Genomic DNA, 72,089 nt, shown 5'->3' on the forward strand with positions numbered 1-72,089 from the left:
TGTACTTGATATTTTGATGAACAAGATAAAATGATTATTTGTCAACATTGCTTCTAACTTGAGGATGATTAAGAACTGTTCATTTTGCTAATTAAGATAATGTAGGAACAATGCCATCCACTAAGATTTTACATAACTGAAATTATGTTGCTATGTGTTGCCTTTTAACTTTTGTAGAACCCTTCTCTCTCTTTTCTACTTACTATCTTCCAAATTTTCATTCAATTTTGAACAGGCAAATATACATAATCTTGCACAGGAGAATGGTGTAAATGATTTCCTTCCTCTTGGAAACTAGAGAAAGCTGTAAAAGAAATTGCCGATCAGCCACTTCCACTTGTTAATGGGATTGAAGATCAGCTTGTGGATTTTTCAGAAGCCATGAGAAGTACGATTGCTTTCATTTAGGTGAAATAAAAGTAGGATGCTTTTGTAATGAAAAAGGTCTGTGTCTGATCCTTGTGGTTTATGTCATTCATAAGTTGTTGGCAAGGTTTTAAGAGAACAGGCAGAAGCTAAAGTTGTTGCTCAAGCTGAGGCTACAGAATAGAAACACAAATATGAATTGGAAAGAGAAAAGAATCTGCAATTGGAACAAAAATAAGAACCAAAGTGGACAAATGTTTCAATTTTGATCTAAAAATTGGAAAATCAGAAAGCTTAGGGGCCATTTTTTTATAATTTACCCTAAAACATATTATTATGTGCATTTTTTGAATCTTGAAGTTTGATATGTATGTCATGACATCTTATATCATTGTGCAAAAGCTTTACTAGCATCTTATTTGGAAATATTATAAGATCATAAGAATATTATTATGTGCATCTTATTGAATTTTCCATTTGCTCTGTATATCATGACATCTTACCATTATGGCAAAGCTTTACTAGCATCTTATTTGGAACATCTGTAGTTTTTTGACTTACTATTTTCTTAGTAATTGAAGTATATATTCACAAAACCATTTTTTCTTTCATTTTAGGCCCAACATTTTTTAAGAATCTTGGAAACTTTAAGCAAAAAGTAGGAGGCTCAGGATCCATGAAACACCTTCCAATTGAGCTTGAAAGTGGTGAAAAATTTCAAAGGTGTTGTGGAGAAAATGGTATTTGCTCTCATGTAAGTTTTTAATCGATGTTCAAGTATTGATCCTGGTCCAATTTATAAACTCATACTTAATCTTCTTCTGATGCTTACTATAAGGGCATTTTAGTCATTTCATCAGTTTTATGTCTCATTAGTTACCTAACTTAGGCGCTTAACTTATCTAATGATGTCATAATCAGTATGATGCATTTGTTGAGATAAATTAGGTTTGTATGAAGTAAGTAGTAAATGAAAAAAGTTGTTCCTTTTTTGTTTTGAATGAACTATAAATGACCATTTTACCCCTCTTTTCAGAGTTAGTGTTGAATAACCAGTTCCCTAATTTCCTATTAAGAGCTTATGTGGAACTATATACCAACATTCTTTTTCTTCATCATTTTTATTTTTAATCTATTAATAGCGTCTTTTCTGATTCAATCGTCTTTTAAACTAAAATGGTGTAGCAAAAGTAAAAAAGATGATCAACATAAACATGACATTGTCTCCTTTGAGAAGGGAAATATAAACACAACAGAACATAGCAGTAAACAGGTATATTTTAATTTAATTATGAAAATATGTTTATATTTCTTGCATTTTACCTTATATTATATTAGTCTTTGTTTGTATTTTCATGAAGAATATGATGAGATGCATTATATTGTTTACATTTTATAATTCAGATTTCTTTGAAGTGGGAAACTCCTCCTTAGACTATGTTTATCGTGACAAAACCAAATTCAACTTCAGTCAAAATCCTTTGTGCAGAAATTGTCAGGTATTATGACTTCAATTGTCTTGTTAAAGGGTACTTTTGGCATATGGTTATTAGTCAATCACTTCTGTTAGAGGATATTTCTTTGAGCTTATGCATTACATTGTTGTATATTATTATTTACAATTACAATATTTCTTTGAGCTTCTAATATAGTTGGTTGAAGGAAAAGAGAAGTATGAATATATTTGTTGAACCATGAGTAAGAAATAAACTTCTAGACGAATCTTCATACTTTAACTTTGCACAGACATGGATAGATGGTGAGTTAATTTCATCTACCTTCAACATAGATGCATAAATTTCATGCTTACATATTGGGATTTGTTGGTTTATGTGAATCTAATGGTTGCATTATTCAAATTTGTAGGTCTTGTTGATGTGCATAGTGTCAAGCAAACTAACTCGGAATGTTGTGAAGGTGGTCAACAAGTTCTTGTAGTTCAAATATTATTTGTTGATGACTTTCATCTTTTTCACATTTGATGTATAACATTTGTCTACTATTGGAATGATTATTTGTATGACATTAACTTTTGTGCAATGGATTTTATTTTTTGTATATGGTATTTTATTTTCTATTATGAGACATGAAATGCAAATTTAATTTGAAAATTAGTAAATCTATAAATATTTTTATTTAAAAAAAAAAAAGTTAAAATTACGATACGCAAAAATCTGTGTCATCTTCATTTATGACATGACCTTTCTTGACAGCAGCTTTAATGATACGCATTGCATGTCATAAATGTGTGTCGACGCGCAAAAGCGTGTCGTCTCTCGTTATGACATGTCCTTCCTTGACACGCAGTTGCGCGTCGTTTGAGCGTTTTACGACACACATTGCGCGTTGTAAAAAGCTGTTTTTCTAGTAGTTATATTAGACTTATATGCGGTTTTTGTTCACTTACACTAGTTGAAATAGATTGTATGTAGTGGAATAGTTTGTGACTCAAAACGATAAATGTCAATACCATAAATTAAGTCATATAACACTTAATTAATATCATGACACAACTGATTAAGGTTTAATAATTTATAGTTAATAAGTTAGTTATATAAACCCTTTCCTTTTATACAAAAACACAATATTTATGTGGGAGAAGTTTGCCCCATTAGTTAAGTGTTCCCAAATTAAGTAAGATAGTACTTAATTAATATCATGACATGATTTTACAAAGTTTATAAATTCGAAACTTATGAGTTTTACATATAAAATATACAAATGTTTGTACAAGGTTTCTAGAGTAAATTTGGTCATTTTATGTTTTCACAAAGTGTGATATAAATTTATTTTATATAAACTGGTATTCAAAATTCTTATATAAAACGCATTTTGATCATGAGAACCGTAAAAATTTGATATAAGTCTAATTTACTTATGTGTATTTTTCCAAATTTTGTACTTTTGGATTTGAACAAATTGTATTTACAAATGACTCCAAATACATTTTTATAACTCAATTATTTTATATTTTTGATAGAAAAGTGCATATGTATAAAAGTTGTTCGATCAAATAACTTTTATAAAACACTTTTGATTATAAAAATATTTTGTGTCAAAACCTGTAGAACTCACCAACAATTATGTTGATGTATGTTAATTCATGTATAACTATGTTATTTACCAGGTCGCAAGTGTTCGCTCAGAAGACTCTCCGTTTTTTATATTATACCTTCGTAAATGTCGGATAGTTAGGCGCGTGTCATGATTTAGCAATTGTCATTGTTAATGTAATTTCTATTTTAGTAATAATAGAATACTATATTTGTACTATTCAATATATGCTCAATAGTTGTGAATACTTATTTACGTCATGCACCTCGGCGTTTTTGGCGGCGGCCAGGGTGTGACAATCAAATACAAACAATACAATGAAAATGCTTATATGAATCTCGAATACAGAGTTTTACATATATTATGTATAAATATATATTTTAAACAAAATCATAGTACTTTTAAAATATTATATTACTTCATGGCATATAAGATCGATATACATTTGTAGTTGTTGGACACAATTATGGATTTGTCGTACTTGTTCAATACAAATATGGGGCATTATTATGGCTTTTTGTCTGGAGCATAAGAAACATTTGGATCAGCCCTCGCAACAAGCTTCAATTATCGTATGTGATAATGCTCTCTCCTCCACATATTTTAACCACCATGAATTTACAAATGAAACATTGAAACATATTACTTCTCAACCATTATAGTTTTATTTAACATAATAAATATTCTACCATTATAAATTCCATATATACCTATAGATAAGCTAAAGTAAAGATAATTCATCATTTAGCCACACACTTCCTATAAATCCATCACATTTTACAAAATATATCGATCCATAGCAATCTCAAAAGTATATGTATCATAATTAAGATAATGAATGTGATTTTCTTTATTTATGAATTAATAATTATTATAGAATAAGATCCTAAATTTCAAAGTAATATAATAATACCCATATGGCATAAGAGGTACTCGTCACCACAGAGACGATCAAAGTCGAATCGTGAGCCTATTAGTGAAGCAAATTCAATGAAGCAACAACTGGTACCATAGAGAAGCGGCCATAAACTAGAGAGTCTTGACCAATTTGAAATTACCACTATGTTAGTCCTAAATCCGATTGTCTTATCTTTCTATTGTTCAAATGTTTAAATGAATTGAATCACATAAATATTAAACTCTAAGATAAAATCTGACACAAATTTTCATAATAGAAATTCACACTTAGGGCGTGTTTGGTTCAAGGATTAAGATGGAATTTAAAGAAACTAAATGTAGATTTAAGTAAAAATTGCAGTTGCTTGACACAATAAAATGAATATAAATTTTTTAAATTCCAGTTTCAAAGTAATTAGTCATTATTTAAGGGGTAATATTTTAGATTTAATTCGTTATGTATATTAAAAATACAAAGTTTTCCACCCAAAATCTTTTTTACAACAAGAATGAAACTAAATATATTTTACAATTAATCTTAACGAGTGTTGTGGTTAATTAGTTTTAAAAATAACCGAATTCCCTTTTTTTTTAATATTTTGATCAAAGTTAATATTTCAAATGTTACGTTATATATATATATATATATATATATATATATATATATATATATATATATATATATATATATATATATATATATATATATATATTAGGAAACTTATTTGGGCCGTGATAATCACGGCCCTAAAGAATTGATGGGTAAGCTATTTTTTATTTTTCACAGTATAGTCTCTTGAAATGAAAAAATTGAAACTAACGTTTTAATGGAAAAAAAAAAGGGAAGGAAGATGTTGAGTAAATAGTAAATAAGAAATGATAATAACATTAATTTAGATAAAAATTGGTTAAGTAAATGAGGAAGATGTTAAATATGTTGTGTTTCTTGTATTTATTTAATAACAAATTGGTTAAGTGGAAAAGTAGCAGCATCGTTTCATTATCATAAAATTAATTTTGATAAATAAACTCAGAAGAGTTGCAATAAAATCTGTTTCTTACCTAGATAATTAAGATTTACACACACCTGCACATCCACCAACATATTAACGAAGCTTTTAACAAAAGGATATGAACTTTAACTATTTAAAAAGTAAAAGTAAAATTTATTTGAAGACATGGTTGATACACTGACAGACTTGTTACCAATGAGTGTTAAAAACTCTTACAAGGCATTGTTAAACATTTTTTTAATTCGTAAATTTTATATAGTAACCTGAACAATTTTAATTATTTCATTTCTGGTTACCCAAAAGGATGGACCTTTAAAAGACCATGCCAAATGGTTTCGTAATAGATAAAAAATAAATTTAACTCCTCAAAGTGTCATCCAATCAACCTCCAAATAGGGAAAAAAATCATAACTATATCACTCCATAAGATCCATTAGAAACGTTTGAAGCAATAAGACCATTCAAAATCATGCCTTCTATTCACAGTCGTTCAAAATTGCGACAAGTTGAAAATCACAATCAATCTCAGATGTGGAACAAAACCTTTAAATCAAAGGAAACTTGATATAAAACAAACTCATCATTCCAGCCAATCAAACCTAAATGTTTGAAGCATTAAAATCATTCAAAATCACATCAAATTGAGGAATAAGTTTAAAGGGTTCTAAAATTATTTTAGTAATTACCTCAAGAATTAATTAGATGTACTACAAGACCGACAACTAAAAATTCGAAGTTATTAAAAATCAATCCCTCCATCATTAGGTTTTATAGATTCAACTTCATAAATGCCTTAAATTTAAAACCAAAGAAAAATATCAATAAAATTTCATTACTGGTAGATAGTACTATGAATGAAGCACCAAATTATATCTATCAACAGCAACCACCTGCAACATGTTTATTGATTATAAGACTCGGATTAAAAGGCTAGGTCATCTTCTCTAAAAGGCATACACTTTGACAAAAAAAAAAAAAAAAACATGAAGCACATGATTGAAATCGTTCAGTGACCTGTGCAAAAGAACCTCCACCACCGATGTTTTCATCAATGGAAAACAATAAGTTAGCAGCTAGTTCTTCTGCTGTAACCACTTCCAACTTCAAAACAACTCCACCAATACCTCTTCTTTTATTGGAAAATAATACCAAAAAAGAAAAGCCAAAAGAGGGAAAAATATCGAGGGAAACTGCTTAATTTCAACCATTTTGACATAATTGTAAAAAATTAGTAACTCTTATTTTCCATCTCAATCTCCAAATTTCAAGCTTCAAAATTATGAAAATTAAAAAACAAAATGACAAAAGATCCTTGTTATGTCTTCCCTAGTTAGACCAAATTTCATGGAGCTTCTTTAAATTTGGTGTGAAAGGGCACTCACCGACTCCTTAAATTAGAGTTGGAGTATTGGACCTTCAGAGATAGAAAGCAATTCTATCAGTTGTGTGTCTATCTACTCAATGTAGAAGATTTTTTTATACCATATGTTAGTCAAGTTAAAGGGATTCATCAAGTTTATATGTTTCTAAATCTACTTTTAGATAGGAAATATCCATTCTGCAAATAACATACCAGTAGTTAATTAGTACTTATCCAATGTAATTGGTAATTCTTCCAAGACCAATTACCGAAGGCGAGCTACCTGCATTTCGGAAACTAAAAAACCACAGATTGGGTCCTGTAAAACAAGTCTTTGACATCCAAAAGCAACCATATGTTCCCCAAATCCGTAACATTTTCTATCAATAAAATAACCAATTGATAAATAGCTAAAAAGAAAATAAGCATAAAAAGGAGCTGTTAGAAGAAAGAGAACCGAAGGGTATCAACATAAATCTAAATCCCTTAATCTCTTTATGTATTCAACTCTGTGAGGGCTTGTTACATCCGACACCATTGAAGTTGAATAAAAAATTCAAGGTGGAAAAGATTAGGGAGAAGTTGTTAATGATATTTTGCAGCTTTAAAAAATAAAGAATTAGGGAAAAGGAAACCAGAGGGAATGAAACGAAAGTCGGGAAGAGGGGCATTAATCTCAACTTCTCTCCAAGTCTTCTTCCTCAGAAAACGTCCAGAGTTGCCATGATCAAATTCTTTTACTCAAAATATAACACCCATCCAAACTGGAAAAAAAAAATAAGAATGAAGCACTAATATTGAGGTCAAATACAAAATTGAATTACACACCATCGTTAAGATAATTTAACCTAATAATCTTATATATAAAAATAGAACCTCTAAATGGCAAGGCTTCCTCAATAACAAACTACAAACATAAACAAAAATGTTAACATGATTTCTTTCTTCAATAAAAAGCATCGACAAAAAATAACAGAAAGTAGATGCCTACCTTCACTATTCACTGAGAGTGATTTGAGGAGATTAGGTTTAAGATCATGTTTCTCGGGAACAAGAGAGGCAACGGTGTCGTCGGAAAAAATAAATAAGAATAATATCTGCAGAACGTAGGTTTCAGAACAGAGAAAAACAAAGAAAAGCAAATGAAGCCAATCGATTTTAAGAGACCAGTTTTCTTAAGAGGGAGGTATGCACGCGCAAGATAGCAAGCTGGTGAATCAGGCAAACAGATAACATCATATATCTGGGACGGAGAGACGTTAGCGGTCCCTGAACGCCATACCTAGTGCAAGAGAGAAAACTACCTGCAACTGGGAAGTCGGAGACGTCATCTTGGACCGCTGTTTCCAGCGCAAATCAACCATCAAAAAGGGTTTGTTTTTTAAGAAGTAAGCACCATGTCAACTGGTTCAGAAATTGGAAGACGTGGTGGAGGCACAGCTGACATACCTTAAATCGACATGCATGAAGTCTTTTGCTAACGATCAGAAGCATATGATATAAGCGATGGGCGGCGGCCTGCGTCACTAAAGCATCAACCAGGTGACTTCTAGTTAGAGATGGAAATAACAAATCCAATTAGGTCTTTGACATATATGCAGATGAACAACTTTGATTTAAGGCTTCACAATCGATTAATACCCCTCATGTGAACACCGGCCAATTAATTGGACCAAAAAATAAGTTGCTTGCTTCAATTGGAGCATATATTCAGCAACATGCAAAGACTACACATTCAGCTGACCATATACTCCGGGAGGAAGGTGAAGAGGCGGTGGGGAAATCTAAGGCAGTTGCTTCTCAAGAAGAAAGAAAGAGGAGGAAAAGAAAGACTACCAAAAAATACACAAGAAAAGAAAGTGACTCACCTTAAGAAAGGTTAATTGAGGCGGCAAACAACTTTGGGAGAAACGCCGGCAGAAAAGCAATTACGTAAACCGACCTTTGAAGTCCATTGCGTCAGCCAGATGCAAGGATGACCGGAAACAAGCAGGCAGATTGGTGATGCAGGCAGCCAAGCAGCTAATGGAAGGATGGTGCAGAACATAGCGTAAGATAAAATTGGCGGCCCATTAGTCTTTTTTATTGGAGGAGGGAAGCAACTCATCGACGTGGACATAAACCCAACTCTTTAATATATATATATATATATATATATATATATATATATATATATATATATATATATATATATATATATATATATATATATATAATGGTTATTTTTTAATTTTTTTAAAAAAACTATCTTTTTAAAATATTTTTTAACAAAATAGGTTTTGGTCAAATTATATGTTAATTTCGTATTTTGATTTTAAGTCTTAGAATTAACACTTTATTCAAAATATTTAACTATTTAAAATAGTATTTTGACATATTTTCAAGTTTCGTAGATATTTTCATTTATGTTTTCAATTTAATATCATATTTGATATGTCATTTGTAAAGGCTGCTCAAGAAGTTGGACTAGCTGCTCCATTTTATATAACTGATTACTTAAAAACTTTTAAGTATTGAAAAAAATAGTATTTGGAGGATGAGAGAGAAGAGGCGTGAGGTATTGCCGCAGTGGGGTATTCTTATCCGTATTTACGGTGTGCGTTATATTTTACGTAAGATATTGTATTCACATCAATGACAGTAGCAAAGCTCACCAACGACATTATGCTTCTGCAACATAAACTAACTTTTAGTTACATTACTTGACACTGACTTATGCTTTATTTGTCGAAGAAAAAGTAAAAATATTTTTATAGGAATAGTGGTAATAGTCTATTGAAAGAATCAAATACAAACAATAGCAACGAATATGACCCTCAAAGACGAAGACGGAGTTTTACATATATTATGTATGAATGTATATTTTTAAACAAAATCATGGCGTTTTTAAAATATTATATTATTTCATGGCATATAAGTTTGATATATACTTGTAGTTGTTCGACAAACCATAAGTTTGATATATATTTGTAGTTGTTCGACAAAAGTATGGATTTGTCTTACTTGTTCAATGCAAATATGGGGCATTATTATGGCTTTTTGTCTGGTATAAGAAACCTTTGGACCAACCTTTGCAACAACCTTCGATTATTGTATCAAATAATGTTCTCCCTTCTACATATTTTAACCACCATGAATTTACAAATGATACATGCTACTTCACAATCATTATACTTTTATTTAACATGATAAATATTCTACCTCTGTAAATTCCATGTATACCTTTGGATAAGCTTGAGTATAGATAATTCATCATTTACCCACACACTTTCTCTAAATCCATCATTTATTAGAAAAATATATTGATTCATAACAATCTCAAAAGTATATGTATCATAATTAAGACAATGAATGTGATTTTTCATTTATGAATTAGTGATAGTTATAGAACACTATTACAAAACACTATGCTAATTTTCAAAGTCATATAATAAAACCCATATGACATGGGAGGTACTCGTCAGCATGGAAATTACCATTATGTTGTCTTAAACTTGATCCTCTTATACTTCTATTGTTCGAATGTTTAAATAAACTGAATCAGATAAATCTTAAACTCTAAGATAAAGTCTCGTACAAATTTTCCCGATGGAAAGTCACGCTTAGGGTGTGTTTGGTTCACGAATTAAGATGAAATTTAAAGACACTAAATGTAGATTTAAGTAAAAATAGCATTTCCTTGACACATTAAAATGAATATAAATTCTTTAAATTCTAATTTTGAAGGAAATAGTCATTATTTAATTAAGGAGAAATATTTTCGATTTAATTCTTTATGTTTTATTAAAAATACTAAATTATCCCCTGCAATCTTTTTTACAACATGAATGAAACTAAGTATTTATAACTATTACTTTTAATGAGTATTTTGGTTAATAATTTTTAAAAGTTATTGATTTTCCTTTTGTTAATATTTTGATTAAAGTTAATATTTTAAATAACAAGTCATTAATTTTAAGATAATGTATTATATATTTTTTATTTATATTATTTATAATGGTTACTTTTTAATTATTTAAAAACTACCTTTTCGAAATAATTTTTTAACAAAATAGGTTTTGGTCAAAATAGAGTCATCGTTGGGTATGACATGAACTACATGATAGGCGTATGTAGTCAAGATGGGATTTGTTCCCTTTTATTCATTGAGAGTTAGACATTTAAGGCCTAACTAAAAGTTAAACACCACGTGAGATTGATCATGATCCATATCTCATGTTCAACATGATATCTGAGACAAGAATAACTGATACCACACCTTTAGTAACAATTGTAGCTTAGAGCTCCTATAATTAGTTGTTTATAAGATGGCACCCTTCATATGTTATTAGGGACAATAGTTTGTTGCTAGACGCTAGCTATTGTCTATGTAAATCTATAATAAATCTTGTACAAGTGGGAGATTGTTGAATCTATATGTCCAATAATCATTATTGAGTGATATTGCTAATAATATATGATCTTATAGGGTCACACATTTATCAAGTTTGCACATTTTGTATATTTATTATTAATATGATTATTAATAAATAATATCAATTCGTGTATTTAATTTGGTAATAATTATTGTTTTGTGAAAATAATAATTAAAAGAGAGTATAACTAGTTATTATATCATATAGTATGATTTAGTAAATCATGTACAAAGTTTTGGACTAGTTGAATCCTTTTGTCTTTTACCTAAAGACAAAGTTTATATTTTATAAATTTTGAGTTTATAAAATTTAAACAATTCTTCTTCTTTATTAGTTAGACAATTTTTGTCTTTTTAAAGGCATGGCCAAAATTATTATTATAAGAAGAGAGGTTGTTTGTCAACTTTCTTCTTATGTCTCTCACGTTTCTAAAAGACTACCAATACTTTATCTTATTATATTATAAAGGTATGTCTTGCATGGGAGTATAAAATGAAGGTTTTAGCATGAGTTTTTGACTAGTTTTTCTAGTCTTCCTTCTCATGGCCAAAAATATACTCTCTCCATCTCTTCTTCTTGTCTTTTGAAGTTTAGTGAAGAAATGATGTTCTAAAGTGCTACTCATTGGGTGCTTATTTGAGTTAAACACTTAAATACTTAACAAGTACTTTATACAATAAGGAACTAACCTGCCAAGTGCATTATTCTTGATGGTGGATACACATAGAGAAATTCTATTCTTGAATTTTTGCTATCTTCATCAACACCCCAAAACCAAATTGATTCAAAGGTTTCAAAGGTTATCATTCTAAAACATTTTTTTTTGTCGTTTTTAATATCATTCTAACATCTATGATGGATCCTAGATGGTTTGGTTTTATTATAAACTAAAAAATAAACTTGTTATTTTTAACGCTTCCGTTGACAGGTTTTTATGAAAAACACACTTATATTTTGAATCAAAACCATCAGTATCCCCCTTGTCACTGTGGCAAGGGTTGCGGCCAAAATCGCAACACTCCTTATGGTCTAATGCAAACGGTACAAGTGGTATGAGTGGTTTTGTTGCTCTTAGTAGCATATTCAAGATCGAGAAACAAAACAATACAAGAAGAGCATTGCAGACAACAGTGATAAGACCTTGTTCAACTTATCAATAGCAATGGCACTCCCAATCACCTCCTGGATGTCAGATGCAATCAACGTTATTTCAGCCATAAACCATAGAACTATAATAGCCCAATAAGGGTACTCATCCATGAAAAATCTTTGTTATGTATCTCCCTGTAACCACCCTATTCCTAGCGGACAATAGATGGATCAAAATCCCCATTATGGTGGACTATAAGAGCAACCACAATAAAGAGTAACTGAAAACAGCACCAGCTTACAGATCCCCCTTTAGGTTTCCTGGATCAAGAAACGTTGTTCTCATTAAAAATTCAGACCGATGAACTTCCATAGCTTCTTCTAGGAGAACGGTGGTGGTGGAGGTATAAGGGTGTGATGATGGTGATAGTTATCGGTTGTGGGTTGATAATGATGACCAAAGAAGATGATGAACATGAGAGGGAGACGAAATATGTGTGTATATGAGAGAGAGAGAGAGGGGGGGAGAGAATGATTATTTAGTCACTTTATTAATTTATTAAATGAGTTGGCATAAGAAGTAATAAGGCTTTTTTGTCATTTTCCCTTTAAAATAAGTACAACGCTTTAATCTCCACAAATTAATTTAAAATATCTAAATTACTCGGTACTTATTTTTAATAACAAAAATAACAATTTATTATAAGCTTTAAAAACACAAACCACGATTATTGAACTTTTATGGGTCTTTTTTTATTCATGGAGAAGTTACTTTATACCATTTTTAAATAATCAGGAACTTTTTATTTAAATGATTCATTTATTATTTTAAACATTTATTATTTTAGACATAATGGCAAATTTATGATCAATTCAATGTATTATTTAATAAAAAAAATACACATACCTTAATGTATATAACATTTTATCTAGAAAATATCATTACTTATTTAGTCACTTAATTTATTTAAAGTTATTTCAAGAATGGTTTGTTGTTTTATTCCATCCACCAAAAACAAATAAAGCTTTTCATTCCAATATAATGAACCATTTCATTCCTTTTGAGATTCTCATTAAGTCCTACATATCTAGATAACCATTTTACCTTTACATTAAAAAACCAAATTTCACAATAAGAGAGGTTGCAAATAGATAAATTGTTAGGGTGCATTTGGTTGTGGAAAGTTTTCTACTTTTCTAGGAAATTTTTCCAAGAAAAACGGAAATTTTGAAAACGCGTTTGGTTCATTCAATTTTCCAAAATTTTCCAAAAAAATGAAAATTTTCAGTTTTCCAAATTGTATGTAAATTAGAAAAGTGATTTTTATAGTTTTCCAAAGTTTTTCAAATTTCTAAGATGAAAAATGAAAACTCTTCCGGTTTCAACCAAACGCGTTTTCTAAAATTTTCATTGAAAGTTGAAAATAAAAACTCAGCTCTATTTTCTGAAAACATTTTCTTAGAAAATGAAAACAGTTTTCCCCAACCAAACGCACCCTTAGTTTCTCACTTTCTTACAAAATCTATTTATGTTTGCAGAGATAAAGTATGGATCACAACTTTCCATGGTTGTTGGATTCCATCCTCTGCATCGGTATAGTCCTCCATGGAGTTTGTGATTCTAAACCCGAGTTCAACGGGTTCTTTTAGATTCCCGAAATAAATGGGCATGAAATCAGACAAGGATTCGTATATACCTTGTTGCAGGATTCAGTTGCTATCTTTGAGGTTTGTATTTGGCTCCTTACAAAGCTTTTTATGGCATGGCTTCCTATGGAGTCACCTCAATGTTTTCAAAATTATAGAAAAAAAAACCGCAGAGGAGGAGAACCATATTATAATAATAGAAAGCACTCTCATCGGACACTGATAAATCAGGTTTTTTTATTTATGAATCCCATGATTTTGTAATGCATTGTACAATTTAAATGTAACTCGTTGATGAAAGGAAGTTGTGTAATACGGTGTGACCAGACACTCCAACAATTTTGACTTTCATTTTTTTTAGAGAATTTGTGGTGATTTGTTTGATAGTTGTGAAATCTTGTTTCTTTTCATCGTGGAACTATAATAGTATAGTATCATGATATAAACAATAAGAGAAGTTTATAATATATTATTATGCATTAGATGTAAATGCTATGTATTAACGTATAGTTAGTTCCTAATCAACTATGTTAAAGAGTGTATTTGAGTATTGAGTGTGGACAACCGGATGAAACACCAATTTGGTGTCACATAGACAATGGTGTTATAACACCAAACAAGGAAATGGTTTTCATGTTATAACACCAATATTTTCCATGTCATATTTTTCTTTTTGAATTTTTTTCGAGTTTCCTTTTTTTTCCTTTTTTCGTGTTTCTTTTTTTTAATTGATAAAACAAATATATTTTTTTAAAACATAATATTAAAAAAAAAAGACATAATATTTAAAAACTAAAATTAAGATTACGATTAAAAAATAACATTAATTTTAAAAAATAACATTTTTTTCCTAGTCCTAATTAACCCAAATAACATATAACTTAAACCTAAAACCATAATATTTTATTACTAATCCTAATTAACCCAAATATTCTTTCTAATTTGTAGCACCGCTAGATCTTGAGGCGACAAATCTTCCTCACTTCTCTCGTGCATGCATTTGTAGGAACTCCAAGTGGCAACGTTTCAACTCATTTTTTTCTTTTTGTAATAAATTGTGTTCATCGAATTTCGCTTTAATTTCCGTCACATCTTTTGTTTTCGCCTCAACCTCATCCACATGTCTTGCAATGCGTCTCGCTTTATCGCATCCGGACGGTCGTCGTGGTGGGGAGATCTCCTCGATATCATCCAGTATCTCATTGGTGTCGGCGTTTAGGTCGATGTGAGTCCATGTGTCTAACACGTCGACCGAGCTTGAATTTCGAGACTTCTTAGATTGAACTTCCGACGATGTAGGAGTTTTATTCCACCTTGGATCCACTCGCAGCAACTCCCACGACTTCTCGAACTCGAACAAATGTCTCATTTCGACCCAATATTGTTCTTTTGCATATTTGAATAAATCAAAGTCGTTTGCTCCGCTCTAGTATTGCGCCTGAAGTCTAGTGTAAATACCATTGAATTTTGTGCACCGCTTGGTTATTTGACTCCATTTGCGGCTTAGCATGTCCGTATTGTGATACGGTTGTTTCTTCAACATAGTGTGGAATTTTTCGAGCACTGCCCACCAATACTCACCTTTCTTTATACCATTACTGCGGAGTTCGTCTTTTGAAGTAGTACATCATGTTGCCATCAGAGTATATTCCTCATCCAGTGTCCACCATTGTGGAACTTCCTCACTTTCCGCTTCAACCGCTATAGCTTTCCCTTTCCCTCTTCCTTTCGTTTTCCCTTTCCCTCTCCTACTACCTCTCATTCGTGTTTTGACTGATGGTTGTGTTGGAGGTGGTGGTTTTGTTGGTTGGTTGTTGCATGGAAGAGAAAGTCGGAAAAGGATTTTGTTGCAAATTTGGGTTTTGGTCAAAAGGATTTTGTTGAAGGTAATGTGAGTTAGGAAATTGTAGTGGTGGTGAAGCGGTATTGAAAGAGGCTCTTTAGTATGGATTTGTGGTGATCCTTGAGACGATAAAATGTTGAAATAATTTTCATAACCGGCAAATCTGAGAGACGAGATTGTGTTTGGTTGTGTGTTTGGGTTTTTATTCATTTTTTTGGTTGAGAAGAAAATATAAATTTTATAAAATATAGAGAGAATGAGAGAAATGTCTAAAAAAAATGTGTTAATATGTTGTATTTATATAAAAGTTAAAGGGTAAAAGGTTTTTTTAATTTATATTTTGACCGTTTGCCAACGGTCTTCGTGTTTCACCCGGTGGTAACGAAGACGAGATGCGCCATAACGAGAAGAAACAAACAAGGGGGCGGTGTTGAGCTTGTTACGACGCCGTTATGGCTTCGCCACATCGGCCATAACGAGGAGGAAAAGTAAACCTGTGTTATATTTTATAATGTATAAAAGGAAATGAGAAACTTTTTATATTTATGCTTCCAGTATACGCATTAAAGAACATGTGAAATTAGATTGGAGCAATATGAAAGTATCAAATAGCAATATAATTCTATTACCAAAGGGCCAATGGCCTAGCGGTATGGAGTGACCATCTCATATGAGAGGTTAGGGGTTCAAGTCTCGGTGGAGACATAGGTTGTTATTTAAGAGTAGATTAGTTAGTTTGCCGTTTCAAAATATATATATATATATATATATATATATATATATATATATATATATATATATATATATATATATATATATATATATATATATATATATATATATATATATATATATATATTCTATTGTTGAATTTATGTTTGAGAATATAATGTTTATTAATAATTATGAAATAATAAAAATTAAAGTATGTTGTTATTTCTTGTATATAGCTTACATTGTAGGGTTGTTCAAACAGAAGCATGAAGTACAGAGGCACCATTAACGATATGCATTTGCTCTGTGATAAGATCTTCACCTCCCATCTCTCTAACCATCAACAATGTCGAACAATCACAAAAGTCCGATTGAAATGGGTGAAAAACCGATCCCTGGACAACATAATCGACATCCACACCGATCTCAAAGCCGCCTGTTTACTCAAAGACGCCATCATCCACCGCCCTTCCGCCACCCAATTCCTTACCGCGAAATCCATCGCCGACACCCAAAAACTCCTCGGAATCACCGTACCTACCCTCCGTTTCATCCGCCGCTACCCTACTCTCTTCGAAGAATTCCCACACCCTAAATACCGTTCCCTCCCCTGTTTCCGTCTCACCAACATTGCCCTAAATTTACACAACATTGAACGCAAAATCTATGAAACTCACGAATCAGACATAGTTGAAAGGCTCTGTAGAGTGTTAATGATGACCAGAGATAAACAAATACCTCTTCAATCGCTTCATCCGTTAAGATGGGATTTAGGTTTTCCGTATGATTACGATAAAACCCTAATCCAGAACCACCCTGACAAATTCCGAATTGTGAAGGGATCAAACGGGGTATCAAGCTTGAAACTTGAGAAATGGATCGATGAATTTGCTGTTTCCGAGCTTCAAAAGAGCAACGAGATCAAGGAAGCTAAAGCTAGCAACAATGATGGTGATCATGATCATTACAGGAGATTTATGAGAGGGCAAACTTCATTAACATTTCCATTAAGCTTTCCTAGAGGTTATGGTGCACAAAAGAAGGTGAAATCATGGATGGATGAGTTTCAAAAGCTGCCATATATATCTCCATATGAGGATTCCACCAGCATCGATCCAGAAAGTGAGTTGATGGAGAAAAGAATCGTTGGGGTTTTACATGAGTTGTTGAGCTTGACTGTTTACAAGAAAACCAAACGGAATTACTTGAGGAATTTGACTGATGAATTGAATATGCCATTTAGGTTTACAAGAATCTTTACAAGGTACCCTGGGATTTTCTATCTTTCATTGAAGTGTAAGACTACTTCTGTAGCTCTTAAGGAAGGGTATAAAAGAGGAAAATTGGTGTATGCATGTCCGATTGCAAAGCATAGAGGGAAGTTTCATCATGTTATGAGGACTGGATTGATTTACAGGAAGAAAGGGCTGGAGATGTTATCTGATTTGGATAAATTTGTTGCTGTTGCTGATGATGATGATGTGATAGGGACTAATGAAAAAGATTCAGATGATGAAGAAATTGAATCGAGTGGCGAATGGGTTGAAGATGAAGATGAAGATGAGGAGTTGGATGATGTTTCTGATCAAGATTAGCAAAGTCAGTTAATTTTAGAGACATGGAGAGGGAATTTTAATTTACTTGAGGATGAATTTTGTAATTCCCTGTACTTTATTTCATGATATTATATATAATATATATCAAGATGAAGATTTGGAATTTGTGAAACCATGGGATAATTGTACAAGTAGGAACACTTGATATTCTTGAATCTTGAATAGGATCCTTACATGTTTCAAAACTTGGGGCTCCTCAGTTTTATAATACAAAGAAAAGTTTGATGAACTATAACTTTCTTCATGAGAATCCAATTTGTAGTTAAGGTCATTGTCTTCTTTCGTTGTAAGAGGATATGATGATGCCATCCTTAATATGTTAAAAAAAGGGAAACTCAAATGTATTCAAACATGGAAGATAATGGAGTAGTAACTGTGCAGTGCTTAAAATCACATAAATGTATTCTGTTAAGGAGATTAATTAGCAAGATTACGTTGAACATGGATAAACCTAATTGTATCCTGAGATCATTTCCATGTGGTTTTTGTTTTCTTTTATTCAGACAACGTAAGAAGGTTAACCAAAAAGAAACGGGGTCACAAATCAAGACAGTTAAAACAAAATATCGTTGCAATTTCAACATGAATTTATGTTTGTTACTAATTTGTTACCAATATATGGAAAAAGATAAAATTCCTAGCATAATAACTGAGACATGATAAGTTGATAACAAATCTATTAATTTGCATGTTAGAACACAAACAAACAAAGCTTAATAGCTTGCAAAAATCCATACAATTGCCACTTCTTTTCTCAATTCTACACTTGAAAAAAGAAAATACGCAAACCAAAATTAAATAGGTCTCTTCCCATTCCCATTTTAGTCAGCGAATTTGTTTATAAAAAGAATATTTCAAGCAAAATTTCACAAAAACACGATATAATTCTTTCATCCCCACGAAAAAATTATCAACAAATTCCAATCCACTAATCCCAAGCACTCGGTGCACCACCACCGCCACCATATCCACCACCACCGCCTCCATAACCACCACCATAACTGCCACCACCATAACCGCCACCACCACCCCCATAACCGCCACCACCTCCACCATAACCGCCACCACCGCCGCCGCCATAGGAGTTATCCTTCCTAAAATCACGGCCACCAAAGCGTCCACCGGATCGCCTGTTCTTACCCCCACCGTAAGACGCACGGCTGGCATACCGAGTAAGCCAAGCTGGCACTTCCTGGTTGGCTTCTTGCATTAAGTCGGCTAATGATTTTGCTATGGATGTATTGTTGTCACTGAAGAAAGCTGTGGCCAATCCCGTCTTGCCAGCTCGCCCTGTTCGTCCTATTCTGTGTACGTAGTCATCAATGTCATTAGGAAGGTCAAAGTTGACCACATGCGACACATCAGGGATATCCAGACCACGTGCCGCCACGTCAGTCGCCACCAAAATCGGTGTTTTCCCACTTTTGAATGATCGCAATGCCTGCTCCCTTTCCTAAAATCCACCACGTTTTACCATATTTGTTAAATACCCAAAATACCCTTCATCGCTTTTGAATGATAGCAATGTTCTTACCGGCTGTGATCTGTCACCATGGATGGTAGTAGCTGGGAAGCCATTACTATAGAGCCAATGTTCGAGTGAATCTGCTCCTTTTTTTGTCTCCACAAAAACTAATGTAAGAGCCTGTTGAAAATAATAAGCATTCATATCTTTGCAAGATTTTATAAAGATTAAAAAAAAATTACTAGTAGAAGTAGACCTTGGTATTAGAATCATTTTCCTTTTGCGCATGAAGGAGGTCCATAAGATGGCTTCTTTTGTCAACTTCTTGAACAAATTCCACCCTTTGAACAATTAAATCGGTACTTGACCCAACACGACCCACGGTTAAAAATATGTAATTTGAAAGAAAATCAGATGCCAGTCTCTGCAATTCACAAAAATTAACAATTTATACATCAAAATAATTTCATGTTTTAGTAAAGCTAAAACAAAAGTGAATTACAAAAATGGTCCCTGTGCTTTCTGATTTTAACCGTGTTTAGCTCAAAAGTGAAACCTTTTTCAGTTTTGGTCCTTATTTCAAGGTTTCAATACGATTTTGGTCCCTAAAACCTTTGAAAGAGAGACCAAAATCGAACCAAAAACAATATGAAACCTTGAAATAAGGACCAAAACTGAAAAAGGTTTTAATTTTGGACTAAACATGGTAAAATTCAGAAAGCATTAAAGCAAAGGGACCGTTTTTGTAATTTACTAATAAAGTAGAAATAATTAGTAACAGTATTTGAAATAAATAACCTGGATTTCTCTAGGAAATGTAGCACTGAAGAGCATAGTTTGTCTTTGACCTGGTGGAGGCATGTCAGTTTGCTCCACTATTTTTCTGATTTGAGGCTCAAATCCCATATCCAACATTCTATCTGCCTCATCAAGAGCTAGATATCGTATCATTTGCAATGACACTTTTGCCCTTTCCAGCAAATCAACCAACCTTCCTGGAGTGGCGACAAGTATATCAACTCCTCTCTCGAGCTCTCTTAACTATCCATTACCAAAATTTCACCAAAAACCAGTAAATGTAATACAAACATGTCAAGATCAATGATAGAAATCAGTCATTACTCATTAGTCAATCATTTATCAAGAAAAAGAATTCCAATTTAGTTCCAGTTACCTGTTGATTAATCGGTGCTCCACCATAAACAACCACCACCTTGACACCTGTCTGATAAGAAAACTTCCGAGCCTCCTCATGTATCTGTTCATGTAACACACAATATAAAGAATTAAAGATTAAAGATACCAATTATCTCAAGAACATAATAAGTTATTCATAAATGAGAACCTGACAGGAGAGTTCCCTTGTAGGAGATAAAATCAGGGCAAGGGGGAAAACAGTTCTTGTGCCACGTGGTCTTTGTGCAAATTGTCCCCTCATAATCCCACTGATTATAGGGAAGCAAAATGCTGCAGTTTTCCCGGATCCAGTTTGAGCACATGCCATTAAATCGCGTCCAGCAAGAGAAATAGGAATGGTGTAACGTTGGACAGGGGTAGGTTTGACATATTTGCACCTTCTAATGTTAAGATTCAGAGCCTCCCCTAAGTCTATTTCTGCAAATGTGTTAACTGGAGGTGGCACATTTTCACCACTAGTTTCCACAGGAATATCCTCATAAGCATCAAAATTGATACCATTGTTTTCTTGTTCAGTTGTGATTTCTTCAGCACTATCTATATCCTCATTACCAAATGGATTAACCTCCATGTCTCTACCACCACCACCACCCCAACTACCACCTCTGTTTCCCCAACCCCCTCCACCACCACCACCACGGCCGCCAGTACCATATCCTGGCCTACTGTAATCCTGCCTAGGAGCAGCCCATCGTGATCCGCTTGTTTGTCCACCATATCCTAACCTATCATTTGCAGGTGGTGCACCACTCTGTGATGTGGCTGAGGGAGCCGCCTGCATCTGTGCAGGCGGCCTGTTACGGAGATGAGGTGGAACATAAGCAGGCTTACCTCCAGCTCCTGGAGCTCCACCAACTCCATTGTTGTCGGAGCCTGAAGCTGTATTGTCAACAGAGTCTGCCCAAGAAGATCTCATGGCTTACAAGTATCAATTCTCAATCTTACCTGCAACTAAATCTCACAAAGAAACAACAATTGCTTCTAGATAGCTGTTAACACCGAGCAAATCACAAAAATGTAGCTTTCAACACAGAGATCAATACCTGAGCACACAGAAGAAGAATATTAAAGTCGGAAATTTAACAAGATATCGCGCTATTAGCTCATGTAGTTAGATACCGCATAGATAACAAGCAACTTAAATCATGCAAAAACACACGAGCGTCCGAAATTTTATAAGATTAATGCATCGCGATAGTTAAAACGCTACTGCAACAATCGATGCAATCAGATTGAAATGTTTTACAGAAGCAAGTAATTCATAAAAAATAAAAAATAAAAACACACATGGATTGATATTAGATACGCAAATAACAAAAAGGTCCAGGATTCATGTTTATAATATAAACAGATGCAAGTCATTTCATAAGATTTTAAGAGTACATCCGATCGATAAGAAACAATATACGCATATATAGAACGATATATAAAGCTTGTTGGAGCAATGAGATCGAGCATCTGAAATGTAGAATAATTTGCTCCGCATGCTTATAAAATAAACAGATTTGGAAGCGGAAGCTATACCGAATATATATGAACGCACCCGACGTTGTGGAGTTGAAGAGGAGAGAGATTGCATCAATGGCGGAGCGACCCAAAGCAGAATTTTAGGAGAAATCAGAAACCCTAAGAAAGAGGCCGGAGCTATATTTCAGATGGAGAATTGGGACAGTGAAGAGAAAATATCGGATTAATGGGTGTGCGATTAGATATTTACTTGGATTTAGTTTTGGGCACATAAATATGTTTTCTTTTTTTCTTTGTGCGTAAAATAAAGTCTAACCTTTTTCTAACCCGAGATGCCAAAAGAAAAAAAAATTGTTCGATTTTTGTGTGGTTATGTCCATTGTTGTAAAGGTATTATAATGAAAAATATATATTTAAAAAATATTAGTATTAAATTTTATTTTTTATTTATATTATTATTAAATTTAGTAAGCTCCCCGTAAAAAAATAGTAAGTTGTTTAAAAAACTTCATTATTAGGTCGAGTTGAGTGTAGCGGTAAAGGTGGTGCGGGGCTCGGAACCGTAACCGTAACCGAAATACAACATTGGCATTGCGGTTTAGGGCGTGCAGGATCCGAGTGAGGGGAGGCTACCCCTAGAGCAGGAAAATGAGTCGTGTTGTATCGGGTTTGTGTCGTGTCGTGTCATGTCAAGATATTAAAGGGTTTGACCCTAACCTGGCTTGTTTAATTATTATGTTGTGTCGTGTCAACCTGTTTATTTTTGTGTCGATTTTGTTCTGGGTATTAGGTTAAGGTTTAGACATTGTAAATATGTTTTGTCATATTAGGTTGAAACATTTTAAAATGTTGAAAAGTAGGAGATTGGGAAGTGAAAATGAATAAGTGAAACACTGGAGTTGGGAGGTGGAAAATTCATACTAAGTTTATAGAAAGCAAAAAAAAGAAAGAGTTTAAGTTTTTTCTTTTTCTTTTTTTTTTTTTGGGGGGGGGGGGGGGGGGGGGGGAACTACAAGTCTATAATATATAATATATTTATAAAAATATGAAATTTATAAAAATGATATATAATTAAACTGGGTCATATTCGAGTCATCTTTGAGTTGAAAGTCTTCACCCTAACCCTACCTGTTTAATTATCGAGTTGTGTCATGTCAATCCATTTACATAAAAGATGTTTCTCCAATTCAAAAATTCACAGTCTGTATTTGTCAGTTAGCATATGGCATGGAAGCAAATAAATGGGACAGGTATTTAAGGATGTCCAAGCATACCACACATGATAGTACAAGTTCGCGAAAGTTATTACTTTAGTTTACGGGGAATGATATTTGTGCAAACCAACCATTAACAATGTCCACCAATTGTACACGGTGCATGAAAATAAGCATGGGTTCCTGGGAATGCTAGGTAGTATCGATTGCATGCACTGGTCTTGGGCATTGTGCCCCAACACATGGTGTGATCAATACATGTGAGGCGATCATAGAGAATCGACGATTGGTCTAGAAGCAATCGCATCACATGATCTTTGGATATGGCATGCATTTTTTGGTCCATCTGGTGCAAACAACGACATCAATGTTCTAGACCAGTCATCGGTATTCAACGACATCTACCTTGGAAACTCGTATGATGTACTGTTTGAAGCAAATGGGATAGCATATAAGCGTGGGTACTATCTTTTACTAATAAGATATATCCTACCTTATATGTTTTTGTGAAATTGTTCACATGTCCAAACGACGAAAAAAGAAAAAAGTTTAAGCATGCACAAGAGTTAGCTATAAAGGACGTGAAACGAACATTTGGTGTACTTAAGGGGCGATGGCAAGTACTGCAAGCCAGGGCACGATCATATGAAGTGAAAAGGTTGCAACACGTAATGTACGTATGCATCATATTACATGATATGATTCTAGAATATGAAATAAGAGTGATATGTTGATACGACGAAAATGAAGTTTTGCCAAACTTTAGAGGAAAGTTAAATAAAGAGGTTTTATTTATGAGTAAAGTTAGAGAAAACATAGATCCAAAACTAGGGTTGCATGCACACACATAGGATTGTTTGTATAAAACCCATCAGGTTTCTTGTGGTATGGAAGATGATGAACCAAAGAAACTAGGTGATCGTTTCTCTCTTGCCGCTTCTTTCTCTAGTCTCCTTGCAATTCTTTCAATTTATGGATAAAAAACTAAAGGTGTACCTGAACAAAAAATTATTGGCATAAAACTATTAGAAAGCACTATGTCCCTGACAACGACGCCAATTTGTTAACATGTTGTCGTACGTGTATTAAACAAATAAATTTATCACTGTTGATTGCACTAAAAATATAACACAAGGAAGCATGGTCAAATCATCAGGGACACGACCTAATGGTCAATGCCTTTTTGCATCATGCAGATTCTAGTCAAGACATAAATTATTAAGAAGGGGGATTTTGATTAAAATAAAAACTAAAAATGCAGTGATATTAAATTAAATGAAAATCAATAATAAAAGGAAAATTCAGTTCTGCTGCGACTTTCCTAAGCATGCAATCAACCCAAATCTGGTTATTTGAGATGCGTTTAAGCTGATACGGAGAAAAACTAACAAGCTCTACTAATTTCTCTTTTACCAAAACTAGTTAATTAAAACAAACTCTTCAATTAACCATAATTTTTTACTGTTCGATTAAACAAACTCTTAAATAAATCAAAAAAATTGCATTAAGTTATGTGTAAGATTCTCAGCAATACTCAATACTTCTCACAAGCTCGGAAACATAAATATATGATTTTTCAGTTTATAATAAAGTCAAATCCCAAACACGAAACTGATTTATTACTTGTTACTTATTACCAATTGACATAAGCAATTACGGATTCTATTAATTGATTAACTGGAATGATAAAAACCCTAGCTAGGTGATCATACTAACAAAAATTAAAATCAAACATTCATTAAGAATAAAACTGAAAAATCTAGATAGAAACACAAATCAAGAATCAAATCTAATGATCAATCACATGACAAGTACTGGTCTAATGCAGAACTGAAAACTAAGGTTTTAGCCAGACATGGCTAAAATCTGATTAAAACTACTAGAATTAAACATTAAACAACTAATCTTACTAATCTAATTAAAGGAGATGATCCACATTCTTCAGATCTTCAAAAATTGTTGAAATTGGAGAAGAAACACCTCCAAAATCGTCTTTTTCATCGTCCAATCCTTACAACTGATTATGAGAGTTGTATTTATACTCAAGGTGGAAGCTTCCGGAACAAGAAATTGATAACATGCAATCAATTGTATTGAGGTTGCGATCGCATGTATTGAAGATAACGCGTCACAGGCCTTTTTAGTGAAGTGGGATGTTATTTCAACACTTTTTAGCAAAGTTGCAATCGTATGTACATAGGTTGCGATCGCATGTATTGGTTTTCTTCTTCCAGATGAATTTTTGGCACTAAAAAACCTCGATGACAAGTTTCGAGCAAAGTTACGATCGCATAAAGGCTCCATGCGATCGTATGGACAATATTTACGATCGCATGTTTTGCCTACGACGTCTAAATTTTGTCTAGTTTTCATAACATTTTGAATTTCATCAATCAGAGTTATGTTTCATGATATATGGTTAAATACTGACACGGGGTCAAAGCTGCCAACAACATCTTTTAGCTTCAGATTGTAGAATCTATCTTCATGTGATCAATTCGATCGAATGTTTCTTGACCAAAACATCTTCCAAACATTCCTCGTAATCATTCATAAGTTCCAAGCTCCATTTTAAGCTCCAAACGCACATCTAGTTGCTCCCAAAGCACTGCTCCACTTGAATTATCTAAAATTGACATAAAAACAAGAGCAATATGAAATTCTAACGAAAAACTTGACCTGAACATTATTTAAATAAATGACATGCAAAATATGATCCTAAATGATAATAAAAATTACCCTATAAGATGCATAAAATGGCATCTAACATGAAGGTTTTGGAAGAGTTGGAAGTAAGTTACTATTCTTCAACCTAAGGTGAGTTTGTACTTCTTGATAGAGTATGTTTATATATAGAAGCACATGTGTAAACATATGAATGTGATGATGTAGTATGTGATTACATCATTATTGTATGTGAATGTTTGGATGTAGTTAACGATTACATCATTGTTAGATCTTGATATGTTACATACCTTATGTTATGTTGTATGATGTGCATGGTATGCATGCAAGAGTTAGATTAAGGGATCCATATGAAGAGTATGCTAGATTATGCATGGAAACAAAGATGATGATGACGACCGATTGTTTATCATCTGGTATATGTATAGATTGTAACACCCTAAATTTTTTCAAACTTTTTCATGTTATGAAATGTTATGGTTTAAAAAACATTCAGGTATTAGCCCACATTTATCAAAAATCGGTCCCACAAAAACCTTTATAAATTAAAACATTGGGTGTTACCATTAAGCATCAATAAATCCATAGCAAGCAAATAGGAATTACATCAATACAAAATAATAAGGAACTTATCAGGTGATGTTTGGTTCGCAGAATGTTGCTGAAGGAATTTGAATTGGAATTGGAAAAGAAATCTGTCAGGAATTTGAATCTAATTCCATGCGTTGTTTGGTTGGTAGAAAATGGAATTGGAATTGATTCCAGATCCTGTTTGGTTTGCAGGAAATAGAATTGGAATTCATGAAAATGACTGAATTGCCCTTTTGTCTATTTTGCTAAATCATATGAATTTATCATGTTCATACAAAACCATATCATATTGAAGGTGTAATTTAATTTCCAGCAAGTATATCTAAAACCACACAATCAATTTTCAAAGATGTTGTTTCTGAACAAGCAAAAAAAAACATTGATTTCCAGCAAGAACAAGAAGAATTTGTTGTTCTTAAAAAGAAAAAAACATTATGTAAACAACACAATCAACTCATTTAATAAACGATTTTCAAAGTGTATTCGATCACTAGAAATTGATAAACATGAACACTGATTTTGATTTTAACAACAAATTGTAAACATGAAAATATAGACAGGAACAACAATTTTAACAATATTTGATTAACAAAAATTGATTTGCTTATCAATAAATCAATTTTCAGGAGACAAGGTTGAGAAAACATAAGAGAAATCGAGTTTAACAAACCCCTCGATTTTCAGAGTGAGAGATAGCGAGGTAGAGAGGTAACGACATCAATCCACTGACCTGACGGAATATTGGAGAAGACGACGTGGTTTAGAGAAGAAGGTTTGTCGACTGTAATTCTAGATGAACAATATATGTGATTGAGATAGGTTAGAATGGTTTGGTGGGTATAATGGTAAATTTTAACTTTCCATGTTAACAAGGAATTGATTCTATCATGTTGGTGAAGGAAAGTATTTTCCCTCCATTGAAGGAATGTTTTCTCATTTAGGAATCCCTTTCTTTCTCTAAAGTTGAACCAAATGCAGGAATTCGAGGGAATTGGAATCTTTTTCCCTCGAATTCCATTCCAATCCTGCCAACCAAACAGGCCCTCAAGTTCCACTCCATTCTCTACAACTTGACTTCTAACTTCCGTAGATCATCATCTCTCCTTAAGGTAACCTGAGATACATGGCATTAAAAAGGGATATGCAAGACAATTAATGTCTCGTGAGTGACATGGGTTTGTGACCCAAAACATTTATCACATTCTTACCAAAAACATTTCGTCTTTGCAAAACATAGTTTTAGGCCATAAAACATTTTCAAGCATTTTCAAAGAAAACTCATTTCATACATGTCATAGATATCATTTTATATCTTATCATTTCATTTCCTTTCATTTTATTTCAAAAGTCATATTTCCATATTTCATTTTCTTTTATCATTAAGGGCTAATTCTGGTATTAAAATGTTGTCATTTTTATACTTAGGTTCTACGTCCAATAAAGGAACCACTATCAAGTCTAGACCAAGGTGGAAAGAAAAAATCAATCCACTAAGGCATCATTTCCATTAGGACATCTATCTCAAGAAGAGGAGGTGCCACCTCAATAGATTCCTCTATTGCCTCTTACGAATGGCCCGATCAGTTTTCATTTCATTACTTTCCATTCCTTTTCATTACTTTCCATTTATTGTCATTACTTTTCATGATTCACTCATTTTATACGTTATTATCAAAATACTCGTTTCAAAACATTTCAAACACATTATCAAAATATTTGTTCTTCTAAAACGTTCCTTGCTTTCAAAAACATTCTTGCCTTCAAGGCATTCTTTCAAAACATTCTTTCCAAAAGCATTTAAAACTTTCACTTCAAAACGTTTAATATATCAAAACATTAGTATTTATGTCTATTTCATTATTATAAAAATCATTTTGCCATGTACCCAAAAGTGGTGTCACAGCTAGGAATTATGATGCTTTGTAAACACTTAACAAGGCTAACATTGTAATTAAAACTTGAAAGCATGTATGATGCTTATTCAATGACAACAAAATTTCATCAAACACCATGTACAAACACTTCCAATGGTCAACAAAAGATTGGAAACCCTAAAAATCCTGGTTTAAGTCCATTATGGACTAGGATTTCCTTATTGGGCCTAATGGACCAATCAGTGACGGAGCTTGAATATTCGAGTTAGGGGGCCGAAAGTAAAATACGTAGAAAAAGTGGAGAATAGGGGGGGCCACAATCAATTTTTTTAGTTTAAGGTTGTTAGGGTGTCAAACCCAACAAATAAAGGGGTACGATATGCTCCAAAATAATCCCACTATATTGCACTAAAAGGTAGTACAAGGCAAGCAGGGTCGATCCACAGAGACACGGGATAATTAGTCTATACCTATTTGCGCAAGGTACTATGGTCACCAACAGTAAAGAGGGGGGTTTAGAATAAAATAATTAAAACAAACACTAAAAAACACAAGTAATCAACTAAAAAGGTGAATTAAATCTAGAAAAGGTAAGGACTCCAACCTCATGTATGACAACTTAGCAATGTGATTCCAAAATAACATGATATTTGTTTAATTCTATCTAAGTTGGTACTTGAAAGTGTTAACAAGCTCTAACACTTCCCATTCACCACATTAATTAACCAAAACAATCTCTTTGATTAACCCTAACCTTACTAACCTAATCTAAACAAGCTCTTAGAATTAGATTATAAGATTGCATGAAGCTTTATGTGAATGTTCCCAACAACACCCAATACTCCTCATAAGCTCAGGAATGTAAAAGTGTATGAATAAGATTTACACTAAATTCATTCAATAGAGATCAATTTAATGCTTGTTACTTGTTCAATTTCACAAAACAATTACGGATTTTGTAAAAGAGATAACTTGAATGACCTAACCCTAATTCAAATGGCCAATAAGAATCACAATTAGAATCAAACATTCGATTGAAGCAAAATCAAATTCATTAGATAGAAATTAAGAACAAACATCAAGTCATATGATTAGATTCACAACTAGAAAGTCAAAACATGAGTTGGAGAAATTAGGGTTCTAGCCACACATGGCTATAACAAGATCACAAGTCTAAAAGATGAAATTAAGTGTAATTACACCTTACAAAAACAAGAATTAATGTTTCCAAATGATTGACGGGCAAACCCTTGCAAAAAACCTTCGAATTCTCCTCTCCAATGGTGCTCTGATATGTTGTGTGTGTGTAAAAACGACTCTTAACCCGTAATATGAAAAATAGGAAAAACTGCCAAAAGTTAGTTTTTGGGTCGAACACGGCCCATGTTAAAATAAGCTAAACTGACACGGGTCGTGTTCAGCAACACGCCCCGTGTTGATTTGCACTAAACTGACACGGGTCGTGTTCAGCAACACCCCGTGTTGATTTGCACTAAACTGACACGCCCCGTGTTCAGCATGGTCAACAGCTCCCATTTTGGTCAAACACGCCCCGTGCCCACTTTTTAGTGTAAATTCAACACGCCCCGTGTACCTCTCTGACTCCAATTCCAAACTTGATTTTTCCAACTTTTTCGTTCTTCGCCCGATCATCCCGAAATCTTCGCCAATGCTTCCCGACACTTCCCAAAGCGCGCTCCAACCTCCGGTTCACCTGAAAAGGGCATGAAAATGGTGCAAATAAGGTTGTTCACGAAGTTAACCTAGATATGATGAAATGAAATAAAAGTAAAGAACAATTATGCTAAAAACATAAATAAAAAGGGCTAAAAGTTGTGCAAAAAGGGTGCACAAAATGCATCTAACAAAGGTCTAATATGTCTAAATTTTATAAGTAAAGGGACTAGTTATGAAAAAAAAATAGGGGGGGGGGGGCACAGCCCCCTTGTCCTAATGAAGATTCGTCCCTGGGACCAATAAGCTTCCAGTTTGACTGTTTTGGGCTTAAGACCCTTACATGGGCCCTAATTGGACCCACTTGCATGAAACTTAACATTTTGGGCCATAAAGGATCTAAAATGGATTAGTTTACCTATAATGGGCCTTATTGGGCCATAACAAATCTAATTAGCCCTAATGGGTCATAAATCCATTCTTTTATACAAGATTGGGCCGTGAACTACTCTAAGGGCCCAATGGGCCAAGAAATACTCTTTGGGCCTTAAAATATCAAAAAGAGGCAAATAATGGCCAAAACTAAGCAACTCTTATCTTCTAGCCCATGTTTTCGGCCCAAGCATAAAAAAAAGTATTATGGGGAGAATTAACTAGGAGGTGCCACCTCCATATTACCTTTCATATTCCCATGCATGGACCAACATACATCCATGCACCTATCATGTATTAAATCTTTCCCTCCCCTCTCCACTTCTATTTACGGTCGAGACCTCACAAACACACACACTCTTCCAAAATTCTCTCCAAACACTCTCAAAGATCATTCTTATTCTTCTTCCTCCAAAAATTTCGAAATATTGTTTGGTTTCAAAAGGATTCTCAAAAGAAAATCATCATTATTTGGTAAGTTTTTACATGTCTAAGTTATATAGCTCTTCTCTCTTGTAAGATTACTCCTTCTAAACAAGCTTTTGGTGATCATACTCCTAGAAAACTCCTTAAGCTCGAAATCCACATCAAGGTGTTGCTAAGACCGAAAATAACATCAAACTCTTCCATTTCTTCTTCAAAACCTTGATCATCAAAGCAAGGTGAGTTCATACCCCTCTATTTTCGGTTTTCACATGTTTTATGGGGAGAGATTACAAGTAAAATGTGTAGATCTATGTGTATTTGTATGTTATGTGTGATTTATTGTGTTTATGTGGTAAATATGTGCCAAAAATGAAAGATATTTCGAGATCTATAGTTCAAGGAGGAAAAATATGTGATCTAGGATGTATTACACTTAACAAGTTAAGAAAAACTACCATATAAGGGTTATAATAAGCATGTTACAACATAAAACTCATTATTAGACTATTTTTGCCAAGTAAACAAAAGTTGGGGAAAAGTTGTCATTTGCGGTTTTTACAAGGCTCAAAAGGTCAAAAATGTTAGAATAGAAGTTTTTATGAACATTATTCTTCCCAAAGGACTAAAAATGTAAATTGTAGCCTATTGGGCTAAAATTTTGGGCTTTTCGACCCATAGGCCCAAATTGCGAAAAATATGGTTTTAAGGGGGCTGAAATGGTAAATTTCTCAAAATAGTGGGTAGAAAAGTAAATAAATCTATTTCAGGGGCTAAAATGACCTTATTTGCCAAAAAGGATTAAAAATGTATAGTTTTTGGATTCTGGGTCAAATTTGTAAAAGTTGCGAAAAGTTTGGATTATAAATGAAAATATTTTTACTAAAGGGGCTGAAACTGCCAAAAATTAAACATTGGGTTGAAAACATTATTTAAATAAGTCTTTGGGCCAAAATGTCAAGAAAAATAGTTTAAGGACCTAAAATGTCATTTTTTTATAAAAAGGGACTAAAATTGTCATTTTTATTAAAGAAAGGCTGAATAGGTCAAACCAATATTTTTGAGTCAATTATTTTATTATTAAGATATTGGGTCAAAAATACCAAATTATAACTTATGAATTTAGAATGAAAAATATACATATATTTTCATAAATTTAAATATCGTTATAAAACAATCGACAAACTTCGTGCCTTTGCGATTCAACAATTGTTCAAACAGAATTCCCGATATTTATGCTATACAAAAACAAGTAAACATTCAAATTTTTGGGCTTGAAAGATTCTAATCATGCTTATTGGGCATTCGTGACCCATTAACATGACTTTTTGGCCTAACATAAATAACACATGTTTATTGGGCCTCCTGTGACCCAATTACATGCTTAAGGAACCCTCAATGGCTTTTACATGCTGTCGGGCCTTAGTGGCCCACTAGCATTGCTAGTAAGGTCCAAATAAATCATATGCGAAGTAGGCCAACACGCCCTTCGTATACTCGACAGCCTTAGATAACATACGCGATTAGTAGGACCTCGTGGTCCTCTTCCCCTCGTCTGTTAGACTTACCTTCTATTTAAGTAAACAAAAATCAGGTCGTTAATCAAGGGTAATCAAATTCATTTGGATTAAGTGAGTAATAACGGGCGACACCATTAAGTGACGGTTGTAGTCTATAGTTATAATAAAAGTCTCCTGGAGGGAGAGCGAGAGTTTGTGTATAGATCTATACGGGGGTGACTCCCCCACACCTAAGCTGTTCGCTACAATTAGACTCGGCCAGTCTAGGGTGACAAAATCTTAAGATCAATTCCGGTGTTCACTAGAATGCCAAGACAGACAAACTAGTCATTATCATGCATGATTATAACGACTCACATAAAAATCCAATACCATCTAAGTAATCAAGGGAAATCATATTTATTTGTTGTGGCGATATAATAATACAAAACGATCATACTATTTTATCGGAAAACATCGGGTTTTTTCGAGGGAAATCAACATTATTCACTTGTACTTTCAATAACTATAATACAAAACTTCTCATTTATACACGTTTTGAAATCATTCATGCATATACCTATGGATCTTCATACTTTTTGTATAAACAATTGTCGTCTCAGAAAATATCGGATTTTCTGGGTTTTATAAACTACACAAAACATTTTCATATCAAACCTGCTTATGAACTCACTAACATTCTATATGTTGACGTTTTCAAAATAGCTTGTATTCTCAGGTAACAAATAAACTAAAGAACAATACCAAGTGTGTTAGGATGTTATGTTTTGAAAACTCTCAAACAATTTATGTTATGGAAATGTAATATTCAGACAATGTACTTGATGTGAACAAGGTCAGTTATAATATATTAATGCATGGTGATGTTTATGTTATGTTTCATGTATATTCATTGTGATGATATTTCAATTTAAGTCACGTGAGCCCTCGGACGTTTCCGCCGTCTGGTTCGGGGGTGTGACAAGTGGGGAAAATGCCAACACGTACTCACCTAGTTCTCCAATGTAGATTAACTAGTCATCTTCTAGTTCCTTTGCTTAGACCAACACTTCTCAAACACCACCTATATAACATAAATGTGAAGGTCAACAAAATTACCAAAATACCCTTATAGGATTTTTAACATTTAGGTATTCCATATAAGCTTATTTACTTTTTATTAGCTTATATATAAAGTTTGAGGGCAATCTGTGGTCATTTACTAAGTTTTCCACGAAAAACATACATTTCAGAAAACCTTTGACACGAACCCATGTCATTTTGACAAGCCCCAGTGTCAAAATTGTAGTTCACTATTTTGAGCAAAATTTTGATAAAAGCTTTGTAACTTGTTTCCAAAACCTCCAATGGCCACCAAACTTTACTAAATGGTTATTAAAGACTAAATAAATGTTATCAACTTCTCAAATACTCAATTAACCCCTATATTCATGACAAATCAATCATTAAGACCTTTATTAAAATGTTAAGTTCATAATACTTACAAACACTCAAAAGGGTTAAGAGCCCAAGTTGATCAAGAACACTCTTTAATCAATATGACTTATTCCCAAATCATCTAATACATCATTGGGTGTGGTAAGTGCTTAACATTACACAATTCTCATGTATTCCTTAACGGAGTTATGGAATGTCCAATTCCATTCCAACTTTCCCATTTTACCCTTATGCCCAATAACTCCATATTTTCAACTAGGAATCTTTCAAGTCTTCATGTTCTTGCATTCAAATCATGCTAGTAGTATCAAATCATGTTTATGAGTATCATATACTCATCAAATACTCATAAACAAAAGATTCCATTGTTTTCACTATATTTCACTCAATTTTATTCCAGTTATAACATATACCCAATTCTACCATCATGGATGTGTTTGAGCATTCCAAGTGGATTTATTGATTCTAAACACCGTCTAGGTCATTGAAGATCTCTTAATCCTAACATAACAACATAAAATCTCCAAGTCGGATGTCTAGGGTTCATGAGGGGTTTCACCCAAATCCTCAAATCCATCAATGGGGTGATTGGATTGAGATTGGGATCATCAAAACAACTCAAGGGAGGTTAGAAACCAAAACCCTAATCAATGAATCAAACTAATTTCGATATTGGGGCTTTCCCCAAACCATGAATTCAAAATATAGAGTTAGAGGATGAGAAATTATACATCTCAAGCTTGATGTTGCTTCATATCTTCAATTCCTAGCTTGATTCCTCAATAACCACTCTAAATCTTCCTTTATCTCATATAAATCTCCATTTCCTTGTTCCTTTCACTCAATCACGTTTCTCATCTCTTAAAATGAAGAGAACCCCATCTAACTAGTGACTACTTTCGAAAATTGGCATAAATGACCCCTAACCTTCATTGTTCTCATATTTAACACCATTTGATCAATAAATAAAAGGAAACTTACAACTTTCACACTTTGACCCCAAAATAACTTTATCTAATTAGTCAAATGACTATGTTACCACTAGTCACAAAGTTTTCTATTTGTCGAAACTAGTCACTTAACTTTATAGCTTATCAAATTTACCATTACTTCAATTATCTTCACATTTATATAAAAGGTTGACATACCAACTCCTCCTCCATCCATTATATGAATTTAGTAGTCCTTTCCACTGTAACGCCCGTAGATCCGGGCTAGTCAATTTAGAGACGATAAGCGTCAAAAATGACTTTTTTGATAGAAGAGTGTTTAGAATAAATAATCATAACCAAGTTGTAGTATATGTCACAAGGTTTCCGTGCATATAAAGAACGCTGAAATCTGAGTTATAATGAAGAAGTTATGACATGTCGAAGTTTCGCGACACAACCGGCACGAGACAATGCGACGTAAATAGTGAATTTACGATAGAGTGATATTTGGCCTTAGCGATCTAAACAAAAGTCGTAAAATATGTTAAACTGAGAGTGTGCATAAAAAGAATGTCCAAATCTGACTTCGTATGATGAAATTATGATTTTTCTAAGTTTTAGCTTAACGGTATACAACCCAAAGTTCGAATATGAGATCGAGTGGTTTATAGCCGAAAAAATCTAAACGAGAAGCGAATATCTCGTCGATAGTAATGCACCAGAAGAAAGACAGACGAAAACGGAGTTCATATGAAGAAGTTATGAATTTAAAACGGAGTTTGTCTGTCCTGGCCTACTAAAAATAATATAATAAAACTAAAGTCAAAATTAGCCGATGGAGTCTAAACGGAAGTTGTAGAGCATAATCTCACATACGCGTGGATATAAAGAACGTCGAAAACGGAGATCGTATGCGAAAGTTATGATTTTATGAAGTTCGAGACACGTATCCCAAAGAGGGAACTGTTGGATTAGTGTCTAAGGCTATAATTATATTTGGTAAGTACTTGACCCGGTTGTGCATGGTCCTTTTGGGTTGCCTTCACCATAGCAACTTGACAGGATGATTTGTTAAGAGAGAAGAGATATTATTGTTAATATATTATGAGAATAATATATTAAAGGAATAATAATGTTATTTGGTTAATATAAGTCATATATTAATTGAGAATTAATTTGGTGACTTAAAGAGATTAATTGAATAAAGGGGCATAAACTGTCAAATGTGTGATAGTTGTGTTTTGGGCTATGTATCCTTATGGATATAAGGGTGGACGGATTTTAGGGTTAGGAGACCTTAAAATCGTCCAAGCCTAATATCTAGAAGGATCTTGGATTGCTTAAGGCCTAAGTTATTCAATTAGGGTTAAAGGTGAAACCCTAGTGGCTCATAGTATAAATAAATCCCTTGGGTGAGGGAAATCAGCATTCATGCAAGGCAAGGAACCCTAGAGCCGAATTCTCACCCTCCTCTCTCTCTCTCTCTCTCAAGATCATCCTCTTGCTAATTGGTTTTTGTAAACCATTAGAGGAGTGACAATTGTGACTCTAAGCTCCAAGAAGAAGAAGTATCAAGCAAGTAACTCAAGGTATTGTTCTAGATCCGATTTCATATGATTAGATTCAATTGTTTTCATTAGATCTAGAATTGTAAGTTGTAACACCTGTGTTTCTGGGCTTGTCATTAATGTTGATATAATAGTCTAGGTTAACCTTTGTAACCCGTTTTGAAATAATAGAAGTGTATTATTTGAGTATTATGTGTTTTGTGCTTAATTGCTTAATTATGTGGTTGGATTAATTAAGAATAAAAATAAGCGTCAAAAATTAAGTGTAAAATAAACTTGATATCTTTGGTTAATGTTGTAGTAGTTGAAACGAGGTTTCCAAATATATATATATATATATATATATATATATATATATATATATATATATATATATATAACGCCCAAATCCGACTTCGTATGAGGAAGTTGTGATTTTCTGAAGTTTCGACTTACCGGTATGCAGCCTGAAATACTCGATTTGAGATCGAGCGGTTTTTAGCCAAAGCAATCTAAACGAGGATCGAAGGTCTCGTTTTTGGTATCGAAGCGATAAAAAGTTAGGCGAGAACGGACGTCAAACGAAGAAGTTATGAATTTATAACGAAGTTTTTATGTCCCGGCCTATTAAAAATAAATAATAAAAATAAAGTCAAAATTAGCCGACGAAGTCTAAACGAAAGTTGTAGAGCGTAGTCTCACCTACGCGTGGATATAAAGAACGTCGAAAACGGAGTTCATATGAAGAAGATATGAATTTTCGAAGTTTATTAAATAATTAATAATTAAATTTAATTATTAAATCCGGCATTATCCGAAGAGGAGTCATCGGACTCATCTGAAGTACGCCCAACGTACTAGTGTACGCCTCGCGTACAGCGAAGCATGACACGCCTCGCACTCGAGTTCTTCGGATACGTAAGCAATGACGATTATGAGGCAGTATGCCCCGCGTACTCCGAGGCTCCAGCCTCATATAAATAGGATGCAAGGGCAGCCGACTCCTTTGCTATTTTTCTCTCTTCTCTCTCCCATTTTGCATCGATTTGCGTGCCAGAAATACCCCGAAGCCCCGGTATTATTCTCGAGCCCCGAAGCAAGTCCCGAGATCCCGAAGATCCCGAGAAGTAAGATTCCCGAGCCGAAGCTCTGCCCACGAGAAGTTCGATTTTTGTAGAGATCTTCCAGATCTGCTGAGGATTACTACTTCTACTAGCCGTAGTGCTGTCTGATCGTCTTCTGATCAAGTGAGTGTATACTACCTTTCGTAAACACGATAACAATACAAGTATGGTTTGAGTGTATTAAGTATATTGATGTTTATGTGTATAATTTTGTTGTTACAAGTGTGAATGTATATTCATTCTCTTCTATCTCATAGATCTGATTTACTTTCTATGAAATACGTGTTATGTGGGTGTGCCTCATCTGTTATGTGGAATATGTATTGAATGAAAATGATATACAGGTTTTAAACTATGTATGAAAATATATACTTTTATCTACTAATATGTTGGGTAGATAGTGTTGGATAAGGTGTCTAAATCCATAACTTATTTGGTATATACTTGACCCGACCCGGCATGGTCCATTTGGGTTGCATTTCATCCAAACTATTTATGGATAATTTTATGAGAGTTATACACATATGTTTATTAATATATTATAAGTTATAATACGTTAATATGAAGTCATGTTATTTAAGTAGTCTTAGTCTTAAATTAATTATGAATTAATTTAGAGATTAAAAGGAAGACTAATTAGATTGTGGGCTATTGGTTTTATATAGTGTGGGCTAACACTCATTTGTTAATGGGCTAGGCTTATATAGAAGTCCATGGATGATCCATGGAGCTTTTAACCCATGGATCCTTGGAAAGGAAAAGACATGGGTTATTAGGGTTTCACCCTAATCATGTACACTATATAAACATGCTTATGTTGCACGAAATAGCAACTAGTGGCACTAGTTGTGTGAGTTTTGTGTGTGGCCGAAAATTACAAGTGTGTGTACTCTCTCAAAGTTTTCCAAGAGTTTGTGGTGATTTGTGATTCCATTTGAGGCATTCACACTATTGGTGCTTGGCCCTCAAACTCCTTAGGAATCAAACTCATCATCAAAAGGTATGTAATCTCATCTAATTCTTTTATGTTTAAAAGTACCCCATGCCATGTTAGATAGGTTATGAACCTTGGAAAATTATTTTGCATGTATTTAGACAAACATAGATCCAAGGTTTATTAGGGTTGCATGCACACTTAGGAAGTGTTAGATTGCTCAAAACCCAACAGATAGTTGGTGTGTAATAAACAGATGGGAGGCCTCGATGTTGTTGTTGTTGTTGATCTAGTTATTCAGCGGAGTATGGATAACGACCACAGACTCTTTCTAGACAGTCCTGTGGAACGCTAGTAGGTTCATAACCTGTAGGTGTTGTGAACGATATCTATTGTTGAGGAAACCCCTTAGCAGTAATGTCCGTCCCGATGAAAATCCTAGATTAGGTCCCTTGAGATAGATGTTATTTTAGGGACGTAAAGTGAGGATAACGGTAATGGGTAATCGGGATAGTGATTGGTTGGTGAAATTAAATATAATTTATTTATTGTGGGTTGAAAACCCTATATGCTCACCAGGCTCCCAAGCCTGACCCACTCAGTTTTATTTGTATTACAGGAAGTGGCGCAAGGGCGTAAGATGGATGAATCATCGAGTTGTTTTGTTTACAAGTCTGTATATGTATATATTTGTTGAATGACTTGTAATGTTATCGTTTATGCTTTATGGTTTGTATCGGAACATGACATCCCGAGTTTTGATTATATAATGAAAATGCATCTCTTGATGAAATGCTTTGATAAATATTATTTTATCATGTTTTGTTTTGGGAACAAATTCCGCAACACTTTTAAATCAAAAGGATTTACTCTAAAATTATTTTAAAAAGCATAAATGAAATCGGTCTTTTCTGGCCGTGATTTTGGGGATGTCACATAAGTCTTGGATACAATGCATGTTCAATTAGAGAAACCTAGATCCAAGCATTAGGGTTTGCATGTGCACATAGGAAAGTTCTTATGGCTCAAACCCATCAGTGGTATCAGAGCTTTGATTGATTTCTATTGAATTGATGCATTGGTTGATTGCTTGTTGCTTGAAAAATTCGATTTTTGTGATTCTGCATAATGAACTCGGCGAGTTCCACTGTGGACTCGGCGAGTAGCTCCAACTCGGCGAGTCCATACAGGAACTCGGCGAGTTCGAGCGTCAGAAAGAGGGAGTTTCGGGATTTCTTGATGTTTTACTTGAGGATACTTGCCTTAACTATTTTGGGATATTAAAATCCGATTTTAATCATATATATATGAGTATATTCTTGACCAAACAAAAGATAATTACCAATTAGTTGAATAATAATTTCCTTATATGATAATAATTGATTATTTGAATTGAATTGGTGAATTGTCTTGCAAGTAATATTGAATAAGATCAAATTGTGATAATCTAATTAGTTGATTTATATTATTTGCTATTTGATCCTGATGTTTTGAAAAGTTTAAAACTTGTCCTCAAGTTTTGAAATTTAAGTTTTGTGATTAAAAGTTTAATTTGGATAATTTAAATTTCAAACCCTATAATTTTACAAGTTTAAAATTCAACACTATACTAATATATTATTACAAGCTTAATATATATATATATATATATATATATATATATATATATATATATATATATATATATATATATATATGATTAAAAATGCTAGTCTTACCGTTAGTAGGCCTCATTCACGAAGTCGGTCTATAAGGTGGGTATAAGGTTGCTGCCTATAAAATGGCGCTTAATGGGTGTACACTCACACCCACCGCTTGCTTGACTAGTGGAGGGTCGTTAGCCGAATGAATGTTTTATACATGTTTTTAAATGATTTAAACTATATATGTAATTTATATCTACAAATATGTTGGGTAGAACATGGGTAGATGAAATAGTTGGTGTGTGAGGAAAGATTAGTTTGAGGGTGAGACGAAAGATGATATAGATCATGAGATGAGGGTGACAGGTGAAAAATGAGTGAAACCTTTACCCAAATGATTGCCCCCGTCATTCAGCAGAGTAGGGATGACAACCACGGATTATTCTAGACAGTCCTGTGGAACACCAGCAAGCTCGCAACTTGTAGGTGTTGTGGACTTGATGTTCACCGGTGTACTCTAAAAACCATGTTAGCTATAGATTTAGTGCCTCGTAATAATACGATGGTAGCTATGGATTTAGTACAGTGTAGATGAACCTTGGTAACTATGGAATTAGTATTGTTAAATGAACCTTGGTGACTATGGAGTTAGCGCCAATTAAGTGAACCTTGGTGACTATGGTGTTGGTGCCTATTAAGTGAAACCTGGTGACTATGGAGTTAGCGCCTGATAGCTATGGATTTAGTACCTGGTAGATAAACTTTGGCAGCAATGGACTTCGTGCCAATTCTTTAGGTAAATCCTTAGGAACGAATGAAGGAAGGATAATCAATTCTTAGGGTAAAACCTTAAGAAATAAAGAAGATAATGGGGATGGGTAATTGGGTTGATTGTTTGATGATTGAATATAATAAATATATTATTATGGGTTGAAAACCCTATATGCTCACCAGGCTCCCAAGTCTGACCCACTAAGTTTTCTTTGTATCACTGGTATCAATACGAAGACATATTTCACTAAGAGATTAAAGGAGATGTAAATCATTAGTGTAAATAAATGTAAGTTCTGTTTATGCTTATGTGTCTGTATCGGAACATGACATCCCGAGATTTTGTTATATAATGAAAATACATTTCTTTAAAGAAATGCTTTGATAAATTCTTATCATATTTTGTTTTGGGAACAAAATCCGCAACAGTTTTCTTTAAACGATTACTCTGATTTTAAAAACAAAGCATAAACAAATCGGTCTTTTATGGCCGTGAAATTGGGGATGTCACAGTTGGTATCAGAGCATTAGTTTAAGAGAACTAGGAATTTGTAGGATTTCTAGACTTAAACTTAGAATGGTAAGCGATGATAGTGAGATGAGTGTCTACCATATTTTAAGACACGAGCACTAGCATATTTTCGGAAAGTTGCCTAAAATGTTTTTATGTGCTAAATGTTATATGTTTGCCATATATGATACTATTTGTTCGGATCTATGGTTTGTTGCCGACCTGGTCTGGAAACCTTATTTTTTTAGGATTCTAAGCGTATGACTATGATATTAGAACTAGCATGTAAAAATTTCGGAGTGATAAGGAGATTTATACGTCTATCATAAATAAAACTTTTTATCTTAAATTCTCTCCCGATACACCGAACGTCTGCTTGGGTGTGCAAAACGTTATGGAGAAGAATCGTAGATAATTGAGTAAATGGAGGAAATGAAAGGCTTATGATAGTGAATGACGCCTATCGGAAGATATCGTAAGAGTGGTATCTTACCTTTAGAATATGTTTGATAAAATAACAGAACGTTTAGAGGAGTACGGTACGTCTGAAGTACACCTTCGATTGTTAGGATGATGGAATGATTGGTGTAATTCTTGAACTTGTCCCATAATCTGGAATTTCCATCACCAACCGGGTTGAAGCATGATTGATGATAGAAGATACGCATGGAAGAAGTCCTAGTAGAGTCTAGGAAAAATTTTATGATTAATTGGACACATTCGTATGTGTTAAATTGTTTTGTGATTTTAGGACTTGGGGACTGCGAGACAATACTTAGGATGAGTATGAGTAGGTGTGAATAGTAGTAGAGATCTATACTACTGAAAGCACAGGACTCACACTTGGATCAGGGAAAGTCACAAGGTTACCAAGAAGCTAGTAATTGATTCCGTTTTGTTCAAAGTATGTCATTACCATTGTTTCGGTAATGACTAGTCGGATGATTGTTATTCCGACCCTAGTGGTCATATCAATTGAGTCCGAATACGATAGGTTTGTTACGTGGTTCTGAGAACCGAGTTCGATGTAACATCTGACCTAAGTCAGAAGATTGAAATCAATGCGATCGATAGCATCGCGCTCGTTGTTAAGGAAGCTTGTAGCTAGAAATGCTACATGCAAAAATGTGATCATGTCACATTAGAATATGAAGGAATGTATATTCCATTATGGAATTTGTCTCTAAGAGACTTGAGTCTAAGCGTTGCATCATACGATGAGATGTCATTAGAGCATGACCCATCGGTCTGTTACAATAGATAAAAGAAAGTATTTATCTTAATAAGAAGAATGAGTCCTCAATAAGGATTTATTTTGTAACTCGTAGGTTACGATTGAAAGTCCAACATAGTACGGAGAGTAGGTGCAAGATTGAGCATCACCTGCAGTCAAGAAGTCCAAGAGTTAGACACTCATTTGAAGAAACATATAAGTTACGATTATTACCTAGGATGAATAATCATAACCTAGTTGTAGTATATGTCACAAGGTTTCCATGCATATAAAGAACGCCAAAATTCGAGTTATAACGAAGAGGTTATGACATGTCGAAGTTTAGCGACAGAACCGGCACGAGACAGCGCGGCGTAAATAGTGAATTTACGATAGAGCGATATTTGGCCTTAGCGTTCTAAACAAAAGTCGTAGAATATGTTAAACCGAGAGTGTGCATAAAAAGAACGTCCAAATCTGCCTTCGTATGAAGAAGTTATGATTTTTCTAAGTTTTAGCTTAGCGGTATGCAACCTAAAGTTCGAATATGAGATCGAGTGGTTTTAGCCAAAACAATCTAAACGAGAATCGAAGATCTCGTCGATAGTAGTGCAACAGAAGAAAGACAGACGAAAACGGAGTTCAAATGAAGAAGTTATGAATTTAAAACGGAGTTTTCCTGTCCCGACCTACTAAAAATAATATAATAAAAATAAAGTCAAAATTAGCCGACGGAGTCTAAACGAAAGTTGTAGAGCATAATCTCACATACGTGTGGATATAAAGAACGTCGAAAACAGAGATCGTATGCAAAAGATATGAATTTCTGAAGTTCGAGGCACGTATCCCAAAGACGGAACGCCCCGCGTTCAATTAGGGAACGCCCCACGTTCAGTACATGGCTCCGGATTGGCCATGTTGATGCTGAATCAGCGGATAAGGGAAAGGATCGGAACCCTGCTCCTATGCGCTGCGTTCGGGGAACGCCCTGCGTTCCCATAAGAAACGCACTGCATTCGAGGCCGACTTCAACAATATAAATAGAAGTCGTGGGTAGCCGAGTTTTGTTGCTCATTTCTTCCTATCTCTCCTGTTTTACTTCATTTTATGTGCAAACTTTACCCCCAAAACCCCGGTATCATTCCCGAGACCCGAAGCAAGTCCCGAAGCCCCGAGGATCCCGAGAAGTAAAGTTTCCGAGCCGAAACTCTGTCCGCGTGAAGCCCGGTTTTTGGGAAAATGTCCTGGTTTTATTGGAAAAGATTATTTTAAGAGACGAGGTGCTGTCCGATCATCGTCTTATCAGGTGAGTGTGTAGTTACTTTCTTCTACCGCATACATATGAAGTATTTGCTATGAAATACATGTTATGTGTTTATACGTTGTTTGTTTATGTGAGATGGATGTAGAATGAATGTTTTATACAGGTTTTTAAATGATTTAAACTATATATGTAATTTATATCTACAAATATGTTGGGTAGAACATGGATAGATGAAACAGTTGGTGTGTGAGGAAAGATTAGTTTGAGGATGAGACAAAAGATGATATAGATCATGAGATGAGGGTGACAGGTCAAAAATGAGTGAAACCTTTACCCAAACGATGGCCCCCGTCATTCAGCAGAGTAGGGATGACAACCACGGATTATTCTAGACAGTCCTGTGGAACACTAGCAAGCTCACAACTTGTAGGTGTTGTGGACTTGATGTTCACCGGTGTACTCTAAAAACCATGTTAGCTATAGATTTAGTGCCTCGTAATAATACGATGGTAGCTATGGATTTAGTACAGTGTAGATGAACCTTGGTAACTATGGAATTAGTATTGTTAAATGAACCTTGGTGACTATGGAGTTAGCGCCAGTTAAGTGAACCTTGGTGACTATGGAGTTAGCGCCAATTAAGTGAACCTTGGTGACTATGGTGTTGGTGCCTATTAAGTGAAACCTGGTGACTATGGAGTTAGCGCCTGATAGCTATGGATTTAGTACCTGGTAGATAAACTTTGGCAGCAATGGACTTCGTGCCAATTCCTTAGGTAAATCCTTAGGAACGAATGAAGGAAGGATAATCGATTCTTAGGGTAAAACCTTAAGAAATAAAGAAGATAATGGGGATGGGTAATTGGGTTGATTGTTTGATGATTGAATATAATAAATATATTATTATGGGTTGAAAACCCTATATGCTCACCAGGCTCCCAAGTCTGACCCACTAAGTTTTCTTTGTATCACTGGTATCAATACGAAGACATATTTCACTAAGAGATTAAAGGAGATGTAAATCATTAGTGTAAATAAATGTAAGTTCTGTTTATGCTTATGTGTCTGTATCGGAACATGACATCCCGAGATTTTGTTATATAATGAAAATACATTTCTTTAAAGAAATGCTTTGATAAATTCTTATCATATTTTATTTTGGGAACAAATTCCACAACAGTTTTCTTTAAACGATTACTCTGATTTTAAAAACAAAGCATAAACAAATCGGTCTTTTATGGCTGTGAAATTGGGGATGTCACATCCACTAACTGGGTCAACGCTTTGGTCAACTAACTTCGCAAATTTGACACATTTACCCCTTTAACTTTAAAATGTTACTATTTTTAGTTATAACTTTCAAAACTTCATATCATCTAATGATATGATTATCCCTTGATGATTTAACTATATAAATTATTTTTCATTTATTTAATTTATCAATTTAGAAACTCAGTCTTAAATTTTAGGATGTTACATAGATGCTTAACAACTTATGTGACAAGCCAAGATTGTGTTATGTATGTTTATATTGTTTATGATTATGTATAACTCACCATACTTATTGTCTAACAAATATTGTTTCCATGTGTTTAACACGTTCTGGTAACAAACATTAGAGCGAGGGCTTAGAAGCATTTAAGGAACATGGACTAGATTATTTTTGCATTCTGCAATTTATCATTATTTTCTTAATATGGTTATCGTATTAATATGGTAACACCTGTAATGTTTTGTTGGGAATAATTTTTAAAGTTTTTTTTGAAACTCTGGTTTTTGGTATAAGGATGTAAACTCTGATATTATTCCTAATGCTTTAAATATTAAATGTTTTATGAAAAGTATGACATATTACATGATCAAATATTAAATGATTGTTTAGTAACTTATATAGAAAAAAATATTTAGTAAAGTAAGTGTTGAAGATTTAATTGTAAATTATTTGTTATTTTTTAAATTATTAAGCACTACATACCCTAGAATTTTTATCTTGATGCGCCATTGTCTCCCTCACCCCAAATTCCCATGTTCCCCTGCCCTGACTCCAACCCTAAGTTCTCCCGTTACCGAACCCCAACCCTTCATCTGAAATCCAAGATCACCCCTCCTCCTGTCCTCATTAACCCCATTTAACTCGAAATATTCCGTTTAACCTTCTTTACCTTATTTTGACTCATTTATTTCGTTTAACCTTACGTATTACACTATTTATTTATTTAAATACAATATATATATATATATATATATATATATATATATATATATATATATATATATATATATATATATATATAATACAATGTTACCTTATTTTGACTCTTTATTACATGTATTTATTTTGTACTAGTTTATAATCTGTGAGAACCAAGGTTATAAAATTAATTAAGTTTTCATATTAAAAAAATTAAAATTATTAATCAATTATTTTAAATAAATTGATACTTAAGAGATATTTTTTAGTTATATAAAATTATAATCGTTGATTTAAATAAATACGTGAAGTTATATCACCTTATAATCTACATAAATTTTATTTTATTTTTTAATCTAATTTTTTTTATTTTAATATAATTATAGTGAAAATTTAAAATTTACATTTAAAATGAAAAATCAATTTTAATTATTAATTTAATATAATTAAAATAAAAAATTTAAATTTGAAATTAATAATTAATAAGAGGAGTAAAAATAAGGGTAAATGTCACTCTGACCCAACCATCTTTCTAGTTATGGTTTAAATGGTCCCTATTGTTTTTTTTTCGCACTTGAGAGGAACCAAGACTTAGAAAATAGTTTTTAAAGCCATTTTGTTCAAAGTGGAAGGGTTGAGCCGGTTAACATTATCCTAGTCATCATATAAAGTACACACGTCATCGAAATTAATCCACCTAAGCTGCCATGTAACCTGCTCGTTTACTGAGCTTGCCCTACAAGACATATTATATAACAACCCTCACTTTCTTCTTCCCCTTTTTGTCGTATTTTTTGTCTGCAAAATCTTATGGCGGTTTATATGAAGATCGATCTTCACTTTGCTGGGTTTTTTACAAGGTACCCCGAAATTAGTTATACGGATGGAGCAGAACAAAGGTTCGAAGATGTTGATTTTGCTGGAATGGACAGGAACGAGTTTGTTAACTTCGTACAAAGATTTGCAAATGAAATGTGTGTAAATGTTGTTTATTGCATGCCTGGAAAAGATTTTCCTGATGGATTGAGGATCTTGGCTACTGAAATAGATTACCAGGACTTCATCGAAGTTGGGTATGCTGCTGGTTGTGTCGTGGATGTATACATGGATCATCTAGGTGTGAATGTCCAACAGTGGATTATTGATGAGCAAGTTGATGAGAGCGTTGTGGAAGACAATCATTATGATGGATTTGTGCAGAATGGCCCAGATGAACTGCAAGGTAATGTACACGATGACCTTGAACACGTAGATGGCAATCCAATGAATAAGACCATTAACAATGAGTTTTTGAGCAAGCTATGCCCAAAAGTCCAGTCAACTCCAAATAGTCCACCTCATGAGGATCCATATCTTCAAATGGAAGAAAATGAGGTAAATTTTGAAGAGGTTACTACATACAATGAAAATGTGCATTGGAAAAAACAAAAACCTGTGTTAGGAATGCGATTTCATAGTCCAAAACAGTTAAAGCTTATGTTATGCAATTATGCTGTTGCTAATGGGTATCAGTTGTGCTACAAAAAAAATGACAGTAGAAGACTATTAGTTAAATGTTGTTCTGGGTAGTGTAAGTTTAGGCTATGGGCTTCATGGATGAGTGAAGAGAAGTCTTTCCAGATTAAGTCCCTTATAGATGAGCATAATTGTGCTAGAAACTTTAAACTTGGATCAATTGTTAGCTATGCTTGGATTAGTAGCCATTTTACAACTGAGTTCTTACAAAAACAGAAAATGAGTGTTAGGATGCTTAGGGAAGAGGTGAAACAGGCTTTTGGTATAGATGTAAGTATGGGTCAATGCAGGAGAGCAAAAAAGCATGCTATCGAGCTAATTGAAGGCACATTGGTTGAGCACTATTCAAAGCTTTGGTCATATGGTGAGGAGATAAGGAGATCAAACCTAGGATCAACTGTGAAAATTGATGTCACTACTATGCCTGATGGGAAAAATTATTTTAGTAAGTTTTATGTTTGTTTTGAGGGACTAAAGCAAGGGTGGAGGGGTAGTTGTAGAAGAGTAATTAACCTGGATGGCTGTTTCCTTAAGGGGCTATGTACTGGAGAGTTAATAACTGTTGTTGGAAGGGATGCTAATAATCATATATTTCCAATTGCATGGGCAGTTGTGTGTGTTGAAAACAAAGAGAATTGGAAATGGTTTTTGGAAAATTTAAAAGATGACTTAGGAATGGACAATGGTTTTGGAATTGCATTGATGTCAGATCAGCATAAGGTATGTATCTTAGTTGTATTTTATTTATTAATGAAAGTTGCCTATACTATTTTACAATTTAAATTGTTAATGTGAAGGGACTATTGGAAGCTGTGAAGGAGATTTTGCCTACTGTTGAACACAGACAGTGTGCAAGGCATGTTGTTGCCAACTTTAGGAAAAGATTCCCCGGAGTAATGTATGAGAAAATGTTTTGGAAGGCATGCAAGGCATCTACTGAGCCTTTACACAATGCAACAATGAATGAAATACAACTTCTCAATCCTTCAGCCTTTGAGTATCTAACAGAAAAGAACCCACGATCATGGTGTAGAGCTTTTTTTGAGGAGGGCAAAATGTGTGATGCTGTAGAGAATGGGTTGTCGGAGAGCTTTAACAATGTTATAAGAGATGCAAGGAAGAAACCAATCATCACAATGCTTGAAGAGATTAGATTGTATGTTATGGAAAGGCAGTTTCATTTGAGCATGAAAGGCAGTTCATGGCCAAATTTTGAACCATGTCCATCAATTAGATCCTTGTTGAATCAATTGAAAAAAGCTCAAAGGTAAACTTAGTTTGTGTTTGTTAACATCATAGATAATACTAAACTTACACTAACTTTTAGACAATGTTATTAGATATTGGCAGGTTTTACCAAGTGGGTTGAACCAATTTGAGACAAGAAACTTAGCAAAGTCTTATGTCGTTGACTTAGACAAGAAGACATGTTCTTGTAGAGTTTGGCAACTAAATGGGTATGGGTGTGTGCACTCAGTTGCAACTATTAGTTACCTAAACAGAGATGTCGGAAGTTATGTGGATCCCATGTTCTTTGGAGTTTTTTTTTTTTATAGAAATGCTTACAAGTACCCACTGAGAGGGATGAATGGCAACAATATGTGGCCAAGTACCAATTTCATACCACCATTGCCACCTTTGAAAAGGAAAATGCCAGGCAGGCCTAAAGTCAATAGAAGGAAGGACCCAGGAGAAAAGAGTACTAGACACATCGTGTCAAAGGTTGGGAAGAAAATTCTATGTAGTGTGTGTAAACAAGTTGGTCACAACAAGGCTACATGTCCGAAAGTTGAGAAGCCCAAAAAACTCAAGGTGAAGAGAAAGAGATCAACTACTAAAGGTGGTAATGAAGAGGAAGGAAGTGGTTCAAAAACAACAGTTGCACGTAAACGGAAGCAATCAGAGAGGATTATAAAGAAAAAATTGGCAAAAAGGGTTGAAGGGAAAAATGGAGAAGGAAATTCTGGTGATAATCCAATGAATATTGAATAGACATAACTGTTATTTGGTATTGTGTTAAGACTAGGTTGGTTGTTTGATGTGTGTTTGTTGTTTGATGTGTTATTTAACTTTGTTTCGTAATAGTATTAGGGTACCCATAGTATTATTATGGTAAGTGTTTGTTGAATGTTTTTTTTATGTACAATAGTAACACAAACAAAACGATGACACACATTAGCAGGGCACTAATAGGAAAGGGATTACAAATCCATTACATAACCATTACAAATACATTGGTAAACATGAAAGGAAACCATATTAGAAATAACCATAACTTCATCTTAATAGGAAAGGAAACCATATTTAATACGAATGGGATTACAAACCCTTTACATACCCATTACAACTTGTAGACTAATACCACAAAAAAATAGCCCAACTTAGAAATAACCATAACTTCATCTTTCTAACATCAGATTGAAGCTTCTTATTTGCTAGAACCAAATTTGTAACCAAAGTTGTATCAGCAGTCGTGTTAGTACTCTCCACTTCATCTGCCCAACATATGAAGCCATCACGAGGCCCCTATAATGGAAGTTATTATTTGTTATAGATTAAGTTACCAAACCCAGAAACAAATTATCAAAATCTAGGTCAACAGTTAACATGCAATTTACATTTACCTTTTTAGGGCAAGCATCAAAGAGTCGGCCAGGGTTGTATTTAGTAGTTGACGTTCGTAATATTGCTTCACATCCACACGAGCATTGAACTGATTTCATCGAACCCTTCATTTCAGTTAGGTCACTTGAACGGTAAGAAGAATATGAGAGCAAAAGAAAGCTTATTAAGCCCACATATGTGTCTGAAACATGAGTATATGTAAGGGTAAATTGTGAAAGGACGAAATTACCCTCTTTCACACTAATTAACTATAATTTCCATTAACTACTATTTTTCCATTAAATAAACCCGGTTACAAAGTTTAGTTTATACAAAATTGCCTGTGCTTAGACAGGTCTTCAATCACCTTCGCCAAAACAAACACATAAACCCTAATACACAACATTATACTACCAAAAGAAGACACATCCATACCTAATCAACACAAACACTACGAACCACCTACATAAACACCAACAAATCAGGGGTTCACGATACGAAGAAACTTCTCCACCATAAAACCAAAAGTCACAATCACAAGTCTAATCACCAATACAGTCAACGAAGTCACCTTTTTCTCTGTGCACTCAATCTGACGATGTAATGCGAGTGACTGAACCCTGCATAACACCAAATCTCGACCCATTTCTTCTTTGAACCGGGCGACTTCCATTTTCTGCTCTGCAATTTCTGCTCCACAATCACAATAAATTGTATGCAAATCGCCGAAGTTGAGACGGTCTCGTGAATTTATAGATATTGACTCCGGCGAAAGTGGTGGTGGGGTCGCCATCGTGACTCACGTGAATGCGAAGTATCGAGGTTATGTCGGATTGTCGGTAACCTTTAGTGGAAAAGGGTATTGAAGATTTAGGGTTTCATCGAATAAGCCACTGCTTTTATGGACTGATGGGTCCACAGTGACCCTTAGGCCCCAAGCAAGGAACCGGTCACAACTCAGTGACATGTACATGAGTTAACTCAGACTCAACTCACTTGCTGATTATGCTTATTACGTGTATGGTTTACCTGTTAAAACAGGTAACTGGACCAATTTAGCCGGTAAAGTAAAACTTGGTTCCTCTCAAGTGCGAAAAAAAAACAATAGGGACCATTTAAGCCATAACTAGAAAAATGGTTGGGTGAGAGTGACATTTACCCTAAAAATAAATGAATAGGAAGATTTTAAAGATAAATAGATAAAAATTGTTGATGTTTTATTTCTATTATTTGATTGCATTTTTGTTGCAAAATTCCCTACTCCAACTTATCATCGTCTTCACTGAAAGAAAAGAAAATCCTACTAGAATTACACAAGATCGGAGCCATAATTTGGGAAAGCATCACTACCAATCGCTGGGGTTTTGGATGATCGGTTTTAATAATAATTCAATCAGTTTGCCACATTTTATAGTTTCTTAATGGGAGCGAGTAGAAAGCTTCAAGGCGAGATCGATCGGGTTTTGAAGAAAGTCCAGGAAGGAGTCGATATTTTCGACAGTATTTGGAACAAGGCAATTTCATTTAGTTATCTTCAACTTCTTGATTTTTTTTTTCGTTTAATGCATATATTGATAGTTGATGTGTAACAGTCAGTTGTCGAAATTTCGTTGTTTAGGTTTACGATACTGACAATGCCAATCAGAAGGAGAAATTTGAAGCCGATTTGAAGAAGGAGATCAAGAAACTTCAGAGGCACAGAGACCAGATTAAGACATGGATACAGTTCACCGAGATCAAGGATAAAAAGGTTAGTTTAATCGCTCTGTACAGTTGCTGCTTGCTTACCGAGTTACTGAAGTATCGAATACTGTTTTCCTAGTAGTTGTGTGCTGTTCGCTATTAGGTTTATCTCAATCCACAGAAAATATATTTACAACAAAATTCTCTTTCATGCATGTTGACATCGGTTAGTGCCTCTTATGAGCAGGCTCTAATGGATGCTCGGAAGCTTATTGAAAAAGAAATGGAACGGTTTAAGATATGTGAAAAGGAAACAAAGACAAAAGCATTCTCCAAGGAAGGCCTTGGACAGCAGCCTAAAACAGTATGTATTACTATATTTCCACCATTGTTACTGTATGAATCTGAAATTGGACATTTGTGTACATCTTTTTTCCTGCATTAATCTGTTAATTCTCTGTCGTAGGATCCAAAGGAGAAAGCAAAGTCAGAGACTAGAGATTGGTTGAACAATACAGTATGGAACTATAGTACTATACTTTCATTTTGAAGTCTGATTTTGAATCACAAATTGGACATTTATATAAATAATTAAATATACATTTTCTTGAATTAGGTGTCTGAGCTTGAATCTCAAATTGATAGTTTTGAAGCTGAGATGGAGGGGTTATCTGTTAAAAAAGGGAAAGCAAGGCCACCAAGATTGGTAATATAGCAAATGAAGGGTACAATTTCTGATGAATAATGATCATTGTTAAAATTTCATAACTTAATAAGCAATTTGTTTCACAGACTCATTTGGAATCATCAATCAATCGACACAAAGCTCATATAATGAAGTTAGAGTTGATTTTAAGATTGCTGGATAATGATGAGTTGAGCCCTGAACAAGTCAATGATGTTAAAGATTTCTTGGATGATTATGTGGAACGAAATCAGGTTTTTTTATTTTCTTTCACTTGAAGATTTTTTTCAAAATGGACTCTGTTATTTAACTGAATCATTTCTCCTACAGGAAGCTTTTGATGACTTTGATGATGTGGACATGTTATACAACACCTTACCTTTGGACAAGGTAGAGTCACTTGAAGATCTAGTCACCATTTGTCCACCTGGCATTGTTAAGGGTGTTGGTGCTACAGCTGCTGTTTCAAGCATAAAATCAACCTTATCCACTTCAGCTCAGTCATCGGTATGTTCCAAGAAATTAGTTTGCCAACAATATGACACATGTCAATTGCTGATTAGCTGTCACTAATTTGTAATCCGTATCATTTGATTTTGGCTTTTTGTTGTTTTAGGCTACAATTACATCTCCTATTCAACAGGGGGATTCAGTACAGGAGCAGGTTGATGAGGTGGCGCCTCCCCAAGACACTATCTCAGAGTTAGGGCCACAAACTCCATCTCCAAAAATTATTCCAATTTCGCCCGCCCCTCCAACATCAGAAAGACCCCCTGCTACCCCTGTTGCCATTGCAGGTCCAAATCCTGTCAAGGGTATTTTGGACAATACAACCTTATCTGTTCCTTCAACACCAATAAACACTTCCACTAAGGAAGAAGAGCTTTCCACCTTTCCCACTCGTAAACCATCATCATCCCTTAGAAGTGGTGTGACCAATTTACCCTCCCTCACCATCCCAGTCACCTCCAGAATCAGTGTTTCCAGCAGTGGATCTTTAACAACTCCATTGTCAGAAGCATCCATGAGTGGAATGATGCAATCATTGGTTTCTCCTTTAAGTAGTAGAATACTATTACCACAAGTTGGGAAAACCAGTGAAAGTGTTGATGGTGGGGAGAGTGGTGAGGGTGGTGGTGTGACAGGGAGGGTGTTTTCATCACCTTCTGGAGTTCCTGGAATACAATGGCGACCTGGAATTGGAAATCCATTCCAAAGTCAACATGAAGGGGTATGTTTTACTCTATTTTGTCCATATGTGATTGCCATGCCTAATATGATGGAATCGATGTGGGAATGGAATGGCTCATTCCATTGGAAATAAAAAAAGTGTTTTTATTTATTTATTTTTTTGTCTTGTGTGATGAAATGGAATCACAAAGAGAATGGAATGAACGAAGTAATGGAATGGATCATTTAAACATGTTTGTTATGAAGAATTTCAAAAGTAAATGAAATTAAGTTGATAAATAATGAAATAATATAATTATTTCTAAAAATAACAATAATCTTTGGCACAGTTTTGTGGAAGAGCAGAAATTGCACCAGACCAAAGGGAGAAGTTTTTACAAAGATTCCAACAAGTGCAGCAGCAGCAGCAACAACAAGCTCCAAAGCAATTTACACCATTGCAGTTCAACTCTCAAACATCAGGGGCACCGCTATCACTACCTCCTCAAATTGTGGGACCCACTGCCATGTCAGCACTACAACCAAGTTTGACCCATTCACAGTCCGGTCAACACATACTCATGTCAACCGGTAAGTTTTACAAAAAAAAACTATTTTGTTTAAAGATGTTTCTGACTTTTTTAAATAACAATGTACTTTAAGTAGATGTTGGCCATGTGAAAGCTGAAGAGCTGCAAAATGACGATTCTGCCCCTGATTCTGCTCCTGTCCGTGAAACCGATTCAAAGGTGTCAATGTCATTTCCATCAGATACGGTGGCCGAGCCTGCCCAAGCTGCCCGAGATATCGAACTCTCTCCCGGGCAGCCTTTACAGTCGACTGCCCTTGCCCTTGGGGTTATTGGTAGAAGAAGTGTTTCTGAGGTTGGTGCAATTGGAGATACCCTCAGTGGTGGTGGGACATTTTTGCCCTTGGATGCCCCTCATGATCAGCAATCCACCTTTCAGTTGCTTGATTCTGGCTTTTATAAACTCCCACAACCCAAAGATTCTGAACGTGCTAAAAGCTACACTCCTGTATGAAAATGTTAAATTCCTTTTATTTTTTTTATTTTTTAATAATCGCATTTTGTTAATTTGTTTTTGTTTTATTTATTTCAGAGGCATCCAGCTGCGACCCCACAATTCTACCCTCAAGTGCAGGCTCCAATTGTTAATAATCCAGCCTTTTGGGAAAGACTTGGATCTGATAACATTGGAACCGATACTCTGTTTTTTGCATTTTATTATCAACAGGTATTTACTATTTACATATAAGGTTTTCTCTTGCAATTTTGGTCTTTAATCCTTAGGTTTTTGTAATGTTTTTGGTCCATATTGCAAGAAAATGACTATTTTTGGGACTGAAATTGAAAAAAATCAGCTATACTCAAGGACCAAAAATGGTCATTTTACTTGGAAGTTGGAACATGGACCAAAAACATTACAACAATCTCAAATGAGGACCAAAATTGCAAGAGAAAAGGTATTCAGGACCAAAATTGCAAAAGGCAACCAACTATAGTATAGTACTATACCCACACAGGGAGCAAAAGTGTAATTTACAAATAGTATAAAGTTGAAAATTGAAATTAGTATTACATTGATTGTATTTAAATACTTACAGAAGAGTTACCAGCAATATTTAGCTGCAAAAGAGCTGAAAAAGCAATCATGGAGATACCATAAAAAGTACAACACATGGTTTCAAAGGCATGAGGAGCCAAAAATTGCTACTGATGACTATGAACAAGGGACGTATGTGTACTTCGATTTTCATATGGCCACTGATACAGATCATCACCTCCTGCAACATGGATGGTATGTACTAGTACTTCAAAAAGATTCCACATCCAATTTTACGTTTTCACCCCCTTCACTTTTAATTATTAATTTATTATTTATTTGCAGGTGTCAAAGAATCAAGACCGAATTCAAATTTGAGTATAATTTTCTTGAAGATGAACTCGTGTAAATAGTATAATACTGGTTGCATTGCTTTGTTTCTGACTATCAGAAGAACTACATTGACAATTTTTGTTTTTTAGCTCATTAATCATGAAAAGATATATAATAATTGTACAGAAAAAAAAAATACAGCCTTAAAAGAACAAACAGAGACAATAATTAGGAATTGTCTAACTGATTAAACGGAATTAATTGAATACTGCCTTCATGTTTAAAAAGTTGGATAGCATGTTTTTGTTTGTTTTTATTTCCTATAAAAGTCGTATTATTGATTATTGTTATTATTGTGTGGGGGGAGAGATCAGAGATGGATTATCAATAATAGGAACACCTGGTTTGGTTTAGAGCAATATGATTACAGTATCTTTTACGATGTTCAGTATAAAAAACTATTGGGGGAATATGAGATTTTAATTTATGTCGATGTACGTGGAGAAATGAAAAATAAATATATAAATAATAACCATGTTTTTTTAATCATTTGTCAAATCATAACTAAAAGTTAACAAATATCACATTTTGAATTTGCAGGGGACCCAATGTAGTCGGCACGACCAAGTTTAGCCTAAAAGAATATAAATTATTTTAGTTCTCCCAAATATACGAAATTAAGCATTGTGACATGAGTTTAGACTGACCGACAAATGCCACTATTCATCAAAAAATATAAATTATTTTCGTATACTTCCAAATTGTACATATTTTTCACGGAATTCATGAATTTTATTCATAAATACATTTTTTTCAAAGTTTTTTTGGTAGTAGGAATATTCAAAAACCGTTTTGCACCAAAACAAAAGTTTAATATTGCAAAAATGAAGTTTTGGGTTGAGAGATTTTCTGAATTTTTTTTTCAGTTTGGTTTAAAAAAAACATAAAAAAAAAATAAATGCTTTAAATATGGAGATCATTTTTGTAGCGATAAGCAGCATTTCGCAATGTCATTACGAAATTGGTGACAATTCTGAAGAATATGAAAAACTCTAGTTATTTTTTTTAGCAAATTATAAAGAAAACTGATTATATGTATATTTTTTATATTTAATTTGAAAACAAATTAAGTTTGATAAATTCATCTTTATATGAGGTGATGTTGATTCTTGTATTTTGTTTTGTTAATAATAAGCCAAGATTGAAGGTTGAACATTACACACTAATAAGATAGTAAATATGGGTTGTGCTATAAGTATTTTATTTTATCTTTTTTATTTCTTAACTTCAAACTAATTAATCATTTATTTTTTGATTTATTTGACATCATTTTTTTTGTTTTTGTTTTCCCTTTTGTTTTTTTGTTGTTTTTTCTTTTCTTTTATTTATTAGATTATTCTTATTATTTTTTTTTAAATTAAAACTTATTTTTTAGAATTACACTATAAATATAATTTCATATTAAAAAAAATAGTTTTATTCATTTGTAAGACTTTTATGTATGATATTTTTATATTGGATACAAAAGCTTACTTATTATTATTATTATTATTATTACATTGGATACAAAAACTTACTTATTATTATTATTATTATTATTATTATTATTATTATTATTATTATTATTACTACATTGGATACAAAAACTTACTTATTATTATTATCATTATTATTGATAAAAAAGTACTTTTCATATTAGAATTGCACTACAAATGCAATTTTATTTTGGATAAAAAAAGCTTACTTTTTCTTTGTCGGTCCATCACATTCATTCATAAACAATCTCTTTTTCTATTTATTATTATTATTATTATTTCGTCTGTCATGACATATTTTCACCATCAACAACTACAGTTTTTTGATCTAAGTTCATCCTAACCATTATGTAATGGTTGATTTACAAGGAGCATATCCAATGTCTGATGTTTTGTCCAGACTTTTTCGTACATACAGATCAGAACATTCGGCTGCATGAGAAACATTGTATAGTGTTCGACTAAATGCTTTCAATCCGTATAACGCACCACACAATTGTAATACCAAACCAATTAATATCCGTGATAAATAAAATAAAAAAACTTTGCTTTTGTTCCATTTCATATAGTCATTCGAATTTTATAATGTCATCCAATTTTTAAAATCTTATCCGAATTTTATATGATTATCAAAATGTATAATAATAATAATAATAATAATAATAATAATTAAAAATAAACAAAACAGAAAGTCAAAAAAATCACATCGAAAGGATGAAATTGGAAAAAAAAAGGATATACTCATAACATTAGCATTAAGTATTTGTTATTATCATATCATATGGTGTAAGTTTAGTTATGTAGGTTAGGTGACTTTCTTGATATTGACAATTCTTTCAAGGTACTTTTCAATTATGTTTGTCCTTTTTATGTACGTGTATTATTTCATAATATTCCAAATTGAACGTAATTTTTTCTTGGCCCACGTTTAAATTTTAATCCTAATTTATTCCTTCATTATAAATTTATACAATAATATAAACCTATTTACAAAATTTTAATATACATACATGGAGTTATAATCACAAGTATGGTTTCTGCTAGCTTTCCTGGCTCCATTACTCTTCATGTAAACAATAAAATACATTGATACTACAATAGCTTCTGTGGTTTTTAGTCAAAAGAGTAGGTAAGGAAAGTTTTGTCCTTTGAGCAGTTGTACTACCTGTTTCAATAATTGTACATTCTTGAACCTCTGTGTCAATTTGAAATTTTCTCGATTTGTGTAAAAGATGATCTCAAGAAAAACTATTAAATGCCAAAATCCGATTCTTTAGTAGTTTTACAGATGCAGTAAATGTAGTGTTGTACCTTCTACGTTGTGGTATATGCAATTGTGCATATGGATGTATATAAAGATAAAAATATTACTATAATCCCTTAAATATTTATTGGCATACTATATATATATATATATATATATATATATATATATATATATATATATATATATATATATATATATATATATATATTCTAATAGAAATTTGAAAATTTGCACTGTTGTTGGCTGAAAGCTTGCAAATAGATCTTGTCTTTTATTAATAATGCATGCAAACCATTTCCTCTTGGTAATAATAGAAAATGTGGTCCATTATTGTTTCTTTTGTTAAAAGGATAAAAGGTATCAGTAAAGTTGGCAAAACTTTAACTATAATCGTTTTGCGTTTTTTACAAAATCTTAGCAACTAGCAAGTATCAGAAAATCCTATAGAAAAAACCAATATATATTCAAATTTGACAAGTAGTTCATATTTATGCAATACTGATTAAGATATGGAATGTGGAATCAAACTTGATTTCTTAATCAAGATAAAAGGTGGGATCATACGTATAATTTCGAACATAAATGATGAATATCCTGACTTTTTATCTTCTTAAAAATGTTACTATTTTATTTTATTTCTAGTTTTGTTTTAATTTTCCATTCTTTTAATTTAATCTTTTATAACTTCGTTTTAGGGAATTTCGTTTTTGCATGTTATTTAAAAATTTCCTTTTATATATTCTAAATTTTCCAAATCTATTTTTTAAAAAGTAGCTTTTCTAAATTTGCTTTTACAAATCCATTATTTATGGCTTTTTACAAATTTGCACTTCTATGAATTTGTTTATTTACATTATTACATATTCATATTCTAAAAAAATATAAAAATATGTAAAAGTCATGCGCATATTCCATTTTATGAAAATTCATACGTTTTTACAACTCTCATACATATATATATATATATATATATATATATATATATATATATATATATATATATATATATATATATATATATATATATATATATATATATATATATATATATATATATATATATTTCTTACATTTATTGTATGTTAGAATCCACAAACAAAAATTTAATAAAATTAAATAATTATTTAATTAAATAGAGATAAATATTAAATGATTTTCATAATTGAATGTATAATAAATGATATCCATAATTATAATTCTCTTTTTATGAAAACTAATTAAATTCGTCATTAATGTCAGCAATAACATTTTTTTAGAATGAAATCGCATCTATGTTTTTATATATGTGTTTGTTTTTTGTTTCAGGACTCATTCATTTAAAATACAATAAAGTTGAATGAAATATGAAGAATGAGAGTGTATTCTACTAAAATACATCTCATTTGTTTTAAATACGAATTCATTTTGAAAAAATATTATTGTTCACATTAATGAAGAATTTAATTAGTTTCTATAAAATTGAATTATAAGTATGGATATCATTTAATATACATATAACTTTTACTAAATTCTTATTGGTGGATTCTAGCACACAATAGATGTGAGAAACATTTGAAACTCTCTGTGACATCCCCAAAATCACGGCTAGAAAAGACTGATTTGTTTATGATTTGTTTTATAAAATCAAAGTAATCATTTGATTAAAAGAGTTGCGAAATTTGTTCCCAAAACAAAATATGATAAGAATTTATCAAAAAATTTCTGAAAAGAAACGTATGTTCATAAATAACAAAATCTCGGGATGTCATGTTCCGATACAGACCAAAAGCATAAACAGTATAAAATAGACCTTACAACAGTTATTTATAACTACTGATCTATAATCCAAAATCTCTCGTCATGTCAACCGACTTATGCCCTTGTGCTACTACCTATGATACAAAGAAAACTGAGTGGGTCAGACTTGGGAGCCTGGTATAATCCAAAATCTCTCGTCATGTCAATCGACTTATGCCCTTGTGCTACTACCTATGATACAAAGAAAACTGAGTGGGTCAGACTTGGGAGCCTGGTGAACATATAGGGTTTTCAACCCACAATAATATAATTATTATATTTAACCATCAAACAATCAACCCAATTACCCATACCCATTATCTTCTTTATTTCTTAAGGTTTTACCTTAATAATAAACTATCCTTCCTTCATTCATTCCTAAGGATTGACCTAAGGAATTGGCACAAACTCCATTGCTGCCCGAGGTTCATCTACACAGTACTAAATCCATAGCTACCAAGGTTCATCTACATAGTACTAAATCCATAGCTATCATCGTTCATCTACACAATACTAAATCCATAGCTACCAAGGTTCTTATATAAGGCACTAAATCTATAGCTGTCAGGGTTTTTAGAGTACACCGGTGAACATCAAGTCCACAACACCTACAAGTTACAAGCCTGGTAGTGTTCCACTGGATTGTCTAGAATCGTCTGTGGTTGTCATCCTTAGTTTGTTGAATGACGGGGCCATCGTTTGGGTAAATGTTTCACTCATTTTTTACCTGTCACCCTCATCTCATGATCTATGTCATCTCTCGTCTCATCCTCAAACTCATCCTTCATCACACGCCAACTATTTCTTCTACCCATGTTCTACCTAACATATTTGTAGATAAAAATTACATATACAGTTTAAACCATTTAAAAACTTGTATAAAACATTCATTCAACATGCATCTCAAGTAAACAAACAATATATGCCCTTGTGCTACTACCTATGATACAAAGAAAACTGAGTGGGTCAGGCTTGGGAGCCTGGTGAACATATAGGGTTTTCAACCCACAATAATATAATTATTATATTTAACCATCAAACAATCAACCCAATTACCCATCCCCATTATCTTCTTTATTTCTTAAGGTTTTACCTTAATAATAAACTATCCTTCCTTCATTCATTCCTAAGGATTGACCTAAGGAATTGGCACAAAGTCCATTGCTACCCGAGGTTCATCTACACAGTACTAAATCCATAGCTACCAAGGTTCATCTACATAGTACTAAATCCATAGCTACCATCGTTCATCTACACAGTACTAAATCCATAGCTACCAAGGTTCTTATATAAGGCACTAAATCTATAGTTGTCAGGGTTTTTAGAGTACACCGGTGAACATCAAGTCCACAACACCTACAAGTTGCGAGCCTGCTAGTGTTCCACTGGATTGTCTAGAATCGTCTGTGGTTGTCATCCCTAGTTTGTTGAATGACGGGGCCATCGTTTGGGTAAATGTTTCACTCATTTTTCACTTGTCACCCTCATCTCATGATCTATGTCATCTCTCGTCTCATCCTCAAACTCATCCTTCATCACACACCAACTATTTCGTCTACCCATGTTCTACCCAACATATTTGTAGATAAAAATTACATATACAGTTTAAACCATTTAAAAACCTGTATAAAACATTCATTCAACATCCATCTCAAGTAAACAAACAATATATAAACACATAACATGTATTTCATAGCAAATACTTCATATCTATGTGTTAGAAGAAAGTAACTACATACTCACTTGTTAAGACGATTGTCGGACACTACAGCTCTTCAAGTAGAAGTTCTTCTATGAAACCGGGATATCTTCACACACCGGGCTTCTCATGGGCAGAGCTTCGGCTTGAAACTCTTTTCTCCTTGAGATCTTCGGTGCTTCGGGTCTCGGGATGATACCAAGGCTTCAGGGGTATAACTTGCACGTAAATCGAGGTAATACGGGTGAGAGGAAAGAGATTTGGCAACCATAAACGGCTGGACTCGACATCTATTTATAGGGGGCTGAAAAACTATGCTCATGTCGTGAGCCACTAATGCTCACGTTGTGAGCTCGAATATGTCACTGCGTTCGTCATGACCACTTGCCTTGGAAGACGTCCATCACCTGCTCACGTCGTGAACACTGTGCTCACGTCGTGAGCTTTGACACAGGTCTTGAAGTTTGTGTTCTGAACTTCAGAAATTCATATCTCTCGCATACGAGCTCCGTTTTCGACGTTCTTTATATGAACGCATAGGTGCGATTATTCTCTACAACTCTCGTTTAGCCTCCGTCGGCTAATTTAGAACTTAACTTTTATTATATTATTTTTAGTAGACTGGGACAGGAAAACTCCGTTAGGAATTCACAACTCCTTTATCTGACGTCCGTTTTCATCTGTCTTTTTACCGTTTCATTAATATCAACGAGATATTCGATTCTTATTTAGATTGTTTTGGCTAGAAATCACTTGATCTCATATTCGAACTTTAGGCTGCATACTGCTAAGTCGAAACTTCGAAAAATCACAACTTCCTCATACGAAGTCAGATTTTGACGTTGTTTTTATGCACGCTCTCGGTTTAATGTATTCTACGACTTTCGTTTAGATCATTAAGGCTAAATATCGCTCTATCGTAAATTCACTATTTATGTTATGCAGTGTCATACCGGTTCTGTCGCGAAACTTCGACATGTCATAACTTCTTCGTTATAACTCGGATTTCGGACCAGTCTGTGAATATGAACATCTTAACATAGGTTAAAGACTTCCAAAAATCATAATAAAAATTATGAATAAACTAGACACATTTTATGAACTCTCAAAATTTACGGATTCAGTTTTCGACTTCGTATGATTTTTCTACGATTTTTCTAAAACAGTGCAGAAAGGTTAAAAACTAGTTAACAACTTACAACTTTCATAACACTTTGTATTATGTTGACCAAAGTGTATAACAATAGGTTCCAAATATTGAATGTGTTTTCTTGTTAGTTTATCATCATAAATTGAAATTTAGTCATTCATGATAAGATTCTTCATTCATTTAGAACACATATAATAAGCTATAATAAGCATAGTTTATGGATTCATAGCACTAATGTATTTTCATAAAAGATTTCTTTTACATTACAAACGTTTTGGATAAACTATAATAGGTATAGTTTATGTATTATTCACATTTCAAACTTATTTACCAAAAGTTTTCAGTTCAGTTCACGTAAATCTGTTAATGAATAAATTTATGAGTCATTCCCTTCATGTTACCTTCATGGTAACAAAGTCAAAAGTCCTGTAAATTGTAACCAGAGTCTCTTGTAGGGAGAGCGTGATAGTTGTGTATAGATCTATATTGGGTCTGACAAGCCCACACCTGAGCTGCTTGCAACAGCTAGACCGACATGTCTGAGGTGACAAGTGTCACTTAACGTACGCCGCCTGAAGAACGTCGTATTACGAGGCCGTCTGAGTCTTAGCATGGTTATAATAGCTCACATGTGGTATTAACAAATCATAAGATTTACGGGTTCTACTTTCAAATTAGCAAGTTATGTCGATCTAACTCACATAAATTACTTTAAGTATGGAAATATACTTGTAGACTTTTATATCAAAAAGGATTTTATGCCGATTTAAAAATCATTTTTATATCTTTAAGTATGGAAAAATACTTGTTTATTTTCGGTCCTGAGATTTAGGACTACCTAACTCTTATAAGGAAAATATTGGATTTTCTTTGGAAACATATTTCTGTTAAAACTACTTTCATCTAGAATTGTTAGGCTTCGGCTATAATTGCTAAGTGTATATGTTAGAGTTATATAAGAATCTATTCATAATCGACTTAGAATTGGTGGGCCCGCCTTTCTTCCTGTTCCTTGTTTGGTTGTGGACCTAGGGCAGACCCATTATATTCGACGGTTTATTTAATTTAAATTTTATAAAACTTATATACACTGGGTGATTATAGAAGGAATCTACGGGTCTTTCTAGGGTTCATTATCGCATAACATAGAAGTATTCATTTCACACTTAACAAAGAAAATATTGAGTTTTCTGGAAACATACTTTATCTCTTTTACAAAGAAAATGGTTTCTTTCTCAAACAAAACTCTTATGAACTCACCAACTTAATTGTTGACACTTTTTCAAAATTACTTATATTCTCAGGAAATCAGTGAAACAAGAAAACAACAACATTTTGAGGATGAGACGTTAAATCGTCAAACAGTTCATTTTGTCATTATAATGTAATTGATTTTGAAACATGTAAACTTACTATGATGTAACTTTTTCAATTATATTTATGATGGTTGTATTTACTTTGAGCATTATTATACTCGTTGTGATACTATACATGAAGTCCTCCACCCCCAGACGTTTCCGCCATCCTTGGTTTAGGGGTGTGACATTAACACGTGGCTAAATCCTGACCATTGCTTTCTCCCCACGCCTTGCCACCGAATGCAGACATGTGGCCGCGTACGCCAACGTACGTTTTTAGTACTCCCAACGTACACACTTCGCCCAACCTATAAATAGAGCTCGTTTCTTCTAATTTTTCCACTACAATTCTCATCTACTTCTTTCCCAACACCCCCAAACCCTCAAGACTTTTCCCTTGCACCTCCTAGGTGTTCGTAGTGAGTCTCGGAGTGCCAGAAGGCTCCGAGAAGAAGAGCTTTCAGCTCAGAAGTTCTGCCCGTGCAGGACCCGGTTCCTCACTAAACTCCCTTGTAAGTGAGTTATGCTTACCCTACTTTAAGTATAAGTTATGTTTAAGTTCATTATTGTTTTTATGAACCTATAAACAAGATTTATCAGTTATTCCATGTCATTATACTTATTGATCTACTTACGAGGATGATGTCTAGGCTGTGATTTAGTGAGGTGTTTAAAGTGGGCTTTCCAAACAGTATACTTCTTATACCAAACATACCCTACCTCTGATATGATCTTACCTGGTTCTTCCTTAATTGATAGAACATGAAAGTAGACTTTGAGTTAATGATGAATATAGACTAATAATTAGTCGCAATAAATATTAGACTAAGATCTAGTAATAATGATACTAGGTTTCGTCGAAGGAAAAGAAAATTGTTAGAAGCGAAGCGCTGCCCGAATTTTGAGTCATCACTTTAACAAGTGAGTGCATAGTTACTTTCATCTTACATATAGATATAAAGTAATCAATATACATTACGCGCTATATGTGCCATTTATCTCTGTTCTTGATATCTATACTGGATGAACGATTTATACACATTTTACTTGATTTAAACTGTATACGTATTTTTATACCTATAAATATATTGGGTAAAGATGGGTAGATGAAACATGAGATGAATGATGAGAGATGAAAAATGATATAGACGATGAGATGTGCAAGATGATGAGAAGCCTTGACCTTACCAGTGATCCAATCATCTAGCAGAGTATAGATGATGATCACAGACTATTTTAGATAGTCCAGTGGAATGTTAGCAGGCTCACAGCCTGTAGGTGTTGTGAACGATGTGTTCACCAAATGTACTCTAAAAACCCTAGAAGCTATGGACTTAGTGCCTTACAAATGAACATTGACAACTATGGATTTAGTGACCTATAGATGAATATTGGCAGCTATGGACTTAGTGCCTAATAGATAACATCGACAACTATGGACTTAGTGCCTGTTGGATAAACCCTGGCAGCGATGGACTTCGTGCCTATTCCTTATGACAATCCTTAGGAATGAATGAATGAAGAATAGATGATTCTTAGGGTATATCCTTAAGAATAAAGAAGATAATGCGGATGGGAAGTTGGGTTAATTATTTGATGATTAAACATAATAATGATATTATTGTGGGTTGAAAACCCTATGTATTCACCAGCCTTCCCAACCTAACCCATTCAGTTTATTTGTATCACATGTGTCGATACGGAGCTACATTACATTGAGAGATTATTTTGAGATGTAAATTGCTAGTGTAAATGAATGTAAGGTCTGTTTATGTTTATGTTTCTATATTGACGATGACATCAAGTTGACCGCCAGACTGGAGCTTCGTACATCCTAATGTTTTAATTTAAACAAAATACATTTCTTTGGAAATGATTTGATAATATCTTTATCATGTTTTCTGGGAACAAATTCCACAATATTATTCTTTAAAAATGATAGTCTGATTTTTAAATAAGCATATTTTTTTTTTTTAAAATGACAGTGAATTTGTGGATGTTACATGAAATCACTGGTAATACAACTTTTCAATCCGATGCAGAGGTATTCACATATATTTCATAATTAACGACACGTTTGTTGAGTTAATCATTTTCATATTTGCATTATTAATAACGATTTAGTTTCATTAACAATTAATAGAGATCGAAAATGGAGGAATACAGGGAAAGAAAAAGTATGTTAGAGAGATGTGACAGGTTGTTGCACAACATTGCAGAGATGAACACCATCTTCTCCGAGTCATACTGAGTTCCGGTTCAATTTTACCAAGTCCAATGTTTGTTCTTGATCCAACATTCGATAAGGATGAGTGATCATATCCTTCTTCCTGTTATCGTTATATTTTTCTTGAATGATTATTATGATGAAGACTTTTTTAATCTCTTATGCTTCGCTCATCAGCAAATTTTCGTCTATCAGGTACTGCTTGTCTGTTTAACTATATGCTACATGTAGCAGGTCCTGCACAATGTTATTTTTTGTTAATGCATTGAGCTTTTGATTTGTAGGAAATTGATAGCAAATTGATAGCAATTGATTTATTTCCATTATTACATGTCATCGTTGAGTTAGGTTTGCTTAATCTCTAATTGAAATTGATGTTTTAGAAGTAAATTCTCTATTGCCTCTTATCATTACATTCAATTGGTTTTCTTAATAAATGTGTCATTTTGTTTTCTTAATACATGTAGATATTAATAGAAAAAAAAATAAAACAACGTTTAATTTGTCTTTGTGTTCATGTAATTTTCCCTAATTATTTTCATTTTAACAAGATTCAATTTTCTTATGCAGAAATTCAGTTGGGAATCATCGATGTAGTTTTTAAAGGGCAATATAGATCTTCATTCAAACCCATTAACTTCTCATAAAGCTCTCAGGTTTTCGGAAAACTATGAGTTCTCAAATTTACATGTAAATCACATGCGATTCACATATGAATCACATATGAGTCACATGTGATTCATATTAATCACATTTGATTCATATCTAAATCACATTTGATTCATATCTAAATCACATTTGATTCACATCTAAATCACATGTGATTCATATGTAAATCGCATGTGATTCACATATGATTCACATATGAATCACATATTAATCATATTTGATTCACATGTAAAACACATCTGATTCACATATGAATCACATGTGATTCATATGAAAATCAAATGTAATTCACATATGATGTCATATGTAAATGTGATTCATATGTGAATCGCATGTGATTTGTATGTTAATCACATATGTATTTTTGTGTGTTTTTGCATCAATTAATTTTTTAAAATTTTTTCTTGTAGATTTGGAAGAAATTATGGTGAATATTGAAGAGGTGAAAATGATAAACTGAAGAAAATATGAAAATATTAACACGAAGACATGAAAACGCTTTGAAATTTTGTAGCATTTTTTTTTTGTTTTTTATATTTTTTTTTGTCTCGAATAAACTACTTATTCTACAGTGTTTATAGATTAGTAAATAAAATGAGTTTTCTTATGATTACCTTACAAATATTATAGCATATGAAATATGCATATATGCATTTGTAAAAATATGTATATATGTACCTAAAATGTTGATATTTTTGATTAAAAAATTATAGTGTTTTTAAAAAATTTTCAGTTTTGTTTTAAAGTTTATTGATTTTTAAATGCTTATAAAAAAATTGCAGTTTTTTTTAAATATTTTTTTTTTCAAAAATTCATGTTTTCTAAAAAAAACTAAAAAATTTGCACTTTTTTTTTTTAAAATTGAAAAATACTATTTTTAAAAAATCCAAAATTTTGATTTATTATGTATATTTTTATACATTTTATATTAATATTTCCAATAACAAAAAAAAAATTAAACATTAAATGAGATTGGTAAGATGACGATCATGTCCTTAATGAATTAATTTTGATCTAATGCTCCAATTTTAGTTATCGGGTTCTTGGGAAACTATGAGTTCTCAACCGATCTCAAACATATATATATATATATATATATATATATATATATATATATATATATATATATATATATATATATATATATATATATATATATACACACACACACACAACTTTCACCGCTTCGTTTTTTTCTTTGCAAAAAACATCTTAAATAACCAAAGTTCTTAAAATTTAATTATCTACAAAATGAGCACAATCATGAAATTTTGAAAAAAAAGAGTAAATTACATGAATGGTCCCTATGGTTTGAGGTAATTTACGTGTTTGGTCTGTAACTTATTTTTTTAACTCGGAAAGTCCCTACTGTTTGTTTTTGTTACACGCTTGGTCACTACTATTTGTTTTTGTTACACGATTGGTCCCTGTCTTACCTAAAAATACTATTATTTAAATAGAAAAAAATTATGGGATAGGTAAGGTAAGGTGAGGGGGTTGGGGTTGGGGTGTGTTTATTTAAATATTTTAAAAAATCAAGTGAAAAATAGTTTTTTTAGATAAGACAGGGACCAAACGTGTAACAAAAACAAACATTAGGGACCTTCCGTGTTAAAAAAATAAGTTAGGGACCAAACACGCAAATTACCCTAAACCATAGGGACCATTCGTGTAATTTACTCAAAAAAAATTATTTTTTTTATAGAAAACCCATAAAAATATTTTCCATAAATCATAAAAATTTAAGAGATACTTCTACTCAATATACTAGTGACTTTGTAAAAATAATTTTTCAAAAATAAGTTTTTGAAGTATTTATTTTTAATTTTAAGAAATATTATTTTAAAAAAAAAATATTGAACATAATATAATAAAAAAATGTGATTTAAAAAAAACTTTTGATTCAACTTGTTTATGATCCTTAATTTGTTATGATCAAAAAAATATTTAGACTCAAATATTTTATAATCCTTAATTATATCTTTTACGATTCAAAATATATGATGATCCATAATTTTTTTGGACAAAATAAATATTTAATTGAATATGTTATTGATCCAATATCATATGATTCAAAAGTGATTTGATTCAAAATAATACGATACAAATTAATTTGATTCAAAACTTTATGAACAAAAAAATATGATTCAGAAAAATATGAACGGAAAATATTATGATTCTTAATATTCTTCTTAATTAAAATTTTATAATTGTTAAATATTAAAAACTCAAACCGATATTTTATTTAAAAAATAAAAAATAAATAAAAACAAAAATAAAATAAAATAAAAGAAATTAAAGAAAAATACTAGTACCTTCAAGTATGTAGTAAAATATTAAAAAATTAAAAAAACGAAAAAAAGAAAAAAAATAACTTAAAAAAAGAAAAAAAAAAGTCAAAACCGAACATATATCTATTTAAAAAGGTTTTAGCAAAAAAAAAAATCCAACGTGTTCTTTCCGAAATTTTGGACATATCTATTACTAGTTTATAACCCGTGGGAACCACGGTTATACAATTAATTAAACTTTTAAAATAAAACTAAAAATTATTAATCAATTATTTTAAATAAATTATTAATTAAAAAATTTTTTTAGTTATATAAATTTTAATCATTGATTTAAATAAATATGTGAAATTATATCACTTTATAATGTGTATTAAGTTTATTTTAATTTTTATTCTAATGTTATTAATTTAATATAATTAGAGTGAGAAATTTAAAATTTGAAATTTTAAATGGAGAATTAATAGGTTTTCAAATGTCATGTATTAATTAGGAGATATAATATGATGACACATGACAAAATGAGAATAAAATATTCATTAATTAGGAGGCTTAATAAAATGACACATGTCAAAAGGAGAATAAAACTATTATTTTATTAGATAGTTAGATTTGTCAACGCGTTGTAGTAAGTTGTTTATAATTTTCAAACTTGAATATAAACTTTCAAAAGAAAAGAATAAAATAAGGAAATCCTTATTTTCATTGGGTAAATATTTTGTATAAGAGAAGGCTCTAGGTTTTTTTTTTTTTTTTTTTTTTTTTTTTTTTTTTTTTTTTTTGCAATTATGAAACATGTTTATTATTATTATTATTTTACGAGGATTTTTTTCTTATTTTTCAAACATGTTCTTTCTATGTTTGGAGTTGGTATTGAAGAAATATCAAATAAAACTTCTTTGAAATGGTGCTCGTTTTTTTTAAATTATACCTACCTATTTTAGATAGAGAGATAATTCTGCTTAATAAATTAATTTATCCATATTATTTTACTATTTGTGAGACCCATATATTATATGAGTTAATTTAAAAATAAATTAAATATAAATATCAAAATATTTGAGACTTTTGGTATAAGAAAATAAAAAAAATAATAATTTATTATAATGAAATTTTTTTATATTTTAAATTTAAACAAATAATTTAAATAAAGAAAATAAACTAATAAACTTTAATTTTGAGAATTTTGAAATTAAAATGTAAGTTTGTTGGTGAAATTAATATATATTTATTACTACATTTATTAGAATTATTACATTAAAATCTTATGTGAAATTTAATAAAATAGAAAAACTCATAAAATAACATGTGTAAAAAAAATTAATTCAAAATAACCAAATTATGACATTGGTCAATTGAATAAAAATTAACAAATGGCAAAAAGATACTTTCATTTATTAAAAATGATGTTTTACTGATTTGCACGATAATTACAAAGATATTGTATTTGATTAATCAAGTAGAAAATATCTCATTCCTTTTTGGATAGAATGATCACAATAATTGAGTCCAAAATCGTCTTTTTCAATCTTTGGTCATTTTCATTATTTTACAAAAAAAAAAGATTTTTTCTATGCAAGTGTAATTTTCAAAATATTATATTTTCTATGCAACCAAATTGCCATATTAAATAATCCATTGAAATCAAATAAACCATTGTTTATTTAAACTACCTCACGGCATGTCTTATATTCCTAAATAAATCCCCAACGGGAAAATACGTACTCAAATAAGTAATCAAATACCTCTTGTGGTGTCATGTGGGAAAATTTTACTAGAAATCTCTATGAGGACTCTTGAGTACTTGTTTAAATATTGCGAATAGATTTCTATTTAATTCGTTTGCTGTTTAATATATATATATATATATATATATATATATATATATATATATATATATATATATATATATATATATATATATATATATATATATATATTCTCAAAATCACTAGGGTAAAATATATATTTATTATTCTATTCTTAAATCTATACCGTTTCAAATTCATTATTCTATTCCTAAATATACATAGCTTTCAATGAGACTTACATCCTCAACTTTTAACGGAGAAACAAGTTTTCTTTCGACTCCTTTACTATTAGGCTATAAGCATTTGATTATATAAATAAGCCATTCACCCATTCATTATAATAAATAGAGGGAATTCAAGTTCATTGTTTTATTCCATTCCGAAAATTGACCTGTTAGCAAATAAACTCTCAAAATAAAACAAACCTATCATTATCACAACCAAATTCGGTCATTTGTATATTATTACTAACTAGTAACTACTTAATTAATTAAAATTTAAGTTTTAGCAAAACTATCCATCTTCATTGATTTCTACATGATGGGTTAAGATGGAAAATTACAACTAAGCCCTCACTCTCACTAGGAAGAAGAAGATGAATTGGTAGAGGGGGAGGGCAAAAAAGACATTC

General features: G+C 32.7%; 5 protein-coding genes across 22 annotated transcripts in view; 2 read left to right on the plus strand and 3 right to left on the minus strand.

Moving 5' to 3' along the window:
* Window positions 1–6,051: 6,051 nt before the first annotated feature.
* Window positions 6,052–8,779, minus strand: LOC111905321 (uncharacterized). 14 transcript variants are annotated; one of them, XM_052764624.1, is made up of 6 exons: window positions 8,332–8,544; window positions 8,140–8,216; window positions 7,995–8,030; window positions 7,682–7,787; window positions 7,567–7,597; window positions 6,052–7,454 (listed from the first exon to the last, which is right to left on the minus strand). In XM_052764624.1, the coding sequence occupies exons 1-5, from the start codon at window positions 8,336–8,338 to the stop codon at window positions 7,587–7,589; spliced, it is 237 nt and encodes a 78-aa protein (XP_052620584.1). In that variant the 5' UTR covers window positions 8,339–8,544; the 3' UTR covers window positions 6,052–7,454; window positions 7,567–7,586. The 14 variants fall into 14 exon arrangements, 2 of the variants coding, with proteins under 2 accessions (XP_052620584.1, XP_042751668.1); XM_042895734.2 differs by having other exon boundaries at window positions 8,140–8,239; XR_002854834.3 differs by lacking the exon at window positions 8,332–8,544 and adding an exon at window positions 8,559–8,779 and having other exon boundaries at window positions 7,682–8,030.
* A 7,821-nt stretch (window positions 8,780–16,600) lies between these two features.
* Window positions 16,601–18,243, plus strand: LOC111905323 (protein WHAT'S THIS FACTOR 9, mitochondrial). Its single transcript, XM_023901015.3, has one exon. The coding sequence runs from the start codon at window positions 16,665–16,667 to the stop codon at window positions 17,991–17,993; it is 1,329 nt and encodes a 442-aa protein (XP_023756783.1). The 5' UTR covers window positions 16,601–16,664; the 3' UTR covers window positions 17,994–18,243.
* A 433-nt stretch (window positions 18,244–18,676) lies between these two features.
* LOC111905324 (DEAD-box ATP-dependent RNA helicase 37) lies at window positions 18,677–22,389 on the minus strand. 2 transcript variants are annotated; one of them, XM_023901017.2, is made up of 7 exons: window positions 22,220–22,389; window positions 20,825–21,719; window positions 20,654–20,737; window positions 20,278–20,520; window positions 19,736–19,903; window positions 19,549–19,659; window positions 18,677–19,467 (listed from the first exon to the last, which is right to left on the minus strand). In XM_023901017.2, the coding sequence occupies exons 2-7, from the start codon at window positions 21,590–21,592 to the stop codon at window positions 18,943–18,945; spliced, it is 1,899 nt and encodes a 632-aa protein (XP_023756785.1). In that variant the 5' UTR covers window positions 21,593–21,719; window positions 22,220–22,389; the 3' UTR covers window positions 18,677–18,942. The 2 variants fall into 2 exon arrangements, with proteins under 2 accessions (XP_023756785.1, XP_023756784.1); XM_023901016.2 differs by having other exon boundaries at window positions 22,201–22,389.
* Window positions 22,390–51,480: 29,091 nt separating this feature from the next.
* On the plus strand, window positions 51,481–55,813 carry LOC111905325 (general negative regulator of transcription subunit 3). 4 transcript variants are annotated; one of them, XM_023901018.3, is made up of 13 exons: window positions 51,481–51,756; window positions 51,861–51,992; window positions 52,173–52,289; window positions 52,392–52,442; window positions 52,542–52,631; window positions 52,718–52,864; window positions 52,941–53,117; window positions 53,227–53,841; window positions 54,131–54,371; window positions 54,444–54,817; window positions 54,902–55,036; window positions 55,407–55,600; window positions 55,691–55,813. In XM_023901018.3, the coding sequence occupies exons 1-13, from the start codon at window positions 51,664–51,666 to the stop codon at window positions 55,752–55,754; spliced, it is 2,430 nt and encodes an 809-aa protein (XP_023756786.1). In that variant the 5' UTR covers window positions 51,481–51,663; the 3' UTR covers window positions 55,755–55,813. The 4 variants fall into 4 exon arrangements, with proteins under 4 accessions (XP_023756786.1, XP_023756787.1, XP_023756788.1 ...); XM_023901019.3 differs by having other exon boundaries at window positions 54,447–54,817; XM_023901020.3 differs by having other exon boundaries at window positions 53,254–53,841.
* Window positions 55,814–71,960: 16,147 nt separating this feature from the next.
* LOC111905327 (GATA transcription factor 9) overlaps window positions 71,961–72,089 on the minus strand; it is a 1,010-nt gene continuing 881 nt past the window's right edge. The window contains exon 2 of the mRNA XM_023901022.2: window positions 71,961–72,089. This exon is cut by the window's right edge and continues 568 nt beyond it. Within this exon, the coding sequence (XP_023756790.1) occupies window positions 72,040–72,089 (50 nt within the window). The 3' untranslated portion in view covers window positions 71,961–72,039.

Source organism: Lactuca sativa, chromosome 6 (assembly GCF_002870075.4).
Source record: "Lactuca sativa cultivar Salinas chromosome 6, Lsat_Salinas_v11, whole genome shotgun sequence".
Lineage (NCBI taxonomy): Eukaryota > Viridiplantae > Streptophyta > Magnoliopsida > Asterales > Asteraceae > Lactuca > Lactuca sativa.

Coding starts and splice junctions, on each gene's coding strand:
- LOC111905321 (XM_042895734.2), bottom strand. CDS start 8,396: ATGCTCCAATTGAAGCAAGCAACTTATTTTTTGGTCCAATTAATTGGC. Junction 8,240..8,331: donor GGCCGGTGTTCACATGAGGG/GTATTAATCGAT, acceptor ATCTCTAACTAG/AAGTCACCTGGTTGATGCTT. Junction 8,031..8,139: donor TTCATGCATGTCGATTTAAG/GTATGTCAGCTG, acceptor CGCTGGAAACAG/CGGTCCAAGATGACGTCTCC.
- LOC111905323 (XM_023901015.3), top strand. CDS start 16,665: ATGAAGTACAGAGGCACCATTAACGATATGCATTTGCTCTGTGATAAG.
- LOC111905324 (XM_023901017.2), bottom strand. CDS start 21,592: ATGAGATCTTCTTGGGCAGACTCTGTTGACAATACAGCTTCAGGCTCC. Junction 20,738..20,824: donor CAAGGGAACTCTCCTGTCAG/GTTCTCATTTAT, acceptor TTACATGAACAG/ATACATGAGGAGGCTCGGAA. Junction 20,521..20,653: donor GAGCACCGATTAATCAACAG/GTAACTGGAACT, acceptor GGTAATGGATAG/TTAAGAGAGCTCGAGAGAGG.
- LOC111905325 (XM_023901018.3), top strand. CDS start 51,664: ATGGGAGCGAGTAGAAAGCTTCAAGGCGAGATCGATCGGGTTTTGAAG. Junction 53,842..54,130: donor TCCAAAGTCAACATGAAGGG/GTATGTTTTACT, acceptor TCTTTGGCACAG/TTTTGTGGAAGAGCAGAAAT. Junction 55,601..55,690: donor CACCTCCTGCAACATGGATG/GTATGTACTAGT, acceptor ATTTATTTGCAG/GTGTCAAAGAATCAAGACCG.